Here is a 72089-nt window from a genome sequence, read left to right as displayed (position 1 = left end):
TGGGGACCCCTGGGTTAGATAGCAGTAAAAACTCAAAAATGGAAAAAATTGTTAAATCCTGGAAAAGGCAGAAAAATAGAAAATAAAAAACTAAAGAAGAAAAAAAAGAAGTTCTTCAGGTTCTTCAACACCTTAATCCAATTAAAAAGTCTCAGGTATAAAAGGATGCATTAAAAAAAGCAAGCCACAAAAAAAAGGCTAATATGGAAGGTAAATAGAAAAAAAAATACAAGGGAGGGAGGGAGAAAAAAGAAAAGAGACTACTCCCTTAAAAAAAAAAAAGAAGGAAAGCATTAATACTAAAACTTTTCCTTTAAGATAAAATGCAAATGTAAAAATTAGACTTCAAAAACAAAAACAAGTTCCAAAAGGCCAAAGATCCAAGTAGCTATTAAAAAAAGTAAGCTAGTAAGGAGGGGGTTTGTTAAAGTTAGAAATAGCCCAGCTTAAAAAAAGGAAAAAGAGCACACTGCACCTTATTTAATCATCCAAGGCTTTTGTTAAAATTTATAACTCTCTTCTCCAGAGTCTTATTGTCTTTTTTTTTTCCTGTAAACTTCAACACCAGACTGCAGCTACTGATAGAAACCCAGAAGAGCACCTGCAATAATACTCTCTCATGCTCTTCCCTCTATCTTATCAAACAGGCAATGTCCTTGAAAAGAAGTCTCAGTTCTTTCTCAGCTTTGTCTGGTCAAGAGAAAAAAAAAAGATAGAATATTTCCAATCCTCTAGTTGGCAGTGTTACAAAGTTTCTTCTGCTTTCACTTTCCCCCTCCTTTTCCAAACAAGATATAATAAAAATTAATTAAAAAGGGAAAAAGATATTTAAAAAGATGACTAGAAGGGAGTCTCTAGCCTAAAATATTATAAAGTCAAAAAGGAGAGAAAGAATAGGTTAAAAAAAAACAGTCCAGTTTCAAAATATAAAATCATATATAAAAAATCCAGCAAGGAGAAAAAAAATAAAAAAATATTACTTTGACTTCCTGTTTAAAATCGCCGCTTAATCACTTCTCTCTAAAATTTTACTGATTCTTTCTTTTCCTTAGGGTGTCCTTTCAAATCTTAAAGTAAAGAAAAAATTCTCACCAAACCGGCACACTTTCTCTTTCCGTTCTCTTTCGTTTTGAAGCTGTCCCAACTTCAGCAGCTTTAATGGCTGCCTCTTTGCCTCTGGCAAAAAGAGCTTCTCCTGGATCTACCAGGGACTTTGCAGCCCTGGGATCGACAGGATGCGCTCTTTACATTCACCATCTCTTTGGGACGGTTTAGATCCGTTTGGACCGTCCAGGAGCAAAGATATTGGCAACGATCTCAGACCTCCAAGACCACATGACGTATCGTTGCGACGCCAGCTCTGCACCCCCCATACCTGCGTTTCTGTATACCATCCTTGCCTGGTACTCCCTGCACTCACAGGCATGCACTGCCCTCCTTTCCTGGGCCTTGCTATGCTCACATGAACCTTCCTTCCCCGGGGCTGTGTACACTCAGATGCACGAAACCCTACCCCCACTCCTTCCTTGCACCTCCCTGCACCTGTGCCCACAGTGCCTTCCCTAACTCATTGAACGAGCATTGAATATCCTGGGACAGCAATTGGGACTTTTGGAGTGCTGCTGCTAAGTAATACAGTCACACGATGTTGTACTTTACAACTTTGCATCATTTAGCTATGGCAACAGCAATAACACTTTTTCTCCTTGCTGGATTTTTTATATATGAAGTCGTACTTTCTGCAATCAAGTTTGGAGTGGCAGTTGTGAAGGACAGCTATCAGATTCCATAAAAACAAGACCCAGATATTTTTAGATTTGGATAGGGTGGTGTGTGTGTGATCCCATGCACACCGAACAACTTTTGTGGAACTAAATCTGAAGCTTTGTAATGCATAGATTTTTGTATGGTGTCCCGAATCACTTTGTTGAGTTGGATAACCATGTATACAGTATGCAACAAACAATTCTCTTTATTCCAGTAAAACTGGGAAACCTGTAACTGTTTTTATGATGTCTGATGTTTTAAATTGATTGTTTTAATATATTTTATATTTATGATATTTTAACTGGCCATCTTGCATTTTTGCAATTGGGAAAGATATAAATTATTCAGATACATGTAGAACAAAAATCAATCCATGTGTCTGTAACAGAATTTAGAAATAGATCAAAATAGATACAAATGTTATCACCACTACCACCTGACAGCCAATTGATCAAGCCAATTTTGCAATGTGTTTCTTCAAATGCAAATCTAAGAGGAACAAATATACTCGGAGCATATTTTTTTCTAGTCCTCCATTCCCTTCAATTGTCTACCCAAAGTATGTAAGTTTCTGCTTGCTAATAATCACTGCAGTCATCCATTATGCAGTCCAAGACTAATGGATTATTTCTCTTGCAGTCTGTGATACTCTTAGTAACTATCTCCAGTCCATAATACAAAGAAGTCTGTCTTTTTAACACTCAGAATATTCAGCTTTCATTTTATGAATTTCCTATGGAGATTGTGCGTTCTCCATTTCTGGATTTTTTAAAAAATAGACTAGGCAACCACTTCTGATAGATGAGTGAAATGGTTTTCTTCCATAGTTCAAAGGGTTGGACTACTAGATGATTTTGTGGTTCCTTATAACTCTATAATTCTAGGGTTCAATATGCTTTAATTTTAAATTTATTTATTTATTAAATTTATGTACCACCTCCCTGAGTACCAACTGGCTTACAACATTATTTGTAATTTATAATCAGAATTAATTATTCTGACCTTTGTTATCCTTCATGACTCTGTTACACATTGCCTTCCTTTAATCTTGTCTTCATTTCTCAAGACATAATATTCTTGAATCCTGACAATAAAATTATCACTTGTAAATTCACCAAGCTTGCCTGTTACCTTTATGTTAGAAATTTTTCAATTTCAATCTCTTTTGCTTCTTTAATAAGGTCTTTTACATTTTCTTTACTTATACCTAACAAAGTCTTATTATTTGTATGACATATGCAGTTAACATTTCAGCCTCTAATTTGATTCCACTTACCGTCTCTTCCAATTTGTACAGTTTATAGGCATTGTATAAGCTAAATAAATAAGTATGGATACAATAAACATGCTTGTCCTAAGCCTTCCAGGAGCAAGAAGCTACTCTACAAAATAACTTTGAACAGAGTATTTTGAAGTGCTCTGTTCAAAGTTATTTTGTAGAGTAGCTTCTTGTTCCTGGCAGAATTTTATGAGAAATACAATGAGTTCAGTTTATACATTAGCCGTACTTGTCATATTTTGTAATAATACTCCTAACACGGGAGTTCTCTGCACACAAACTGTTTTATTTTTCTTAACTCCTCCCTTCCGGTTCCTTCATACTTTGTCACCTCAAAATATGTCCCTCACTACTCTCTGTCTAACAATGGTTCCTCTTCACAGTTAAACATCAATAGGTTCCATTTACCCTGCACCACATCTCCCTTTTCTAGAGAACAAAGGGTAGACTACCTTTGTCTCACCAGACCTTAGAGCAGTGATCCCCAACCTTTTTTATGCCACGGCCCGGTACCGGCATCAGCTGGGCGCCGCGACCGGTACCAACATCAGGTGGGCGCCACCATCTTTTTGATGAAAAAGTGCTTCTGGTGACCTCACCGGAAGCACTTTTCATCAAAAAGATGGCGCGCCAGCGCTCGGTGAGCTTTTCCGGGTAGAAATGGCTTCTACCCGAAAAGCTCACCGTACGCTCGCCACATCTTTTGATGAAAAGTGCTTCCGGTGAGCTTTCTACCCGGAAAAGCTCACGGAAGCACTTTTTCGTCAAAAAGATGGCGGCGCCCAGCAACCAGCGGCCCGGTAGGAGTTGTTCAGGACCGGTACGGTCCACGGACCGGTGGTTAAGGGACCCCTGCCTTAGAGGATTATTCTGCCTCTTTTGTTGAAGGTCTGTTCCTATCTAAATCCTGTAGGGAAGAAAATGTTATCATATAACTATTTACTAATCCAATACACCTAAATGTGTTTAAACTATTCTGCACCTCAGATTTCTTATTGAGCTACACATCAACATTAACTCTTTTTCACTTTCTCAGTTCACAGATTCAGTCTGTCTGGTTTAACTACAGCTCTCCCAGACCTTGTCCTTGGGGTAGCTGTTACACTAGGAAAGTTTTTAAGTATTTTCCCAGGTAATGTAGAAACTTGTTCACTGTTTGTCTCTGGCAACTCCTGCTGCTCCACCGCTCCTCCTTCACTTGCATGTGTGTGTAAGGGTATCAAGTGCTGATGATTGCATCTCACCACACCTTTAGGTACATCCACCAGATATGACCTTGAACTCATGTGATTCTGCAGCACAGTCCCAGATTCTTTTGTATCAGTGACCCATACATGCTCTCCTTGTACCAAATCACTAAGAGGTTTTGCACGATGTCTCCTGTTGTAGTACTCAGTATTCAATTTCCTCTTCTCTCTCTCTTTATGAGCAAAATGGTCAACATCAGGCAATGCTGGGTCTAGCTGAGAGGGAAGAGTCGGCACAGTGGTATGAAGACATCGCCCCATAAGCAGCTGAGCCGGACTGAACCCACTCTGGAGAGGGTAGCTCTGTAGGCAAGCAGGGCCAGATAAGGGTCGCTCACCTTTTTCAAGAGACTTTTCACTGTCTGAACTGCACGTTCAGTTTCTCTGTTACTTTGTGGAAACTTTGGACTGCTGGTAACGTGTTTGAACCCATATGTGGATACAAAATGAGAGAAATCTTGGCCAGAAAACTGTGGTCCATTGTCTGACATTAACTCCTCTGGAATCCCATGCCGGGCAAAGATTGACTTCAGATGGACAATGACATCAGTTGACTTAGTGTTCGATAGCAGTGCAATCTCGACATATCTGGAGAAATAGTCTATCACAACTAAGTGTGTTTTCCTTCCAAGTAAAAACATGTCAGTCTCTAACTTTTGCCATGGTGTTTCAGGGCATTCAGATGTCATGAGTGGCTCTTTAGGATTCTGACGCTCTTGAATACATGTCCTGAATTTGAACACCATTTCACTGACCTGTTGACTGAGTCCTGGCCACCACACAGACTGACAAGCATGTTCTTTGCATTTCACCACCCTATGGTGTCCTTCATGCAGCTTCTCCAACACCTCATTCCTCAGAGTGGATGGGATCACAAGCCTAGTGTCTTTCAGTAGTAATCCATCTTGTACAGTGAGTGTAGCTCATTCTGGCCAGTATCCTCTCAGTGCAGGTTCCTGTTTTGCATGCCACTGGCCATCCATCTGCACACAATTTCATGACTCGAGAGCAAATACTATCAGCTTGCAACTTCTCTTTTATGATTTCCATATATGTGTGGCTAACAGGAAAGATGTCTACTACACAGTCCATGTATATGTTAATGCTTTCCATCAGCTCCAGTTCTGCTTTGGACATGTGAGAGTCCATAGGCGAACGTGACAATGTATCTGCTGTCCAAAGTGACTTTCTGGGCACATGCACAATGTAGTAAGAGTAACGCATGAGTCTCATCCTGAATCTCTGAATTCTCAAGGGTAGAAGATCTAGTGCTTGGTCTCCAAACAAACTGACAAGTGGTATGTGGTCAGTCTCCAGGCAGAAATGCTTTCCTAGGAGGAAATCCCGAAATCTTTCACATGCCCAGGTTAGAGCCAGGCCTTCTTTTTCCACCTGTGCATAGCATTGTTCAGTTGGAGTGAGTGAACCACCTGTGCATAGCATTGTTCAGTTGGAGTGAGTGAACCACAGGCGTAAGCCACAGGCTTCCATTTATCTCCCCACTCTTGAAGAAGAACAGTGCCCAAGCCATATGACGATGCATCTGCTGACACTTTCATCACTTTGTTTGGATCATACATGGCCAGCACCGGAGGGGAAGACAAAGCATCTTTCAATGTCATAAATGCCCTGACCTGTTCCACATCCCAAACCCAACAGTTTTTCTTAGAAAGGAGATCACAAAGTGGCTTGTCTGTTTCTGAAAACTGAGGGATGAACTTCCCCAGCTGGTTTACCATGCCAAGAAAACTCCTCAGTTGATTCACACTAGAGGGCTCCTTAATAGCTCTGATAGCCTCTGTTTTCCTTGGGTCAGGTCGTATCCCTACATCAAAGATGATGTGACCCCAAAAGACCACCTCACTCCTGGAGAGTTCACACTTATCCACGTTCAAAGTGATTCCCACCTTTTCCAGTTTTTAGCACTGCATGGAGTCGATTGTCATGTTCTTCTTGGCGTCTACACCAGTAGATTATCAATGTGGCAAACTATACCTTCCAGCCCCTGTGTAACTTCCGCCATCATACATTGGAAATGTTCGGGCGCTGAGGCAATGCCAAATGGAAGACGGTTAAAGTGGAACCACCCAAAGGGTGTAATGAATGTGGTATACTATGCTGAATCCTCGGTGAGGCGTATCTGCCAAAACCCCATGTTGGCGTCTAATTTACTGAACATTTTAGCACCAGTCAGTGTTCCAAGACTCTGTTCTACTGATGGTAAAATGAATTTTTCACGACACACATACTTGTTCAAGCCAGTCAGGTCCACACACAAACAGACCTTTTTGCTGTCCTTCTTGGGCACCACTATCATGCCTGCGCACCAGTCCATAGGCTCTTCCACACGAGTGGTTACTCCCAAGTTTTCCATGCGTTGAAGCTCATCTTTGACTTTCCCCATCAATGGTAGGGGAATCCTCCTTGGGGTTTTCAAAGAGAAAGGCACAGCATCGGGTTTGAGCTTAATACAATAAGGTTGTTGAACCTCCCCTAGGCCACTGCATAACTTAGGAAAGCTTGACTTCAGGTTTTCCATGTCAATAGTGTCCACATGAACCAACAGACCAAGAGCTACAATAGCTGGCAGTCCCAGCAAAGGCATACTCAGGTTTTTGACCACATACACCTTCTCTGTAATTTGTTTTGCTCCTTTCTTTAGCTGTAGTTTGGCAAACCCCATCACTTCCAGTGGAATTCTCCCTGGACCCAGTAGAGGTCTTTCTGCTTTTTGCAGCACCGGCACCTGTGTGTTTTGAAAAAAGTTGGTGAAATTCTTCTGTGAAACAACAGTGACATCTGCTCCGGTATCCAACTTGAACGTGATGTTTTTATCCATCATTCTGATTTCCACAGTCCATGGATCAGCATGTAATGTCACAGAGCCGAGAAAGAAGCTTCTTTCCTCTTCCTCAATGCCATGCACAGCCTTGCTTGCAAAACATACATGTTGATAGTGACCCTTTTCCCCACATGTATGGCATTTAGCATCCTTAGCAGGACATTCCTGTCTAGGGTGAAGCATGCCACCGCATTTGTGACACTGGGGGTCTTTAGTGTTTTTGTTCTGCCTGCTTTGAGGCTTTGCTCCATCATTCTTTGATCTGCTGAATTTTTGCTTTTCTTTCTGATGCCTGCCTTTAAACAGTCTGTCCAAAGAGTTCACATCCTTTAGGTTTACAGCACTAGCATCACTTCTCAATGTGGTTTGCTGTTTTTTAATCTCCTCTGATTGTCTTGCCATATTCATAGCTTTATCCGGGTCTAGGTCTTTTTCCATTTGCATGCATGCTGATAGCCGTGTATCGACCAAGCCTACTACAGTCCTGTCTCTGATGAGCTCGTCATGTAGTGCTCCATAATTACAGTGTTCTACTAATGCATACAGCGCTGTGACAAATGCATCAACTGTCTCATTTGCTTCTTGTTTGCGCATATTAAATCTTGCATACTCATACACAATGTTCTTTTTTACTACAAAGAATGACTGAAAGCCGTCTCTTACTTTAGTATACTGACGCTGATCAGTTTCACTGAGTTTCAGGCCACGCAGAACATCATCTGCTTTGTCTCCCATACAGTAAATCAAAGTGTTCACCTGATTTTCTTCAGAGCTTATTGCGAGATTGCTTGCTTGCCTAAATCTCTCAGATCGCCGTATCCATTTTGTCCACTCATTTGGTTTGGAAAAATCAAAGGACTCCGGTGGTTGGATGTTAAAAGTAGCACAGGGTGTGCTAGCCATTCTGCTAACTCCTTCCTCATTCTGCTCACCCCCACTGCTGCTCATTTTCCTCTTTTGGGTAGACCTCATTGTTCAGTTACCGTGTTACAGAACTTCTGACACCATGTCATATTTTGTAATAATACTCCTAACACATGAGTTCTCTGCACACAAACTGCTTTATTTTTTCTTAACTCCCCCCTTCCGGTTCCTTCATACTGTGTCAGCTCAAAATATGTCCCTCACTACTCTCTGTCTAACATTGGTTCCTCTTCATTTACCCTACACCACAGTACTATGTCCCTCATTCTAACATGAGCAAACTCTTTGCTTTAATTAAGAAAAGAAAAATACACTTCTATAAATTCTCTGTTGTTCATTTTTAGCTAGCTATTTGATCTCAGGCCCCTCTGTTTTTTCTGAAAACTGTCTGTTCATTTGGCATTTTTGCCTTCAGTTATGTTCCTTTTTAAAAGCTCGTAAGTAAACTTAATAGATAAATAAATAACTTATTACTCAACAGGGTGGATGTTCCAACATAGCTATTCCTGGAGTTAAGCATTGTTTGAAAGTAAAAATCCCCAACACTCACTTTAAAATTAATTCTGTTGTAGCTGCTTTATCGTTTCCTGTGGTAAGGGGAGGAAAAGTTAGACATGTAGTACCATCAATTGGTAATTGCTGTTACATTACATAGGAAGGATCTGCTTTTGTTGAATCACATTGAGTAAACAACTCTGAACTATTCAGCTGCAGGAAAAATTAAAACAGAACCCAATCAGTAGGCTAAGTATGGATTTAAAAATCTACCTTTCAAAAAGTAAACAGAATCACCCTCAGTCCAATTCTCAGGACTGGAATGTACACCTTTTCAAAATAAATAAAAATGAAACAATCTGCATTGTTCCCTGGATTATGAAGTTTTCTGTTGGGCTGATCTCTTTTTAATGCATTGACAATGGATTTGATTCCTGCAGGAAAAGGTGGATTTGACTCTTTGTTTTCTTTTTGATTTCATTGACATGTGTCTAGGAGGTCTGCAGTGTTCCTTGTACCTTCTGCCTTACCATTTAAAAGAACAGAACAGAATAGAATAGAATAGAATAGAATTCTTTATTGGCAAGTGTGATTGTATACACAAGGAATTTGTCTCTGATGTATAAGCTCACAGTGTACAGCAAATAATAGGTCATAACCATAGTTACAATAATTACTCATAAGTTACAACAATTGATAAATCGTAAGAAACCAATAGGAGAAGATAGAAGGAAAGATGAGAAATGAGACAATGCTGTGGGAATTAAGTGTTCAGCAGAGTGATGGGGAAATTATCTTTATGTCTGGTTGTTTTGGCATGCAGTGCTCTCTAGTGGCATCCTGAAGGGAGAACTTGAAATAGATTATGTCCAGGATGTGAGGAGTCTGTAAATATTTTCTCAGTCACAATAAATTACCATTGGAAACTTCGCTATGCCTCAGCCAGAAAATATCTTCCTGAATGTGAGAGTGAATGATCTGGAGTGATCCAAAGATAATTCTGGTTTATAGTTCATGGTGGTGTGTCGCAACAGGTTGAGTTGCACTCTACCCATATAGAGGGCTGTGATGGAAGAACACATCATAGAACAGGGGTCGCCAACCTTTTGGACCTCAGGGACCAGCAAACTCATAGTTTTAAATCCCGTGGACCAGAGACCCTGGGAAAATCCCAAAAAAGTCTGCAGGAAAATTTCCCACCCTGTTTTACTACTGATTGATCATTCTTTATTTGGGATTGCAGGATACAGTCTCCTGCTCTGTTCTCAGGGGGAGAGATAGAGATAGACTTTTGCCTTCATGCAAGGAAAGCAGCAGAAGCAGCATAAATCTTTCTTTCTCTCCCCCAAACTCTGCCAGAAATGAGTCTTTGCCAGCGCAGCCTCTTGAAGCAGGATGCCTTTCAGGGTCCCAAAGACTCATTTCTGGTAGAGTTTTGGGGAGAGAAAGAAAGACTTGCTGCTTTCCTTGTGTGCAGCCAAAAGTAGAAGAAGAAGAAAGAAGCGGAAAGAAGCATTGCTTTGGGGGGTACTTTGGGGGTGACATTTCTCTGCAGACCACCAAAATTTTCTCGCAGACCACCAGTGGTCCCCAGCCCACTGGTTGGTGACCACTGTCATAGAATGCACTCTTCTACTTGCACAAATACATTATTTTAAATAGCCTGGAGGCGATTATGGAGTTAATATCACCAGCTCCTTAGTTGTAATTTTCTTGGGAGGTTATTAGTTAATAATAGTTACATATTATTAATCATTTTTTAAGAAATAGAGAGTGATTGATTATCCTGATCATAGATCAGAGACATCTAATCACCTTGAAGCGAGATGGGCAGAAAAGAAATCTAATAAAATAAATAATAATAATAATTAATATAGCAGAAGAGAAGAGAAAGAACTGGATGCAAATAGAAATGGAACATCTGTGGCAAAAGAAAGCAAAGTTAGTACCAATAGTAATAGGCTATAGGATTGGGTGTAACCATAAAACAACTGGAGGACAACTTGAGCTCCCCTGGCATTAACAAATTCATCAGTAAAATGCAAAAGTTTTACTCAGAGCAGCTTACATCCTGAGACAATGCCTTTAACACCACCAAACACCCACACCTGCCTATTCTAGATCCTTGCATAAAAATACCAAACACAGTCTGAACATCTGGCTGACTGAAACAAACCAGAGGAATCAATCCACCCTTCCTCTGCTCATCCCAGTTTAAAACCCACATTGCCCAGTTACTCTGGGCATCTGAGGAAGTGAGCTGTAATTCAGCAACATTATACCTTTTACATAACATTGATTTTAATCACTGATCGTATATGAGACTAAAAAGAGTAGAAACTCAGAAGCAGAAACTCACCCTTTGTTAATGGGACGGCCATTAAGGCCTGGGCCAGAATACTTTATATAACAAAGATCTCCAGGTAAAGCTATAGCAATTGCTCAAAAGTCCTTTCAGTGCATCATCATCCAGCAAGGCTCAACCAAGCTTGGAACTCAGGACAGCCTACAGAGTTGCCTCTGCATGGCCTCATGGGAGTCTGACAACCAATTAGAAACAAGCTCCAATTCAAATCGCAGCAAAGGTTATAAAAGCCAGGCACTCTCAGCACCTCAGCCTTTTTTCTTGATCTCTTCCTTCACCTTGAAGCATGTGATCATCCTTTACACTTTGGAGCTTCAAGCCATGTGGTCCTCCTGTCCACCATTAAACCTTCTGTGAGATTGTGGTTAAAGAAAAACCACCAGGATTCAAAGTTGATCCAAGGAAAAAGGCTTTATTGAATATACATCTGCAGATGGGTTCTCCCCTTTGGCAGCTGGGAAGAATGAAAAACATATCTTTTGCTCTTACTCTTATACCCTAAAACTACCCCCCCCCCCAGTATGCGAATGGCTTGATTTACAATCTATTTTTCAGGATACAAGTTACATTTTATTATCTTTTATGGTACCTAGCACATAACAGACACTTCCTTTACCCGGTATCTAGCATTTCAAAGGCATTCCAAAAAGTGTGATAATTCCTAGTGCTTCAAAGACATTCCAAGATCAGTCAACATTTTAATCGGTGCTTGGTACTGCCTTTCCTTACTCCAAAAGAAAACATCCCTTTCTCATGAGATTTGAGTCATAAAATGGATACACTTCTCACAATCCCCCCTGTTCTTGTTCTATCTTTGACTCAAACTCAGTTAGTAACAAGTCTGCTGTCTTCCATCCTTCTTCAGGAGATTCCTCTAGATACTCCAATGGGTCATATTGTTGCCTTAATACCATCATTTGTTCAGCAACCTGCCTTTTGGCTATCAGGGAGAGAGTGCTAGTTATCGTGCAGATGAATATAGGAAGAACACATGGTAGTATTACACATCCGGCTGCAATTATACCAATGAGTGCTACTATGGCTTGTAACCCTGGGAGCTTAGGAAACCAGGATCTAAACAGATTCCCCATATTGAATCCTTCCCAAGTCTGGACTGGTACATGGGCTACTTTTACCATTCAGTCTGCTATCTCCTGGATCATCTTTCCACTCTCATCAATTTCGATGCAGCAGTGGGTTAAATTAAATTTCCCACATACTCCTCCCTCCTTAGCAAGCAAATAATCCAGAGCCAAGCGATTTTGCATTATATATGTTCTTGAGCGTGCACTTTCTTTAGCTAGATGTGTCATAGCCAATATAGTGTCATTTGTGATTATTTCTACTACAGCCTGCAAGCGAATTAAGCAATTTAATAAGTAAATCAGGGTTCGATATCCATAAGTCCCATCCTCCGCCCACATGGCCGGTTCATAATAATAAATTATTCTCTCTGGCGGCCACTCAGCATCCTTCAAACTCCTTTATGGATGTCCTTTGTCCCTCGTTTCTCCCTAATGTTTCCTATTTCTTCGTACACTGGCACTCCTAATACCTGTCGTTGTTTGAGAGGTAATAAGAAGAAACTCGGTCTTATTGCTCCTAGAACGCATGACCCATACCACTTTGCGGGGAGGATATTATACGCATACCTGCCACAAATCCAATACAGCCCATCAGGGGTTGTCCAGGGTTTCTGTTCCTCAGGTGTTTTCAGAAAATCCATTTTACTTATACTTTCTAAGGACCTTGCTGGTTCAGAGATGTTCCCTCCGGACCACCAAGTCTGGTTCTCCCATACCCCTAAACACCGCAGGGACCCCACATTGATGGTTCGATCTATGGTTTGGTTCCTCTGGTAACATACATTTCCTACTAGATTAGTGGTAACAGCCCATATTTCTTCTCCTTTTTGCTTAAAGGTATAATTGGCCTGGCTTTCTGCTACATAGGTATAATTAACCTCTTGAGCCTCCCATGGCCACTGCTCTCCCATATTAGTTCCACCACACACAAAACAGTTCTTGACCATCAATTCTTTAGCAATAGTTTCAGCTAGGGCCAGGAACATATTTTGAGCTTTTGGGGGCAAGACTACATCTTGTAATTTTTGAAACTCCTGATAATAAGAGTAGAACAGAGAGTTTTCGATAGGATTCAAACTATGTTTGATTACCTGAATCTTGAGTTTCACAGATGGGTTGGCCCCTGTCCCGTCTATCCCTAACCCATATTCATCTTGATATCCTTTCCAGAGTTGGGGTTTCAGCCAATTTTCAGGGATCGGGAATGTAAGATTAATGGGATTACACTTATGACGAGGGCAATCGGCATCGGGTACCCTCAGCCTATTCATATACAACTTCTTCGCACTGTCTAATCTTGGGATAACATCTGGTATTACCATTAGCCCATATGTCTGAAAAGCAATACATTTCTTCCAGAACAACCCACTACAGAAAGTGCCAGCACCACAGTCACCACCCCATGAGGTTCTAGCACAAATATATTTTTCATTTTTTGCATATGTTCTCCTCCATTCCACAGACCCACACCCATTATCTCCCTCATCCATTGCCTCGCAGGCATCAAAGGTTACTGACTGTGACACCTTGGGATTATAGAAGTCATGGTTCACCATTACCTTGTTCCCTGCCTGAATCTTTATAGTGTACCTATGTGTGGGACCCTTCGGGTCATAACATTTGACATTCCCTCCATCCTTACAAATGGAGTAAGATGTCCCATTGTAGATACAAATCTCGGAGTCTCTTATCCTGCAACTCAGTTGAGTATGGAAAATTAGAGTCTTTGTCACTTGTGTCCCTGTTTTCGTTGTTTTTATGCATTGATCACATTGTCTTAGCTCTTGTCTTTATCTCAGTCTCTTCTCCTATCCTGTCCATGAGTAAGTAAATAGTCACTAGGCAAATCAGCTGCATGTTACCGCTTCAAGGTTAACTTTAACGGCTGACCGTCCACTAGAATGGCCTTCCAAGGTTTTTCAGGTTCCGGTGCCTTCTTGACTCTGCTGTAATGCGTCCAGCCTCCTTCCCGAGTGCGAACTGCAGATTCAGTTGTCAACAGCACCTGGTATGGGCCTTCCCAGCTGGGCTGCAGCTTTTCGCTCTTCCAAGTTTTTATCAGGATCCAGTCTCCAACTTCATGAGGATATTGGCTGCCAGCTAAAGGTGGTCGTTGCACCAACAATCCCTGTTTATGAAGAGAAAGCAAAGACCTGGACAGTGTCTGCAAATATTTCCTCAAGAATAAATCTTTGAATTCAGGAATTGGATTCCCTATTTTTGCCAAGTAAGGTCGCCCCATTAGCATCTCGAATGGAGAGACCCCAGTGTCTTTCCTTGGGCATGTTCTGATTCTGAGTAGTGCCAAGGATAAGTTCTTTGTCCATGGTAACCCATTTTCCAATTGTAGTTTGGTCAAATGTTTCTTCAATTCCGCATTCCCTTTTTCCACTTTTCCACTAGATTCTGGGTGACAGGGGGTATGTAAATCCCATTTCACCCCAACAGCTCCCATCACAGACTGCAACACTTTTTGTGTAAAATGTGTCCCCCTGTCAGAATCAATAGCTTCCATCATCCCATAACGAGGAATGATTTGTTCTAACAGGATCTTGGTTACTGTGGGTGCTGTGGCTCTTCTAGTTGGATAGGCCTCCACCCACCCTGTCAGATGATCTTTAATCACCAGTAAATATTTCCAACCTCCCTTCTCTGGTAATTCGGTGAAATCAATCTGTGCTCTTTGGAAAGGCCAGCCCACTAGGGGTCGCCCTCCCATTTCTTTTTTTCTTGCTGCTTTCTTGTTTACTTTCAAACATATCAAGCATTTCCAACAGATGCTCTGGGCTAGTGTCCACATTTTTGGACTCCAAAAATGTGGCTTCACAGCTGTTACCAGTGCTTCTGTTCCCCAATGCCCTCCCTCATGTACCTTTTCCAGAATTCCTCTCATTGCATTCACAGGGACCACCTTCACCCCTTCCGAAGTCATCCATCCTTTCTCAGTTTGCACACACCCTTCTTTTTCCAAATCATCTTTCTCTTTTCACTCAGGTTTCCAATCCTCATCTTCTTCCATCTCGAGCAAGGGAATTAATGCCATTGCCAGCTCTATTTCCCCTGCAGCTTCTTTCGCCCACTTGTCTGCCCACCTGTTCCCAACTACCTCTGGGGTGCTTCCTTTCTGATGAGCATTCACATGTACTATTGCCACTTGATTTGGCAGTTGCAGGGCCCCCAAGGCCTGTTCCACAAGCTGTAATTGTTCAACTTGTTTCCCATCAGCCTTGATAAAACCCCTCTCCTGCCAGATCTTACCAAAGGTATCGACCACACCCCAGGCGTATTTGGAATCAGTCCAGATTGTCACATCAATTCCTTCAGCCAACTCCAAAGCCCTCTTCAAAGCAAACAACTCACATTTCTGCGCAGACCATGAAGAAGGAAGGGAGCCTTTTTCTATGACCTCCCCTTCTCCTGTCACGACTGCAAATCCTGACTTCCTTTTCCCTTCCTCAACCCTGCTTGATCCATCCACAAACCATCTCTCCCCTTCCTTCAGAGGAGTCTCTTCCAGATCCTCCCTCACTTTTGTCATCAGATCTACTTGCAACAAACAATCATGGTCCTCAGCTTCCCACTCCTTCCTTCTTCCTTCTAGGAATTCTGCTGGATTCAAATTCCTGTCTGTCCCAATCACTACATCAGGGCTGGTTCTCAAAATGGTCTCATATTTGAGAATCCGCCCCTCTGTCATCCAAGTTGTTGCCAACTGACTTAGCACAGAAGTAACCTGGTGAGGTGAATGCACCACAAGGGCTCCCCCAAAGATTAACTTCTTGCTCTCTACCACCAACATAGCTGTAGCAGCCACAGCCTGGACACACACCGGCCATCCTCTCACCACCGGCTCCAGAGTTTTGCTCAGAAAGGCGATGGGCTGGTATTGCCCCCCGCTTCTGCGCCAACACTCCTAGGGCCGTTCCCTGAGTTGCTGACACATACAGATGAAATGGGAGCTTCAAATTGGGCAAAGCCAAAACTGGTGCGGATGACAGTGCCTTCTTTAAACCTTCCCATTTCTCATCATCTCCCTCTAACCATTCTATACTTTCTCCTTTTCCTACCAGTTTCCTGTGCAAGAATTGGGCTAACACAGTGTACTGGTCCACCCAGACTCTGCAATACCCCAACAATCCAAGAGCTTTCCTGACTTCTGTCTTATTTCTGGGGGGAGCCAGGCTCATGATCCCTTTCACCCTCTCAGGATCCAGGGACCTTACCCCCTGCTGGATATAATGCCCTAAATATTTCACCTTCTTTTCCACAAACTGGATTTTTTCCCTTGAAACTGTCAATCCTTGTTCTTTCAGCCAATTTAGCAAAGCCACAGATGCTGCTCTAACCTCTTTTTCTTTCTCCCCAGTCAGCAACAAATCATCCACATATTGAATCAACATGATTCCTTTCCCTTTCTCAAAAGACACTAACTTTTCTTCCAAAGCCTGTCCAAACAACAAAGGGCTCTCAGTATAGTCCCGGGGAAGTACTGTCCACCTTAATTGCTGTTTTCTCCCAGTCTCAGGATCATCCCATTCAAATGCAAACAGGTCTCTACTTCCCTCCTCAAGGGGGCATGCCCAGAAGGCATCCTTCAGATCTATCACAGTAAACCATTTGTCTTTGGGAGGGATTCGTCCCAAGATAGTATAGGGATCAGGAACCACTGGGAATCTGGGAACCACTATGTTATTAATCCTCCTCAAATCCACGACCAATCGATGTTTTCCATCTTTCTTTAATACAGCCAATATTGGGGAATTGAAAGGTGACATAGTAGGTTCCAACATGCCCTGTTTCAACAATCTGTCAATCACTGGTTTCAGCCCCTCCCTTCCTCTCCTGCTCATTGAATATTGTGGGGTCCAAAGCTTTGTCACCCCAGGCTGCACTTGGATCTTAATCGGCTGAATGTTCATTCGCCCTGCCTTCTCTCCTCCTGCCCAGACCTCATCTGAAATTGCTTTCTCATCTTCCACAGTCATCTTACACATCCTTACTCCCTTCCCAGTATCCCACAGCTGGATACCAAACACAGGCAACAAATCTCTCCCCAGCAAATTCACTCCAGAATCAGGAATATACAACACTTCAGCTTCAGTCACCACTTCATTCATCTCCAGTCTAATTTGTTCAAACACACTCACATCCTGTGATTTTCCACTCACCCCAACTACTTTTATCACTTTCCTTGATCTATGTGCACCCTCTACCGGGTCACACACAGAAGTCCGGCTTGTGCCAGTGTCTATCAGGAACAGCCGCTCCTGACGGTTAGGACCTACTAAAATGTTTACCAATGGCTCCCCGCAGGTCCTCTTAAAGGAGCCGGAACAGCCCTAATCATCATACAATGCATAACTCCTCTCTTCCCGGTTGGTTGGGCACTCGCGCACAAAGTGACCTTCCTTCCCACACCTGAAGCAACTTCTATCCATTCCGGGCTGTCTCATTCCCATGCCTCTTCCTCTGGAACCTCTTCCTCTGCCCCGAAAACTTCCCTGATTGTATCCCCCAAAATTCTCTCTTCTTTCTCCAATTGGACCCTTCCCAAAGTTCCCACTTTTCTTCATCTCATTCTTTGCTGCAGCCTGTACAGCTGCAAGCATCATTTGTGACTTCTGTCTGGTTTTTACAGTGTCTCTGTTCACAAAAACTTGTTGGGCTGCTTTCAGGAGATCAACAATTTCCACAGCTCCCCAATTATCCATTTTCTGAATTTTCTTTTGGATATCTGGCCAGGCTCCAGTCACAAACTGCATTTTCAGCATGGCTTCAAAAGCAGGTGTGTCAGGGTCTACTCCTGAGTATTTAACTAGACTTTCTCGGAGTCTGGTACAATAATCTCCAGGGGATTCATCTTTGCCCTGGTTTACCTCAAAGGCTTTAGTTAAATTTTTCCCTTGTGGGACTGCCAATTTTATCCCCTCCATGATCAGTTCTCTCATATCCCTCATACTTGCTCTGCCAGCCGCGGTGTTTGGATCCCAATTGGGATCGGCTATTGGGAATTTTTGATCTCCTGCCGCCACCCCTTGTTGTCCATTGTGTCTGGTGTTCCAGGCTCTCCATGCCGAGGTCTGAATGAGATTTCGCTCCTCAGGAGTAAACAGATGCCCCAGAATGTACATCATCTCCTGATAAGTGTAATCATTCGGACCCATCCATAGCTCTAACTGTTCGGCCACCTCATGAGCATTCTCATGAAGTTTTGGAAGAGTCTTCTTCAATTCTTGCAACTCGGCGGGTTTTATGGGGACAGCCACAAAGACTGTGACGGGGTTGCCTGCAGCATTAACCCCGTGGGGCATTTCCCTTAAGGGGAAAGCATCTACTTCTGGTTTGTCTTTGAATGGAAAATTCTCAATATCTTTCTCCAATTGTCTTAGTTCCTTTTTCAGCCGCGGATAAAGGGGCGGCTGAGGAGGGGGTTGTGCCACCGGCAATGGCGGTGGTGCCATAGGAACATTGGCGGGTGCATTATTCAAATTAGGATTTGCGGGCGGCGGACTCTGCAGCCAATCGTCCGTCTCACTCTCATTGTCTTTTTGTTTGGACATATATTGGCCCTCGATTGGAGGGATGGGACCTTCAAATTTCACATGAAACCATACATCTATGTATGCAATTTGAGTGGTCATTTTGTGTTGGAGAATATAGTCTCTCAATTTGGTCATCCAATAGATACTGGTTTCCCCCTCAGGACTCCAGTGATATGGAAATTTAGGATCAATCAAAGGTTATTTTGGCCATTGGTCTTGACAAAGATAAATCATGTTTTTCTTTTCGAGATGTCTGGTGAATTCCTTTAGATTCGGGGAGAACCACTGCTGGAGGAGTTGTCCCAGGGGCGAATCTAACGGAATTGATTTTCTGCCATTGTCAGATTTTCCCTGTCCCAGACAGGCTTCTTCCTGGTCTCCCAGACCCTTGCTCTGTCCCTTTCCCATCTCTATTCTTCCAGACTCCCAGAGCCTTGACTCACCAGTCCCAGTCCTCCAGCAGACGCTGGATTCTCCCAGAGAGTTTAAGGACCCCTCTCTTTTCTGACTACAAATGAAAGGAACAAAGTTTACCTGATCTGATCGCTCCTGGACTCTCCAAAGTCAAAAGGATGCGTGGGCGTCCCCAACTCAGATCAATTTCACAAACTCTCAGCCGGCATTTCGTCTCAGTTCTTTTTCCAAGGACCGTCTGGATTCCCAGTCACCTCAGGAGTCTGACCAAATTCGGGGAGAGGTACCTCTCAATGGGAGGTTGTGGCCACTCTCTTACCTGGTCCCCGTTTTCCAGTTGACCATCGTCGAGGATCCCGGACGAGCCCCCAAATTGTGAGATTGTGGTTAAAGAAAAAACACCAGGATTCAAAGTTGATCCAAGGAAAAAGGCTTTATTGAATATACATCTGCAGATGGGTTCTCCCCTTTGGCAGCTGGGAAGAACGAAAAACATATCTTTTGCTCTTACTCTTATACCCTAAACCTACCCCCCACCCAATATGCGAATGGCTTGATTTACAATCTATTTTTCAGGATACAAGTTACATTTTATTATCTTTTATGGTACCTAGCACATAACAGACACTTCCTTTACCCGGTATCTAGCATTTCAAAGGCATTCCAAAAAGTGTGATAATTCCCAGCGCTTCAAAGACATTCCAAGATCAGTCAACATTTTAATCGGTGCTTGGTACTGCCTTTCCTTACTTCAAAAGAAAACATCCATTTCTCATGAGATTTGAGTCATAAAATGGATACACTTCTCACACTTCCAAACAGCCTCCATGTTTCCAGTGTCTTTTTCCCCACTTGGAACTGAACCCAGAAGGATATTTCTTCCAACACCATTTAGCTCGAAGAAATCTTTTTGCAGCATCATAGGAGATTGTTAATATTCATGATTCAGCTGAAGTACAAGATAATTGGGACAAATTATTCACAAAACCGATGCTTTAGCAAAGTTTATCATCAACTTCTTCCCCTGATGAGCAGGATGTTGGTCCCAAGGATACTATTTTTTACAGGAGCTCTTCTGAGGCAGAGAAATGGAACAGAAATGCTGATTCTCTTCTCTTATCTGAAGGCAGCAGTCAATCTTTTAAAAGCTCAAGCGAATCACAAGGCTGTTTAGTAAATAATCAGGTCACAACGAACATTTACATCTAAATCCAACTATTTACTTCTGTTGTATAAGACTATAGGTAGCTCTTACTTTATGATCATAACAGAGTCTGGAATTTATGCCACACAACTTTCTATCGTAAGTCTTTATGACTTTTTGCAGTTTTTGTTAAGCAAATGTAACAGATATTAAGCAAATTTGTGTATTTCTGTGGACTTTCCCCCCAGAAACTGGCCTAAAAGAAACCAGCAAAAAATGTTTTACATCACAATCATGTGACAGGAACACTGCAACTGCTTGTAAAGGTAAACTGGTTGGCAATTTTCAAAGTCTGTTCATGTGACTCAGTGGTGGGATTCAATTTTTTTTTTTACTACGGGTTCGGTGGGCGTGGGGTGGTGGGTGTGATGTGACATGGTTTGGTGGGTGTGGCTTGGTGGGAGTGGCAGGGGAAGAATACTGTAAAATCCCCATTCCCTCCCCACTCCTGGGGGAAGATTATTGCAAAATCCCATTCCCTCCCCACTCCATTAACCTGCTTTCCAGCTCCGTTCTCCTGTGCAGGGCAACAAAAGAAGACCCAGCTGGGACTTGGGAGGCAGAGAATAGATGGGGGCAGAGGTGGTATTTTTCAGTTCTCCAAACTACTCAAAATTTCCACTAGCGGTTCTCCAGAACTGGTCAGAACCTGCTGAATACCACCCCTGATGTGACAGGTGCAGGGTAATGCATCCATCAGAACTCCAGGACAGGATTATAAGTAGTTTTGGGAGATCTACTGGAAAGACTGGTCATTAAGCAAGGACTACCTGTATCAAATAACTAATAGCAGTTTTCAATTGTAGCAAATACAGTAACAGCTGACAGCTGATACATTTTATATTATCCCAATTTAAATCCTCCATTAGTCTAGCCATTCTATGTATATCACAAAACTGATGCCTTTTAATGAAACACACTGGATTGTAGAGCGGAGTAAAAGAGAATCTGCAAACAATCTGGCCAGTTTGCCAAAAACCAGAAGAAGGTGCTGTTTTTTTTAAGAAAATTATCGTAAAACATGGTTTTGTGTTATTGAGCAACTTAATATGGGGCCCCCTCAACCATTAATACTTTAAATCTGGGTTATAAATTTCCTGTCTTGGGTTGGTTATAACTTCAAATGATCACTAAGCAACCAGTTGTAAGTCAAGGACCATTTCTACTACTTCTAGTGTAGAACCTACTCCCATTAAACAAAACTCTCTTCTCCATTATACAAAGATTAATTTGCAGCACCCGAGAACTTCATTTTTGAACATAAAAGATTACAAAGGAGAAAAGATGAGCAACTCCAATTCTTTTTTTAAAAATATAGTTTATTAATTTTTACAATTAAAACCAAACAACAATACATACACAAATAAGCAAAGGAAAGGAAAGGAAAGAGGAAAAGGGGGAGAGAAAGGAATTTTGAAAAAAGAAAGAAAAAGAAAAAAGGAAAAAGGAAAAAAGAAGAGGTTACAAGGTTAAAAGCATTCTTATTTTTACAGTTGGCAAGGTCTTCTTTTTTTTCCCATAACCTTAATTTATGTCATGTACCCACACCTGTTCTTTACTTATATCGCTACTTCATTATTATAGGTTGATACTTTTCTCTTATGCCTTATGATATATAATTTATCTTTGGTCAATCCAATTATACCAACAATTCCAGCTATCATAATATAGTGAAGTGTCTTTGTTTTTCAGCGCCAAAGTCAATTTGTCCATTTCTGCACATTTTGAAATTTTTTCAATAATCATTTCTTCTGATGGAGTTTGATGTTGTTTCCAGTGTTGAGTGAAGGCTAATCTGGCCACTGTTAAAATGTGTATTGTTATATATTTAGCTTTTTTGGAAATTTGCTTATCAAAAATCCCTAGGAGGAAGGACTCTGGTTTGTATTCGATCTGCTCTTTTGCAATTTCTTCCAACCAAGTTTTAATTTTCTTCCAGTACTTTTGGGTTTCTGCACAAGACCACCACATATGGAAAAAGGTTCCTTCTTTTTTCCTACACTTCCAGCAATACGGACTCATGTTAGGGTGCATCTTCGCTAATCTCGATGGAGGGAGATGCCATCTATAAAACATTTTATAAAGATTTTCCTTATATGCCGCCGATTTGGTGATCTTATTATTTCTGCCCCAGACTTTCTCCCATTCCGCTAATGTGATACTGCGCCCTACGTTCTTACTCCAAGCGATCATATTTCCTTTTACGATTTCTTCTTCTAATTCTGTTTCTAATAAGTAGTTATAAAATTTTGTTATGTTTTTTTATCTGATCCTAATAAAAGTTTATCTAATATTTGCAGTTTATTGTTAATTCCGAATTCTTTTTTGTCTTGTTTGTATCTGCTTTGAATCTGAAGGTAAACCCATTGATCAATTTTTTTGTCCTTGCTCCTGAAGTTCCTGCCTCAGTTTCAGATTTCCTTGTGGGTCCAATAAGTCTTTGTATTTAATCATTTTGGTAATCTCCAGATTGTTTGGGTGAATCATTGCCTCCATTGTTGAAATCCATACTGGTACTTTTGTATAATGTTTTTTCTGTATTTTCCTCCAAATTGTTAATAGTGCGTCTCTGATTAAGTGTCTATGGAAATATTTTTGACTGGTTTTCCCTACATCCCATAAAAAGGCATGCCACCCCCTTTGTAAATCGTGGCCTTCTAAAAATAGTATTCTTTTGTTGGTTAAATTCACCCAATCCTTCAGCCAAACTAACGAGGTGGCCATATGATATAACTCCCAGTTTGGAAATGCTAATCCTCCCCTGCTCTTCATATCCTGCATTGCTTTTACATTTATTCTGGGGTTTTTCCCTTGCCAAATGAATTTCAGGGTTATTCTATTGAGTTCTTCAAAAAAAAATTATGTAATTTAATTGGGATCGTTTGGAATAGGTACAAGAATTTGGGGAGAATGTTCATTTTAATAGTGGCGATTCGACCTAGTAATGAAATTTGAAGTTTCCCCCATGATTCTAAATCTTTCTTTACCTGGTGTATCAATTTATCATAATTGTTTTCTTTAAGTGTCTTACAGTGTGGTGTTAACCAGATTCCTAAGTATTTCACTTTCTTTGTCACTTGTATGTGCATTATTTCTTCTAGTTCTATTTTCTGTTTTTCTGTTAGGTTTTTAGTCATTAATTTGGTTTTTTTTCTGTTTATTTTGAGTCCTGCTACTGCTCCGAATTTCTCTAATTCACTCATCAATTTTGGTCCCCTGTCTTTTGGTTCTTCGATAAAGAAAATCATATCATCCGCAAATGCTTGCAATTTATATTCCTCTTTCTTAACCGTTAATCCCTTTATATCCGAATTCTGCCTAATTCGCGTTAATAATGTCTCTAATGCTAGTATGAAGAGCAGGGGAGAGAGTGGGCACCCCTGTCTCACTCCTTTTTCTATCTTTATTGGGCGGGTACATTCCCCATTTACTATTATATTAGCTTGTTGTGTGTCATATATGGTTGTTATAATATTTTCAAATTTGGTGCCCAAATTCAAATTATAAATTTTTTGATTCAAAAATTGCCAATTTAGATTATCGAAAGCCTTCTCTGCATCTAGGAACATAAGTGCTACTTGTTTCTCGGGGTGGGCTTCATAAAATTCTAGTACGTCTAATATTCTTAAATTGTTCTTTATTTGCCTAGTTGGGAGAAATCCGTTTTGATCTTCATGTATATATGAATTTAACATTCTTTTTAATCTGTTTGCTATAATAAGTGCGAATATTTTGTAATCAGTATTTAAGAGTGAAATTGGCCTGTAGTTATTTATATATCTGGGATCTGTATACTCCTTCGGGATCAGCTAAATCAATGCCCCCCTCCATGAGTCTGGCACCCTGGCTGCCAGTAAAACATCATTGGAGACTTCCACCATAAGTGGTCCAATTTGATCTGCTATTGCCTTGTACAGCTCCCCTGGGATCCCGTCTGAGCCCGGGGTTTTATTATTTTTCTGGTTCTCTATTGCTGATTTCAATTCCGATTCAGTAATATCTTTATTTAGTAGTTCAACCATTTCTTCCCCAATTGCCTTATCCTTCACTTCATCTAAATAATTCCTTATTCTATCTTCACTGACGTCTTCTTTTTTATATAGATCTTCAAAGTATTTATGAGTGATTTCTTTTTTCTGTTCTATTTCCTGGTATGTATCTCCCTTACTATCTACCGTGTTTCTCCAACAATACGGCCTCCACCAATAGGAAGACCCAGCATGTTTTCTAGGCATAAAATCAAATTAAGCCCCTCCCCAAATTTAGGCCTAGTTTAAAACATGCAAAATAGGGGAAGGGGGGGGACTTGCCATTTGGAGTGCCGTTGGAGCTACCACCGCCATTTGGAGTGCCCTTGGAGCTGCTGCCGCCGTTTGGAGCTGCCTCTGCCGTTTGGAGCCGCCGCCGCCATTTGGAGCTGCCTCTGCCATTTGGAGCCGCCGCCGCCGTTTGGAGCTGCCTCTGCCGTTTGGAGCTGCTGCCGCCGTTTGGAGCCGCCGCCGTTTGAAGCTGCCGCTTCCGCGTTTGGAGCACTACCGCTGTTTGGAGCACCACCGCCACTCCAAACATGGCGGCAGCTCAAACACGGAAGCAGCACGCTCAAACGTGACGGCGCCTCAAACGGCGCCGCGGCTCCAAACGGCAGAGGCAGCTCCAAACACGGAAGCGGAGCCACCGCTGCCATTGGAGCTGCCGCCGCTGTTTGGAGTACCATTGGAGCTGCCTCTGCCGTTTGGAGCTGCCTCTGCCGTTTGGAGCTGCCGCTTCCGCGTTGGAGCACTACCGCTGTTTGGAGCACCACCGCCACTCCAAACACGGCGGCAGCTCCAAACGCGGAAGTGGCAGCTCCAACGACGGCGGCAGCTCAAGCGGCGGCGGTGGCTCCGCTCGCGTTTTGGAGCTGCCTCTGCCGTTTGGAGCCGCCCGGCGCCGTTTGGAGTGCCGCCGTCACGTTTGGAGCTGCTGCTTCCGTGTTTGGAGCTGCCGCCGTGTTTGAGTGGCGGTGGTGCTCAAACAGCGATAGTGCTCAAACGCGAAGCGGCAGCTTCAAATGGCGGCGGTGGCTCCAAACGGCGGCAGCAGCCCAAACGGCAGAGGCAGCTCAAACGGCAGAGGCAGCTCCAATGGTACTCCAAACAGCGGCGGCAGCTCAAATGGCGGCGGTGGCTCCGCTTCGTGTTTGGAGCTGCCTCTGCCGTTTGGAGCCGCCGCCGCCGTTTGGAGTGCCGCCGTCACGTTTGAGCTGCCGCTTCCGTGTTTGGAGTGGCGGTGATGCTTCAAACAGCGGTGAGTGCTCCAAACGCGAAGCGGCAGCTCAAACCAAGCGGCGGCTCCAAACGGCAGAGGCAGCTCCAAACGGCAGAGGCAGCTCCAAGCGGCGGCGGCAGCAGCTCCAACGGCACTCCAAACGGCAGTGGAATGGGCAGAAGGAAAGCAACAGAGGCAGGTGCCAAAGGTCTTGGGTCTGCAGCAAAGGTGTTTGGTGGGAGTAGGGAGCTCTCTGCGCTTGCCATGATCGCCCCTTAGGAGCAGCTGGTGGCGAGGCTGCCCGAGGGGGCTCTAGATGAGGATGAAAGGGGGAAATTAAGTTACCCCCGAAAAGACGGCCTAGCCGTTTTTCGGGCTCAAAAAAATAAGGCCCGGCCTTATTATGTGAGAAACACGGTATTAATTGATATATCAATCTCTTCTCTTTCTTTTTTTTTTAATTTATAAGATAGCCATCTTCCTGGCTTGTTGGCATGTTCAAAATAGGTTTGTCTAGTCAAATTCAAATTTATGGTCATTTTCTCTTGTTCAATTAAATTCAGTTTGTGTTTGGCTATTCTTATCTGGTTTTGCAGTTTGGATTCTTTTGGAGTATTTTGTAGAAGGGTTTCTAGCTCCTTAATTCTTTGTTGCAATTTGTTTTGTTGGGAATATTTTTCCTTGTTTCTCTTGGCATTATAAGAGATTGTTATGCCTCTTATTACCACCTTAATTGTATCCCAAATATTTTGTTTCGTGGTTTCTCCGTTATCGTTTTCTTTTATAAAAAAATTTAGTTCTTCCTTTAATTTATTAATGTATTCTTTCTCTCTTATTAGTTGAGTATTTAAAGTCCATCTTTTCTTTGGTTTTGCCCTGCCCTTCCATATTACCTGTATTGGGTTATGGTCTGCCCATTCATTAGGCAAGATTTCCACTTCTTTTGTCTCGTTTGCTATTTCCCCATTCATCCATGCCATGTCGATACGTGTCCAAGTTTGGTGGGGATTTGAATAGAATGTGAATTGTCTTTTTTCAGGATGTAGTCTTCTCCATATATCTGTCAGATTTAGCTCTTTCATCATTTCCCTACAGATCTTAGGGAGCTCTCTCTTCCCCTTTTTATTCTTTCCGCCATTACTGTGATCTTTTTGGAAATCAGCAATGGAGTTGAAATCTCCTACAATACAAATGTTTCTTTTTTGCAATTCAACCAATTTTCTATATAGGTGTTTAAAAAACTCTTTTTGATCTCCATTTGGGGCATAAATTACTACTAAAAGAATTGAAATATCATTGATCCAGATCTGCAAACCCAGAGTCCTTCCTTCCAAGTCCGACCATATTAGCTCTGATTTCAAATCCTCTTTCACATATACTGCGATTCCCTTCTTTTTCTCCTCATCCGCTGGTGTGGTAAATAACTTTCCTAATTTCAGGCATTCTAAATATTTTTCATCCTTCTTCTTTATATGGGTTTCTTGTAGGCATGTTATATCTGCATTTTGTTTAATTAATTTAGATAATATCCTTTTTCTTTTATTTGTTGAATTTAAACCGTTTATGTTTATTGATAGTAATTTTTTCTTCTTCTCCCATCTATTTAGTTTGTTTTGCTCTTTGTCATGTAACAATTCCTCTCTCTTCTTGCGCTTGTGTTAGTGTAGTTCCTTCTGTCTTTTGTTGTGGATAAGTGTTCTCTTGGTTCCCTACCGTTCCAGTTCTATTTTTATGTCCACCGTCTTCTTCTTGGGAATTTGTGTCCAATTCCTCCCTACTGCTTTGCTCCTGTGGGCCCACCATCCGTTCGTAAAAATCCTGAGCTTTCTCCATAGTGTCTATTTTGATTTTCCTCTCTTTCCACAACACTAGCATCCCTTCTGGAATAAGCCATTTAAATGTAATTCTTTTTTGATTTCAATATGCTGCCAGAAATTTATAATCACGCCTTTGTTCTCTTATTCTCCTTGGTATCTGTTTAAGGATCACAATTTCTTTCTCTTTGTACGTTATTGTTTTATCTCTTGAGGTTCTATATATCATATCTCGGACACATCTTCTGGTAAATCATATGTGGACTTCCCTAGAACATTTGTGGCATCTTGCATAGTTTGTATTGACCCGGTAGACTTCATCGAACTCTTTTTGAATGTCATCTTTATCCATCTTCAATAGACTGGCCAGTATTTCTGCCATCAAGTATTCCAGGTCTTCTTCTTTTGATTCTGCCACATTTTGGAATCTTAGGTAAGTTGCTGCCTTGTCCATTTCTAGGAGGGCCAATGAGTCCTCCATTTCTTTGCTCACACTTTTAAGATCTTCATCCACCCTTTCTAATTCCCTTTCCGTTTGTTCAGTTCTTTTCTCTACCTCTTTTATTATAACTTCATTTTTCTCCAAGGCCTGCTGCAATACCCCCACTTTATCCTCTACTTTGGAAATGTCCGCTTTCATTTCTGTCTTTAGTTTCCCCATCTCTTCCTTCAATTCGTTAATATCTGCCCTTGTTTCACTGTGGTTTTTAATAATTGTTTCTTGCAATCTTGTCAATGAATCCTGTAGGGTTAGAAACATTGCTTGAATATTCGCATTCGAGATGCTAGTTTGCTTCTCTATTGGTAGTGTTTCCTCTATTGTTTTTTGTGCCATAGGTGAAGTTGTTGCCAAGGTGGTTGTTATTGTGGAGCAACTCCCATTCTTTATGACATCTTTCCTGACTGCTTGCTATTATTACATAATCATGTGAAATATGATGATCACGTTCTAAATAGAGAAAATATGTTAACCACATATATTAAGATCAGCCTGAACTCAAGTGTTACCTGAGACAGAAAAGAACTTAACATACTGTAAGGAATCTATCATTATTCTTCATAACATAGGTGGATTCAACTTTTAATAAATAACAATTTTGTCAATCTTTTACAATTTCTCTGTCTTTCATTTTGCAAATAGATTATAATCATTCACATTTAAGCTATTCATACAATAACTTAAATATTTAATTGCTAAATTTAGTTTAATTAATAAGAAATTTTCAGCAAAACAAATTTATTTTCATAGTTACTTAACCAGAGGTGGTATTCAGCAGGTTCTGACCAGTTCGGGAGAACCGGTAGTGGAAATTTTGAGTAGTTTGGAGAACCGGCAAATACCACCTCTGAATGGAGAGTTTACAGTATCCTTCCCCTGCCACGCCCACCAACCCACGCCCACAGAACCGGTAGTAAAAAAAATTGAATCCCACCACTGTACTCAATAGCGTGGAAATTCCAACGCAGCTTTTCATCCTTCTTCAGAGCAGGCAGGTATAATGTTTAGTTCTTCTAAGTAAAAAAAATCCTCAACAACATTTGAAAACTAGTAACATTTTAATATTAAACTCCATTATAGCTGCTTTATAATTTCCTGCTGAAAAGATAGGAAAGGTTGGACTTGTACTACCATCAAGTGGCAGAATTGCTGTTATGCTGCACAGGAAGGATCTACCTTTGTTAAATCACCTTCAGTAAACCAATGACGAACTATTCAGCTGCAGCAAAAATTAAAATAGAACCCAATCAGTAGGCTAAGAATGGTATTAAAATGTACTTCTTAGAAAGTAAACTCCCTCTATCCAATCTCCATGATTAAGATACACCCCTCTTCAAAATAAATAAAAACAAACCATCTGCATCCTTCCCTGGATTATGAGACCTTCTCATGAAATGTTCCATTGGGCTGATCCCTTCTTGATGCATTGATGATGAAAAAGTTGGATTTGACTCTGAGTTTTCCTTTGGATTTCAGTGACATGCATCTCCTAGGACTGTAGTGTTTCTTCTGTCTTATCACTTAAATAAGCTACGATTGGAGACTTCGCTATGTCTCAGCCAAGCAGATTGGTAAAAAAAAATACCTTCCTGAATGTGAGAGTGAATCATCTGGCATGATTCAAATGCAATTCTGCAATTCATGGTGGTATGTCCCAACATGTGAAGTTGCAGTCTGCCCATATAGGAGACTGTGATTTTAAAAAACCCACATAACATAGAATATACTGTTCTAGATCTATACATTCATTATTTTGAATAGACTGGAGGTAATTATGGCATTAATATCACCAGCTCCTTATTCATAATTATCATGTGAAGTTATGAGTTATTACGCATTATTTAACCCTTGTCTCAGCCAGTCTTCTGGGAGCCTGAACTTTTGCCAAAATAAAAAAGCCAACTCCCACAGTCCAGATGGTTTAAAGCTTGTTTTATTCACAAACATCAACCTCCACATCTGACAAGAACAGCAGAAAGCTGATTAAGGTTAGCACTCCCAGCTCCGTTTATAGCCGTGGCCCTGCCCCTGCCAAACACATCTACTTCCTACAGACTGCCACACCCTAATTGTCCTAATTGTATTCCCTAGAGCAGGGATAGCCAACCTTTTGGACCTCAGGGACCAACATACTCATAATTTTATGTTGTAATGACGAGGCAGTCAAGGTGTTTGATCATGATCAACTGATTCATGATGAACTTTATTGGAATCTAGTCTTGCATTTATACACATTTTTAGTAATCCTCTAACATTGGTTAACTTTGGTTTCTGCTTGACTTTCGTTATTGTTCAGCATAGTAACTAACACAATTAATGATCTCTAGTCAAAGTCCAACATATGTTTACTTCCTCTCTCTAATCCTCCTTTAGATGAGTAACTTTATTTGCCTGAGTTGTATCTGCTTGGAACCATTCTTTTCTCTTGAGGTTTGCCATCAAAGATAAAGACATTCCTGCAATTACAACTCTACATATCCTCGTTTTTTATTTTAAATGGAGGATTCACAGATTTATGAATGTATCGCAATTGTAGAGGATTAAGAGACTGGGAAGCAGGACGAAACAATGCAAATAAATTTGGAATACATTGAATAAAACAGTAGTTTACAATTAATACAATAATAATAATAATAACATAAAAGAAAAAACTGTCTGAGCCAAGACCAATCAGGGAGCCAATTGGTTAGCCACTCAAAAGGTGAGTACTTAGCATGGATATTATTTTGAATGTATGATTGTAAATTGGCAAGCTCATCCTCAATAGTTTTATTCAAAGAATGAAAAATTCTGAGGATGAACATTGGTGGCATATTTATCAAAAAAGAATCACATATTAGTTGATCAGAGGCATTAAAAATAGGAAAATTGTCAGGATACATATCAGGAGCTATATTAAGTCCATACAAAGAAGAATTAAAGGTACCTGTTAGGGATACACCCTAGCAGAATGTACACGGCAGTCAGGCAGTCAGGCAAATATGTGAGATAAACGTTTTTGTAGCTTACACTCAGTAAAACAGATACACTGTGCTAGTTAAATAGTTTATTCCAGTAAGAGTTTTAGCATAGTCAAACAGTCCATATATCATTCACTAGTTCAGTCCGTTCGGAGATTATTCAGTTGCAAAGTCCAGTGTCGAAAAAGAGGTTAGTAAACTTACAAATATCAGTCCAGTAATATATCTCCTCGCAGTAGAGATATGAAGAAGTCAAACCTCCTTTCTTCCTTCGACGTTCAAAAACTCAGCAGCAGGGAACACGCAGTTAGCAAACCATCAATCCAGCATAGTCAGCAATCCGGTAGGTTCTCTTGCTCCCTCTTATGGCGGTTTTACAACCGCACCCAAAATTACATGCTTTGCAGTTTAAAGTGACACACACTTAAACTTACTATCATAGTTTATATATATTATTTTATCCAAACTACGTTAGGTAACCTTGTTATTCCTAACAGTACCTGACAATCAATAGTAGTTAGAACAATAACTATAATTCCCCAGCTTTTTTAATATGTGCTGGGCAGCATCATAATCAGACCAATTATGAAGCCAAGTGTGTTTAGCGTGACAACAGAAACACAGACCCCTTGTAAATTGACTAACTTTCAAGTAGAATTCAATTGCATAGAGGGGGTTAGAAAATAGCCAGGAGTGTGAAATAATCAAGTTAGGGGTAAAAGAAATTTGACCAAATGCCATTGGGGGCTCATAGTATAAAGTAATATTTGTGCCATGGGTCATAAACATGTATTGAGAATGACGAACCCACAAATTAGGGTTAAGATGAACCACAGAAGTGTCATTTTGAGCAGAAACACCATTAATCATAAACAAGAAAATACAAAGTAAAATGGTAACAGATTAGCAGTAATAATAGCAAAAACAGCAGCAACAAGATTTTCAGGAGTCTGAGGTAATGAGGCCTGTTGCAGTTGTTGTTGAGCTTGATATGTAGTAGATTTAACCTGGCCCCAAGTTATGGATTGTGGGCGCTTCAACCTTGGAAGCCGGACTTCTGTGTTCAGATGAAGATTGAAATCCGGAATCAGGTTGTGAAGGCCCTGATGCCATGATACGGATGAACACAGCGTGCTGGAACCCACACTGCTTGTCTAGTAGAAGGATCTTCCATGGAACCACAACCCCAGATGATCAGCAGTGTAGGGCCTTTCCAGGTTGGATCTGGAGCTTGGCAATACTTTACCAAAGGCCTTGCTAAAGATTCAGTAGTTCGAAAATGTAAATTAACAGGTGAGTCTGCAAGAGAATCTAAAAAGGTTAAATAATTCCAAGTATATAATGCTACAGCAATGAGATTTTGAATTTTTCACAGATGGTAAGGGCCAGACTCAGTTTGTAATTGTTTTTGAAGCAATGCCTTAAAAGTACGATGATCTCACTCAACTATAGCTTGACCCTGAGAGTTATAAGGAATTCCATGCACTAAAGTAATATTCCATTTCTGACAAAAGGTTTGAAATTCCTTATTAATATAAGCTGGGCCATTATCAGTTTTCAACTGAGAAGGCCGATCCATTATAGCAAAAGAGGATAGGCAATGAGAAATAACATCCTTTAAGGATTCATCTGCCTTCTGATTTCCTTCAGTCAAGGCATTAGTAAAGGGAGTATGACTTTGAATGTGTTCTACATACAAAGAATACAAGCGAGTTTCCAAACTATTCTTTAAAGATAAAAACAAGGATAACAAATTCTTATCCAAAGAGAGAGAACAATAAGAAAAATGCAGAGATTGCATAGCTAAATACACATATTGAGTATCAACAATCAAGTTAACAGGTTGGTCATTGTACAATTGTAAAGCTAAAATCACAGCAGCCAGCTCAGCACGTTGAGCTGAAGTCTGCGTGGCAGTAAATTTAGAATACCATTGTTGTTGAATCTGCCAGACGACCACACCCCTTGTAGGTGAGCCATCAGTAAAAACTTTAAGAGCTTTAGAAATAGGATTTCGCACAAAATGGAAGAAAAGACCAGATTTAAAGTAGTAGTAACAACTATTCTAGGATCCTTGGGTAAAGAATACAATAAGTTTCCCGCATATTGAGAAAAGGCTATCTGATATGATTCTGAAATCATCATCAAATGCTCATGTTCAACTTTTGTACGAGTGAAAGCTATGCTAATGAGATCCTGTCCTGTAAGATGTAAGGCTCTTTTACGACCTTTAATAATCAAATCCTCTAATGCTGATTTGATAAGGATAAATGTTTCTAGGCGGAGTAGCTGACAAATTAATCCATTCATGAATGTTGACTGCTTGTGGAGAGGCATTAGAATAAAGACATCCTGTGGGTAAGGGTGCAGTAGGAAGAATAGCTAAACAAAGTCCTATTGTTAAGGATGTTATCCTGTCCACATATTGATGCTTAAACTTATTCAATATTTCTTGAAGGCATGTTCTTTGAAGATCAGTTAATACAATTAGATCTCCTGGTGATTGTGCTCCCTTCAAAGACTGAAATAAGGGCAACATATCACCAGCTGTAATGTAGAAGAATGGGTGTGCCCAATTAATAATGCCAAGTAATTTTTGCCATTGTACTAAGGTATATGATTTCTGTACTTGTAAGTCAGGAAGAATTGGAATGGAGCAATTATGCAACATTCTATGTCCTAAGTAGGTATAAGGTTCTACCTTTTGAATTTTGTCTGAGGCTATATACAATCCTTGTTGTGCCACAGTGTCTGTTAACTCTTTTAACAACTTAGATTCATCAAAATCTGGGGCTGCTATCAATATATCATCCATATAATGATAGACTAAATAGGAAGGAAATTTATTCCTAAAGGGTTGAAGAGCATTATCCACGAAATATTGACAAAGTGTAGGGGAATTAAGCATTCCCTGAGGCAACACTCGCCAATGATATCGTTTTGTGGGCATGCTATTATTAAAAACTTCTGTTAAATCATGAAGGAAATGCCATTCCCCCCCCTTTTTTATAACAAAAACAGGAGTATTCCAAGACTAGTAGAAAGTTCTATATGACTAACAGCCAATTGTTCTTGAACCAATTGTTGTAAAGCAGCAAGTTTTTCCCTTGATAATGGTCATTGTTCCACCCAAACCAGCATAGAACAGAGCCATTTAAGAAGAAGAGCCATCATCAAGAATCAAATGTGCATTAAGAAGAGAAAGGATATCACAACCCCAAATATTAGTATGAATATCTAGAATGTATGGTTGTAGGAAAAAAAGACTTACCAGCAGATTTTGTAACATTAATTTCTTGAACACTCTGCCAAGCAGCTGTAGAACCTCCTATTTCCCACAATGAAGAAACTGTCATTATTGGCCACTGTACTGGCCATTGTAAAGAGGAGATGACAGTAACCTGCTCCAGTATCCAATAACCCTTGAAATGGTTGTTTATTTAAGGAAGAGAGAGGAGTTCAGCTGATGAAGTAAACCTACAGATAAAGAAGTTGATCCAAATCCTGCATCCACACGATTACCTATACCAGGAGATGGATTTTCATATAGAAGAAGAAACAATTGAGCAACAGAAGAATTACAAGGAAGAACTTGAGGAAGATTCACCCAAATATGAATCATGAGGATACCAGTGTAATCTGAATCTATTACACCAGGCACAACAAAACAGCCCTTTTTGTGTGCAGAAGAATGAGGCAAAATTAAGCCAACTAATCCTGAAGGAAGAGGTCCTTTAAATTGAGGTGAAACTATTTTAACTTCCAAAGGAAATTTAAACTCACTTTCCTCTTGAGTGATTAAATCAATCCCAGCGCTACCAGCTGTGGCTGGGGGGGGAATGAGAGAGACTGCTGGAAGAGTCAGGTAATATTTGCTTCCAATCTTCAGGAATCATTGTATAACCATTTTTTATTCCTTCTACAAGTCCTCTTGTAAAATTACCACTAATCCCATAGTCTGTAACTTCCTTTTTAAACTCTCTTAAGATCTGATAAGGCAGACCCTCCCATTCTGCTACTTGCAGTCCAAGCTGTGGCCCGTGACCAGGGTGATATTGTACTGGACAAACAGACATTAATTCTGCAAGCTCTGTTCCTGAGACAGAGGCATCATTTTTCTCAATCATTTTCTGAAAAGAAGAATGAACAATAGAGTCAGGAGGCTTTTGCTCTGTATCTGCAGAAGCTGAGGCAATGGAAGACATATATTCAGGTGAAGAAGGAGGACAAATGACAGCATTAGTATAACATGAAGGTGGAGGTGTTAAAAGAGAAAGTTCATTGTGACCAAATTTTTCAATTGCATATCTACATAAATGCCACACCTGCAAAACTTCTATTTCTGCTCTAGGTTCAGTATGCAATGTTTTCCCTATAAGTTCCCAATCAGTTAATTTTAAAGACCCCTCTTTTGGATACCATAAGCACTGAGCTGCAATCTCCTGGACCAGCCTTAAGAGATTTTTCTCTGGTACCTGAGTATTATTTTTCTTCAACAAATAGCCTAATTCATCTACATGCTTCCTTTGTTCCTCAGAAAGCGAAGACCCCATACTTACAGAAACCAAAAATGGTTGAGAAAGCCCAAAGGGTTGAAGGTGCACCAAATCCTTGCCGGACGAAGTAAGAGGGTCCCTGTTCATGCGCCACTTGTTGTAATGACGAGGCAGTTGAGGTGTTTGATCATGATCAACTGATTCATGATGAACTTTATTGGAATCTAGTCTTGCATTTATACACATTTTTAGTAATCCTCTAACATTGGTTAACTTTGGTTTCTGCTTGACTTTCGTTATTGTTCAGCATAGTAACTAACACAATTAATGATCTCTAGTCAAAGTCCAACATATGTTTACTTCCTCTCTCTAATCCTCCTTTAGATGAGTAACTTTATTTGCCTGAGTTGTATCTGCTTGGAACCATTCTTTTCTCTTGAGATTTGCCATCAAAGATAAAGACATTCCTGCAATTACAACTCTACAATTTTAAATCCCGTGGACCAGAGACCCTGGGAAAATCCCCCAAAAAGTCTGCAGGAAAATTCCTCAGCCTGTTTTCCTACCAATCAGTCATAGAAAGTGAAAAAGTTAAATTGCTCTGGGACTTCAGAATCCAGACAGACAGGCACCTGCCACATAACATTTCGGACTCAACAGTTGTCAATAAGAAAGACAAAAAAATCTGGATAGTTATGTGTCAGTACCATCAGTCAATTGCAAAAAGCAGCTTTACTCAGACCAGCTTACATCCTGCCACAATACTTTTAACCCCATCAAGCATCCACATCTCCCTATCCCAGAAGGACTCAATAAGTGAATAAAAATGTCAAATCCAGTCTGAACATCTGGCTGACTATTCAGCAAACCATAATAATTATTTCTCAATCCAACCTACATTTGCATATCTCTTTTATTTTTATTTTTTTCAGATACTCGCCCAAAAGACCAGAAACCAGCAAAAATGTTGTACATCACAATCACGTGACTGTAGAATGCTGCAACTTCTTGTAAAGGTATGCTGGTTGGCAGTGCACAAAATCTGCTATTTTGTATGCAGCTTTCAGAACACTAGAACCAGATTGTAAGTAACTTTGCTGGAGGGCGGGACTTTTTAAAAAAAGTTTTATTAATTTTCTATTGTTTAGATTTTGTTAGTGCTTAATAAACATTGTGTTGTCTTGGTTATTTTATTTGCTTAACAGTACAGATTACTTTCTTATTCTCTACCTCTTTTTTCCAACCACTGGTAGAATAAGTTCCATGTTTGATAATATTCTGTATCTTCTTTCTGTTTAATTTTCAGTGTAATCCATTTCTGCACAATCCAGTATTTTCCTAATTATCTCTTCATCTTGTGATACTTCTTTATTTTTCCAATATTGTGCAAATATAATCCTCACTGCTATTAGTATACACAATATTAAATATACATTTTGCTTATCAAATTTTTCTGGTGATATACCTAATAGAAAAAGTTCGGGTTTAAAATCTACATGTTTTCCTATCATCTTTTCTAACCACTTATGTATTTTTGTCCAATGTTTTTTTTTTTTTTTTTGCTTTAACACAGGTCCACCACATATGGTAATATGTGCCTGTTTTTTGGTTACATTTCCAACATTTGCTAAACATATTTTTAAACATTTTAGCTATCCTAGCAGGTGGTTAGTGCCATCTATAAAACATTTTATATAAGTTTTCTTTATAAGAATTTGCCATTGTTAATTTATAGTTTCTTTCCCATAAATTTTGCCATTTTTCTAATTCTATATTATATCCAAAGTTTTTTTGCCCGCTAGTGGGGGTGAGACTTTAACCGGACACTAAATGACTGGTCATTAAGCAAGGACTACCTATATCAAATAGCTAATAGCAGTTTAAAAAAAAATACAACAAATATAGTAACAGAGAAGATACATTCCATATCATCCCAATTCAAATCCTCCATTAGTCTAGCTATTCTATGCATCTCACGAAGCTGATGACTTTTTATGAAATTTGAGAAACACAATGTACCAAAGGGTGGAGTAAAAGAGAATCATACTCATTTTCCTAGGGAATAGGTGTGGCCTGTAGTTTTTAAAAGTAGCTTTTGCATGCTGGGATGTCAAGAAGCATGACACTGCTGTCCAGCATGGGAGATACTTTCCTGAGAAAATGCTTGTGCTGTCTCACTTTTTTCCTACTTGCCATGGAGGTCACCAGTCCATCTCATCTACAAACCCAATCCCAAGGTTCTGAAGACATTTTCCCTCCACTCTGGCATTTAGTGCCTGAAAACTTTGAAGATTATCCTATCCAAAACCACAAGATTGTCATCAATGTCTGGAACTACTTAGAGAGATTGGGAATGTATAAGATCTTGCTCAAATATTCAGCTAAATATTTCAGTGAACTTGGAACTAACAATCTCAACAATATATTATGGGGACTGCCATTACAGCATGGCTGGCAATATGGTTCAGGTAGGAACAATTTCTTTTACTCTAATATTAGAATTCCTAAGAGCAAAGTTAGGTTGATTCTAGGCCATGACAAAAATAAGAGTTTTCTGTTTCAAACATACTTTCATCTTAAACTGTTTGTAGGTTTGAAGGAAAATACAGATGATTTTAGACCATGAAGTGATACAATTCATTAGCCGAATGATAAACTGTATTGACCAATCTCTGAGAAATTGCCACCTGTTGTATAACATTGAAACAAACACTGTTTGTTCCTGATAGTCTAATCAAACAACAGAGATACTTAATAGACATTTTAAATGGGAACACCACATGAATAAATAAGGAAATAACAGTTACAAAGATTAATGTTTTCTTCCTTGTTTCTTAAGCACAGGGAAGTAATACTCTTATTTGATGACTACTAGGCTTCTTTTATATTTAATTAAAATAAAATTTTAGAAGAAGCGGAATGCTGTAAAGAAAACAGTAGCTTCTATCATCATTTGCTTTAGTTTTTCCAATGCTCTTGGGCCCCAGTAAATGATTCATAGACATGATTAACCATTGATTTTCAGAATCGTCTGTGTGGGTTAGGAATGGGAGGTCCTGTTTTGATCTTGGAGTATTTCCAAATGATGGCAATCTTGGGTAAATGAATAACTATATGTATTTTAAGAATCTTATCGGGCACTCTTTATGAATATTTTTAATAGTGTCGTAAAAATATCCCAATAAAGAGGAATGCAGACGAACCACAAACAATAATTCTTGCTTTAAGAGTCAGAGGTTTATTTCATGAGCAATTTGAAACATGAATAGCCATCATAACATGATTTACAGTAATAACCCATTGCAATGAGGTCCAGAGACAATAACTAGGTCCAACAAGGAATAGCTACACCCAGTGGCACTGAACTCATCCCCAGACATTCTTTTCATATTTTTCTGCTCTCATTTCACAACTTACTTGCTCGCTCTTTCTTACTGAGAATTTCCACATATACCCATGTACATCTCAAACCTCTATCCACCAGCTTCTTTCAGTTCCTTATTTCTTGTGGTTTCGCCCTTCTATGTCCAAATATATTTATACTTTGCAAAATCATGTTTCACAATTAGCAATGGCTCAGCAGGATTACAAGAAGTTCTGGTATATTTTGAAATCATCCTATCTAAAACTTTGGTGGATGTCTCTTTATTCTTGGGCCTGCTATCATCCAAAGGCCTTATCGAATCTGATAGATCAATAGCCTATATTTCTGTTTCTCACAATAATCTCATTGTTGGCTAGAGGAATTGGCATTTTCTGATATGCCAAAGTTAAATGTATTATAAACATCACATTTTATTTCAGTAAAATTATTTTTTCAGGTATATCATTCAAATGTTGACTGCAGCTTATTGAAGAGACTGAAAAGAGCAAAATAAAAGTAGCTCTTCGTTTGGAACTATAACCAGAAGAATTGGCAGGTTTTCAGTTTTAGCTAAACAATTTTTTCATTAACAATTATACTAGTTTTACATTCCAGCTCCTTGATCTCACCTCCTGTATCTAGTCAATGGGGCTTTGGAACGCCTGGCTTTCAGTTGCTGCTTCTAAATCAGAGGTGGTATTCAGCAGGTTCTGACCAGTTCTGGACAACCGGTAGCAGAAATTTTGAGTATTTTGGAGAACTGGCAAATGGCACCTCTGACTGGAGATTTTACAGTATCCTTCCGCTGCCACATCTACCAAGCCACGCCCACGGAACTGGTAGTAAAAAAATTGAATCCCACCACTGTTCTAAATGCTGAATTGGTCTGTAGTTAGGCCTCCCTCATTTGCAATTTAATCATCGATTGGAGGGCCAACCTTGCATGTATTACTAAAAGCCGGCTGGGTCTGAAATGGGAGGTGGCCCTTTCAGAAATATGTCCAGCTGAGCTTTGGATATGTTATTAGCTGAGACACTGGGATAGGAATAGAAATGTGGTAATCGTCATCTGGAAATGTCTACAGACTACTAGAAGTGAGATCCCGTTTGTTCAGTTGTACTCTAGGTATTAAATCTTTCTAACTTAACTCTGGGTTGGCAGTGGAGTGTCCTAGATTTATACTATTGAGTGACTTCAGCCTGCCTTCTCAAGGAGTGGGATCTGAGATGGTTCAGAAGTTCATGGCTGTTCCATACTAGCAGGCTTGTAGGCCTGCATTCTGATTGGTCCGGAAAAGCCGGGCCGCGATTGGACGATATATAGCAATCCTGATTGGTTCGTATATGGGTTGCTGCGATTGGGTAAAACCAAGCGCGGCAAGCTCTATAAAAAGAGCTGCCGTGGCTAGGGTTTTCATCTCAGTATCTGATTTCCTAATAAAGAGCTGTTGTTACTATTTCGAGTCTCGTCTCTCCTTGGGACCCACCACCCAGACTTAACACTGGCGACGAGGATGGGATACTGAGACAACAGAGCTGACTAGCACGTGGCAGAAAGCGCATAGACGACCAGCAAAATGGCCAGCAGCGCCGTGCCACCCGCACCATTCAATCCGGCCAGGGAGGACTGGGAGTCCTACATTGATCATTTCCAAATGTTCTTGGAATCAAACAACCTGAAGGATGCCACCGGCAGCAAGAAGCGAGCGGTCTTTCTAACACACTGCGGACCCGCCGTTTTTAAAATGGCCAAGGCACTCGCGAAGCCCGCAGACGTCAAGACGATGGATTGGGATACCCTAGCTCCCATCCTCCGGAACCACTATGCCCCGGCGGTGCCGACTCTCATCCATCGGCATGACTTTTACCAGAGGAATCAGCGCGAGGGCAAGAGCATCGGAGAGTTCGTAGCCGACCTGAGGGACCTAGGAGGCTTGTGCGGATTCACCAATCTAGACGAGGCCATGCGTGACCGAGTCATCCTAGGCCTGAAAGACCCAACTCTCCAAAGCAGGCTGATGGCTAAAGGGGACATCTCCCTCGCCGACGCCGTAGCCGAAGCCACTGCAGCCGAGACCACCTGTAAGTCAGCGGCGCGAATGCGGTGTTCAAATGGAACCGACCGCCAACGCACCAGCAAGACGGCAACCGCATCAGAAAAACATGCAGCATCCACTCACCACGGCGACATCGAATCCCCTTCTGATAGTGAAGAGGAAGAAATTCACAGACTTCAGTCGGAACGCGAGCAGCGAGACCGGCACGGTCGTAAGTCAAGTTACCAATGTGCCAGCTGTGGAGGAAATCACCCGCGTTCCGAATGCAAGTTCCTAGACGCTGTTTGCCATTTTTGCGAAAAACGAGGGCATATTGCCAAAGTATGCCGCAACAAACGAAATTCCAGCCCCCGACGACAGGGAAACAGCCCAAGAAGAATAGATGGCACCCCCACCATAAACCGGGACCGCCAAAATGACAGCAGATGGAACCGGGACAGCCGACCCAGGAAATTCATTGATGTACCCAGAAGAGAAGAAACGTACCAAACAGTCATCATCGGCCACGCTTCATCATTAGATGCACGAAAGATACGTGTAGAGGTCACCATCGAGAATCAACTTTGCACCATGGAGGTAGACTCCGGCTCCTCCCTCTCTATGGTCTCCTGGAGGACCATAAAACAACTAATTCCCAGCATCCGCCGCCAAGAGCTAAGTGACCAGAAACTAATATTGAGAGATTATCAAGGTAACCGCATTCCGGTCGCTGGCACTGGACATTTTAAAGTTTCTTTCAAAAACCACACCACCATCCTACCACTCACAATCATTGATAAAGACCGACCCAGCCTACTCGGGTTGCAGTGGTTCGCACCGTTGGGGATCGAGATGGCAGGAATCAACCACACAGAAGACGAAGACTGGGAAGCGATGCTCGTTCGGGACTTCCAAGAAGTCTTCTAGGCAAGTACAAGGGGTCCCCTATCTCCTTTAATCTTAGCCCTGACATCGCTCCCATCCGTCTCAAACCGCGCCGAGTGCCTTTTGCACTCAAGCCTAAAATAGATGAACAATTAGACAAACTAATAGTGCAAGGCGTGTTAGAACCCATTGATCATGCCCTTTGGGAGACCCCAATTGTCACCCCCATCAAACCAGATGGCTCCCTGAGAATTTGTGGAGACTACAAGGCCACCCTCAACCACGCATTGCAGCAGAGCGCCTACCCAGTGCCGGTAGTCCAACATCTCCTACACTCACTAGGGGGTGGCAGAATCTTTGCAAAGCTCGACCTGGCTCAAGCTTATCAACAACTGCCAGTCGATGCTGAAACCGCCAAAGCCCAAACAATAGTGACACATAGAGGGGCGTTCAAATGTAACCGGCTCCAGTTTGGGGTCAGCGTCGCACCGGGGATTTTTCAAAGCCTAATGGAGAGATTGCTGCAGGGAATTAAAGGAGTCGTGCCCTATTTTGACGATGTTTTAGTAGCAGCCCCTACCAAAAAACAATTCGAAAAATGACTGAGGGTGGTCCTACAGAAATTCAAAGACGCTGGCCTCAAGGTGAAAAAGGAAAAGTGCCAATTATGTACTGAAAGGGCTGAATTTCTTGGATACCTCCTTGACAAACAAGGAATTCACCCCACAGACAAAAATTGAAAGCCATCAAAAACGCCCCCAGACCAAAAAACAAAATGGACCTCCAAGCCTTCCTCGGACTCATTAATTTCTATAACATTTTCCTACCCCAGAAAGTGACTGTCGCGGAACCCCTGCATAGACTCCTTGATAAAAAGGCTTCCTGGATATGGGGACGGCGAGAAGAGCACGCTTTTCACCAACTAAAGAACCTTTTGACTTCAGACGCAGTCCTCATTCAATATAATGAAACACTACCACTGACTGTTACTTGCGACGCATCGCCTTTCGGGGTTGGCGCCATCCTGAGCCACGTTTTGCTGAATGGAACAGAAGCCCCCATTGCATTCTTTTCCAGAACCTTGTCCAAGCCAGAGAGGAACTATAGCCAGCTGGACAAAGAACCCCCGCCATCGTTTCCGCAGTAAAAAGATTCCACGGATACATTTATGGTAAGACATTTTCCATTATTACAGACCATAAGCCCCTACTTGGCATATTGGCGGGTGACAAACCCACTCCATACATCCTGTCACCTAGAATGACAAGATGGTCTGAATTTCTTGCTGCTTATAATTACAAATTGATACATCGCCCGGGCAAGACTATCTCGCACGCCAATGCTTTAAGCCACTCCCCCTTGCCAGACTTGCAAGATGACCCAGCACCCACATTACCAGTTTTGCAAATTGAAATGATACCCATGCCGCCAGTAACCGTGCAAGACATCGCACACGAAACTAAAAAGGACAAACGCTTGGTGTGAGTTCTCAGCTGGGTGGAGAGGGGATGGCCAGAAACCGAGCCAAACGAACTTTTTAAACCATTTAAAAACCGGCAAACTGAACTCTTTTCGCAAAGAGGTTGCGTTTTGTGGGGAGACCGGGTAGTAATACCAGAGACACTACAGAAAAAAGTTTTAGACTTGCTGCATGAAGGGCACCCTGGTATTGTGCGCATGAAAGCCCTGGCCAGGAGCTATGCTTGGTGGCCAGGCATGGACAAACAAGTTGAAACCTGGGTCGCCCCTTGTAACAGATGCCAAGAGACTCACTCGGCTCCCCCAAAAGCCCCACCATTAGAATGGGAGACACCCAGAGGCCCTTGGTCGCGCATCCATATTGACTTCGCAGGGCCGACCAAGGGGCATACCTTTTTAATCACAGTTGACGCTTATTCGAACTGGCTCGAGGTGAGCAAAATGAAGACAACCACCACGGAAGCTGTCATCAAGAAATTAAATAGACTTTTCGCCACGCACGGTCTGCCAGATGTTATAGTATCTGACAATGGCCCACAATTTACCGCCTTGGCTTTTGAACAATACTTGGCAGACCGTGGCATCCGACACACATTGACTTCACCAGCTCACCCGGCAGCGAATGGTAGAGCTGAACGCATGGTTCAATTTACAAAAAAAATCTCTACAAAAAATGGAACATGGCAACATCCATGAGAAAGTCACCAAGATGCTTCTCTTACAACACATCACACCAAACACCAACAACAACAAGAGCCCAGCAGAACTGCTAATGGGCAGAAGACTCAGGTCACCTCTGGACCGCCTGTACCCTGCTTACACTCCAGAAAAACCCTTCGGTTCCAGCAGCAAGCGCCACGCCTTCAAGGTAGGAGACACTGTTTTTGCCAAAAACTTTACAGGGGACCCACTTTGGATCCCTGCAAAAATCACCCAAATCACAGGCTCCCGCTCCTACCGGCTCGAGACCACCGATGGGAGGTCATGGAAACGTCATATTGACCAGCTACGATCCAGGCTGGCCACTTTCCCCCTCTTAGACTCCAACCAAGAAATCAGAGGGGGGGGGGACCCCAGGTTCGGAAAAAGAACAAACCCCTGTGCAAGCAGAACACCCCCCACAAACATTAAATAAAAACCAACAATACTTACCAGCCAGAAGGGAGTCGTGGCAGACGGATACTTCCCCTGGAAGCAGCAGCCGGACAAGCTCTACCAGCCCAGAGAACCCAGGCGGGAGCAGCAGAGCAAACGACTCAACCAACCCGGAATCACCAGGTGGGAGTCGCAGCTATAGGACTGGCTCGCCCTTCCAGACAGTTCCACCCAGTAGCTTGAGAGTGACGCGGAGCCCGTCTGAACCCGATGGTGAACAGAGACATTGTGAACTGCGCAAGTCTAGTAGGCAGGTACGAAGACCCGCCTACTTGCGTGACTACGTCACCCCGCCCCTTGGACGGAACCAAGAGGGGAGGGGTGTTCCATACTATCAGGCTTGTAGGCCTGCATTCTGATTGGTCCGGAAAAGCTGGGCCGCGATTGGACGATATATAGCAATCCTGATTGGTTCATATACAGTTTGCCGCGATTGGGTAAAACCAAGCGCGGCAAGGTCAAAAGCCTGTCATAGGCTGCCTAGCCGCAGCCAGCTCTATAAAAAGAGCTGCCGTGGCTAGGGTTTTCATCTCAGTATCTGATTTCCTAATAAAGAGCTGTTGTTACTATTTCGAGTCTCGTCTCTCCTTGGGACCCACCGCCCAGACTTAACAATGGCCATGATAATAGTTGTGGACCCTATTCTTGCCAGAGCAGTGGCAATGTGCTGTGAAATTAGGGAAGTTCTCGGTCTTTCTCTTATCCCTTTCAGTCAGGATTCAGACCTGGGTATGAGATGGAAACAGCATTGGTCCCACCTTTAGATGATCTCTGATGAGAGTGATATGGGGGTTGTGAATCCACCCTTGTCCTACTGGTCGTCTCTATAGCTATCAATACTATCTGTGTCATGCTAGTATACTTCCTTTCTCCTAGATTGGTTCCTGTTTGTGGTAATTGGGGAGATGAGATCCTGTCCTTAGGCCCTACTATCTAAGTTGCCACCGGGTTTGGTGCTCTCTTCACTCTTTTCCACTCCTATTCAATATCTACATGAGGCCATTAGGTGAGATAATCTAGTGTCTTGTAGTGAGATATCATCAGTATGTGGATCTCTGCCTCTGGAAAATTGAGGAATGCTATAGCAGTGGTGATCAGTGGTAGCTAACCTTTTTGGGCTCCTGTGCCAAAAATTGAGAGTGTGCCAGCACACCCGTACTCATGTGAATTCAATGTGCGCCCTCCTCCCCCTGCGCATGCATGCACAATCCCCACTCCTACCCTCTTACCTGCAATGCACCTCACAACTGATTTTTCAGCTGGTTTGAGGCCTTTTTCGGTCTCCCAGAGGCTTGGAAAAAGCCCACGCAAGGCTTCTCAGGATGAATTATAGGCCCATTTCGTCACTTTCAGTATTACAGGAAGTGACGAAATGAGCCTATAATTCAGCCTGAGAAGGCTTACAGAGGCTTTTTCCAAGCCTCTGGGAGGCGAAAAAGGCCTCAAACCAACCAAAAGAAAATCAGCTGTGAGGCGCGGGCATGAACAGTGAGGTCAGTTTGCCTGCGCCTTGCGTGCCAGCACAAATGGTTCTGTGTGCCACTTTTGGCACATGTGCCATAGGTTTTCTATCACGGCTATAGATGTCTCATCCCAATGTCTGGAGGCTGTGAGGGTATAGATGGGGAAAAAACAGGCTACAGATGAACTCTGGTGAGACTGAGTGGCTTTGGGTTTTGGGCCTACCATTTTTAGGACTGTGTCATCTTTGGTGCTGGATGAGATTGCACTGCCCAAACAGACTCAGTGCATAACTTTGAGTCCTCCTGCACAAATAGCAAGTGGCCAGTTGTGATTAGAAGGACCTTTACACAACTTCATATTGTGTACCAGTTGCCCCCATTCCTAGATGGAGGGGGGCTTTGTTCATGGTCTCTCATGCCCTAGTCACCTACTGGACTACTGTAATATGCTGTACATAGGGCTACCCTTGAAGAGTATCCAGAAGCCTCAACTGGTACAAAAGGCAGCAGTTCAGGGAATGATATGTGCCTCTAGAACAGCACATGTTATATATTCCATGACCTACATTGTTTGCCAGTCTGCTTCAAATTCCAGATCCAATTCAAAGTGCTTTAAAGCCCTTCATGGTATAGAGCCAGGTTACTTGAGGGATCTGCCTATCCCATCAGATCCAGCAGAAGAGGTTTGGTACAGGTACCACCTGCTAAGGAGCTACACCTGGTAGGCACCTGCCTTATGGAATATCCTCCCCTCTGAAGTGAGACTGCATCTATCCTTGTTCATTTTCCATAAGTGTCTCAAAATCTGGTTATATCATCAGACTGGTGGTCCCAGGAGACTGGTGAGGTACTGAGATGGTTTCATCTGTCGCCCTCTCTTAGCCTTCAATTGCAATATAAGTTTTTTAAAAAATTAGAAATTGTGTTCTATATAGTTTCTTATATAACTCCAAAATCACGTTTTTGTGAAAAGGGTGGAAATATAAATCGGATGAACAAACAAATAAATAAAAACAGTATATTTTTAATGAACAAATAAATAAATAAAAACTACAATACTTTTTTTTCTCATCCAAAAAGGCTGTGCAATATTAGTGTTTCATTTTCTTCTAGGCAGATTAGCAGATCCTTTAAATTCGACAGGGTGTGGCCATAAGGAAGGAGACAGTCTATGCATATCTGAATTCAGCTGGTGGGCTTGTAAGTATGTATTCTTGTTGGAAATTATTTATTTTTATACTTAACGGAGAAAGCTCCTAACTCAATTGCACTCAAAATATAAATTCTTCAATTGTATCGATGTCTTATAAAAACGATAAGATTTGCCAAGTGCTAAAATTTTCACCATGAGAACTACCAAACCTTACAGCAGAGTTCTCCAAATTTGGCAACTTTAAGACTTATGGACCCAAAATTCTCTAGCCAGCATGCCTGGCTGAGAAATTCTGGAAGTTGAAATCCACTAGACTTAAAGTTGCCAAATATGGAGACCTCTGTCTTAACAAATTGATCAATAAAAATCCTTCTACCACAAGTTTTCAGAGCCTGAAATGACTGTGCATGGACAGATGGACTGTCGACACATATGCTAACTGTTTGTACAGAAGTATTTCGTTCAAAGAAGTAACTTCCCATTTCCACATTTCATTTTTGCAGGATCATTGCATCAATTATCATATTTTTCTGCAGATTTGTGTGACCTCCTAAATAGTCACACACAGAATAACATTGTAGAAGTATTTTCACTAATAACTCTGTTATATGTTTGACTTCCTCAATGGAACATTTTCTCAAATACCAGAATGATGGAAATGAAAATAGACAAAGGGTGATATATATAAAATAAAGTGGCAAAGTCAGGAAAAAAAGAAACAAATTTCAGAACAAATGAAATATTGACAAAAATATCTAACATGACTGATTTTAAAATATGTCTTATCTCATAGTTCCATGGGAATAGCCCAGAAGGTACATCTCATAGTCACGTAATTATCTCCAAGCAAGACTGATACAAAAAAGGAATTGCAGTCATGTTTAATAATTAATACTGACTTGTGATATGAATTCCACTTAGTGATTAGTCTTCAATGACATTAGAGTTGTGCACAAATGCATATCATAACTAAAGATAACTGAAAAAGGCATATGAGATTCTAATGAAAATTTAATAAACTCTCAACATTCTACCAATTAAAGTTAATCAGATATTATGTTGTCTTATTATTCTGATATATATATATATATATATATATATATATATATATATATATATATATATATATATATATATATATATATATATATAAATATTTGGTTTAAGCCTGCACAGGTAGGCCTTGTTTAGAGACTGCCTCATTTAGTTCATAGCTATGATCCTAATGAAAAAGTAACTTTATTATCAGTCCTCACGTTTATGATGATTTTGCAGGTCTGTAAAGCAAAGAACAGCTGAAGTAAGAACATCGGCCCAGTCACTGTTTTGCTTAACAACTATTTCACTTAATGACCAAGTTGCTGGTCCCAATTATAGTAGCTAAACTTGTATTTTTTCCATTAAGCTTATTTTGCTTTGACTAATATTTTTAACCTGCTAAACTATGCGTACTTTTTAAAATTGCCCTAGGTATGAATTACTACTTGGCAGCTATTCCCTTTCTTGGGGCACTGGATAGTGGCTTGTTTGAAGAGGTACAAAATGAGATAGAATTGATTCCACCAGACAAGCAAAGAGCACATTTCTGCCTTAGCATTGCTGAATGTAATACCCAAGTGCCAAAAGTCATGTCTGCTTGGAGGGATTTCTTCAAGGTATACCTGTTGATTGTTTTTAGAACTATATGGATATCTTCTTAGTATATACTTCTTCTTCCCTATATCATCCATGCAAGTACTGTATACATCATTGGGGTGGGGTGGGGAACCTTCTAATTTTAAGGGAAAAGCTGTTTTTTCCTCATATTTGGTGGCGAAAGTAGATGTCTATATATGAATTAACCTTTGAGTACAGTAATGTACCAGGTTTTACATCTTGAAGGCCAGAGGAGGTCAGGACAAAGGAATGGCCTAGCTTAAGACAAAGCCTTTTGGAGTTGTTTGGGTCTGCTAAACCTAATGAAGTGGACAAGTCCTTGAAGCTGTGAGTTCAACCACCTATGCTTTAGATTTGTTTCTTTCCTGATTGGTTAAAACTTCCCAAAAGAGGATGTGTGGTTAAGTCCATGAAGTGATTAATGCTTCCTTGAAGACATTTGCCTCTTTTTAAGAAGCTGTTCCTGCTTGCAATAGAACCGAACAATTGTTGACTAGTTTCAAACCTTCCTTTTTTTAAAAGAGGTGGTTGTCGAGAGATTGGTCAGCTCAAACTCCAGAGGGCCCTGAAGAGGAAAAAAAAATGCTGACATTTGTAAACTGCTCGGAGATTGCTGTAAAGCACTATGGAAAGATATATAAGTCTAAGTGCTGTTGCTATTGCCATTGCTATTGTTTTCATTAATTAAAACAGTTCATTTCAAAATCTATGCTAACTCCATCACTTTTTCCAGCCATTCTTTTTTGTCGGAATTGACGTTATCTTTCCATATATAAAAGTCTTGCTGCAGTCAACAAATGTAAGCTGTTTGTTGAAGGGGCATGGTGTGTATATTAATTTTTGTTTGTAATAACTGTGGCAACTTGTCCAAGGGACAAAACTGTGTTGGGTACACAGTTGACAACTGTGTTGAGTATCCTCCAAAATGGAACCATGATGACCGATCAATAGTCTGTTATAAATCCTTGGGGATGTCTAGAGTTTCAACTGTTGCTGGAGGATGGAGCTTGGGGCAGAATCTGTTCATGTGATCTAGGATGAATTTGTGTTGGTGACTCCTGAAGAAGTAGACAGGGTTCTCACCCTCCTGGATCACAAAAACAGATAGTGAAGTGACCTATGATTGGATCCATACTCTGGTAGTGACTTCCTTGACAGAGATGGTGGGGTTTCATAGGGTCAGGCTTGATTAAAAATTGGATGGCAGACATCCAGGGAATTTTAAAGCAATAGACTAGACTGAAAGGACAACTTACATCCACCCATACTATGTCTTCATTTTCAGGAAAGTTTGAGGTAAGCTGAGACAGGGGTTATCCATTATCTATCTATTTATGGGTATGGTTCAGAGGTGGTATTCAGCAGGTTCTGACCAGTTCTGGAGAACTGGTAGCGGAAATTTTGAGTAGTTCAGAGAACTGGAAAATACCACCTCTGACTGGAGATTTTACAGTATCCTTCCCCTGCCACTCCCACCAAGCCATGCCCACAGAACTGGTAGTAAAAAAAAATTGAATCTCACCACTGGTATGGTTGTACATTTTTTTATGAGTAGTTTTATTCATTCTACGGTACCTATATCTACATCTACTTATCTTTCTATATATTATTTTTAGTATCTCCTATCTACTGCACCATACTCTGAAACAGCTACAAGTCTTCTTTTCTCAGAAGATGAAGCCCTGGGTTATATGTGGAAAGCTCATACTCTCTCTATTAATTCTGCATTTCAGAAGTGTAAAAAAAGGTAAGAAGCATCAGTAAAGGGGAATATTTGTAGCTCTGAGTTGAAATGAAGGGTCCTTGGTGCTCTCTGTGCTTGATTGTTTTCTTGCAGACGTTTCATTACCCAAACTGGGTACCACCATCAGTGCCAATGATGATGTTACCTGGCACTGTTGGTGTTACCTAGTTTGGGTAATGAAACATTTGCACAAAAATAACCAAGCTCAGAGAGCACTGAGGACCCTTAAGGTTAGATGTTTATCCAAAGAATTATGAGAAGCTCTGATATGAGAAACATTTCTTCTTTACCTGGTTTAGATCTTTCCTAAAATGCAGTTACCTTACCATAGCATCAGTAACTCTGAACCGGCATAACTGCCTCTGGATTGTGGTAGGATTAGCTTATGTTCTGTCCATAATTTCTTCTATGAACCTTAACCAAAAAAACAACAACAACAACAACAACCCAGACAACATGATGGGTTGTTTTAGGTTTTTCTTGTGGTTGGTGGCAAGTAGAAATTATTGTTAGATGTAGGGAGTAAGATTTGCAATATTCTGCTATTATAGCCATTCTGAATCAAAATGTTAGTTTTCCTGTGGAATTGATTTCCTTGACTATCTAGTGAAGCTGAAAGTAGATGACATACTATGAACAATTATTGATATCTGTGGGATAATCTTGGTAGTCCACTGGACATATTTGTATGGTAGTTAGACTCAAATATGATTAATTATACCATCTGATTGTTCACAATACTGTAGGAAGAATATATCTTTGGTTAATATCATCATTGTGTTATCCCAAACCATAGAGTTTGGACCAGAAGGTGCAAGTCAATTACAATTAAAAATATCTCAGCAACCTCTCTCCAATTTGGTTCAGTAACATTATAAATATTATTCAAATATTCATGACTTTCTTTCCCCTACTTACATTTCAGTCTCTCATATCTCAGCGGACCTGAAAGCAGTTTTGGAGAGGCCTGGTCTTCCGCAGTCCATTTCCTTGCAGCTGTGCATTTTCCTACAAACTTTAATGTTACAAATAATTTCCAGACTGGATTACCTCCTCGAATACTTTTGGAAGGAGACAAAGTACCCTTCATTGGTGACTTCACATTTCTGCAGAATAAAATTCTTTTTCTTCTTGAGAGTCTTCATACCGCAAATAAGAATACAGGTAGGAGTTTGAGACCAATACGTGGTCCATATTTAATTACAGGCATACAGAAGACACTTCCATGTGGCAATGTTTCCACTTCCAAATCCCGCTAAAGCATTTTGAAGCCAATTCTCTAATTGTCTTTATTCTGGTTAACTTGGAACCCCAAAAGCAGTTGGGGAACACACCATGAACCAATGAATTCTCTCTCTAGCCAACCAATGGAAGATTGTAAGATTATCATTCAGGCTTGCCATTCCCCCTGAGCTAAAGAAGTCACTGAAATAACTAATGTTCCCAACCAGGCAAGAAAATAAAAATTCCTAGTATGCCCTTACTGCAGTTTTCAGAGCATATTTTGTAAGAAACTTTGACCTAGGAGTATCTAGGAGGGGAAAAAGAGGTGCTTGTCGAAGCATCATTCTTTCTGCACATAAATTCCTACTGAAAATTGTGAGGATGCTTCATATCATAGTTTTTTTGTATCCAGACAGTAAGTCTAAGAACTGCAAGCATCATTTTAGATTTTATATTACAATTTAGATTACACTTCTGTTAGTTTTGCTAGCTCTCTCAATGAAGTTGGATATATTTTCTTTTTTTTTTTTTGCACTCACATCAATTAATTGCTGTGAATTTATGATGCAAAAGCTTTTACAATAGGACTGGTAAACTATTCTCTACTCTACAGAACTTGAATTCATCCTCTCTCTGGATATTTAACTTGTATTTTTAAATCCTGAGGTTATCCTGCTGAACTAGTACAGATTAGAAACTTAAAATTACATTTGGGAAAGCAGAATGACCATTTCCCCGTTGTTACACCTGTGTTTTTTTTAGCTGTTTTAAGGTGTTGCAGACTTCCCTGTACTCCAAAACACCCTTTGAAGGATCAACTCTGAAGAGCACTTCTATTCATGGCTGATATCAGATAGTTCTGAGAAGAAAAAGTAAATTGGATAGTGTTACTTCCTCTTTCTGCAAGTTTACAATAATAAATGCATCATCATCTGAGTTTGATATGTGGATGTGAAATTAAATCAAAAACAAATAATCTTCAAACTGAAGCCATAAGCACATGGTTTTTTTTACATATATTGGTATGGGTCTGTATGTTATATCTCAAATTGGCACAGGATGTGTTGTTTTCCACAAATACTTCTCACATAATAATTAGTATTCTGTGAGAATAGCTAATACTGTTGCTTCAATTTTCTTTCATAAATGTTTAAGTGCCACTTGATTTTTAAATTGTTTGATGCTTTAAGATTGCACTGAAAAATAAAGAAAATAAATACATGATTTTTGTATCTTTTTTTTGTTGTTGCAGGGAATATTCTACTGCTTTTATGGAAAAAAGCCATGTCCACTGAAGAAGGAAGACGTTTTGGTCGAAGTCTTATTGAAAAACTCTTTTCTTCTGCAAAGTTTTTGCCAATTGTCTAATTCAAGGGTCTTCAAACTTGGCAAGTTTAAGACTTGTGGACTTCAACTCCCAGAATTCCTGAGCTAACATGACTGAAGAATTCTGGGAGTTGAAGTCCAGAAGTCTTAAAGCTGTCAAGTTTGAAGAGCCTTGGTCTAATCCTATGGTATATCCATTTTTTTTTTTTGTCCAAACTATCATTCTCTTTCACCTGTTCATCTTCCATTTTTAGGCTTAATAGAAAATTATATAATTTCTTAATTAACTTTTCATCCACTGCTTACAGTGTTTGATCAAATGTTGTTTGTTCTTTATAAAAGGCATAGGTCTTAACATCTTTCTCATATCTCGATTGCATTTGCATTTGTGGCCACCACAATAAATCAACACCCTGTTTCTGTAGTTCTTGTTTAGTTTTTAGTACCCTTTCCATGTTTAAAATATTTTTATATGTTAAATTTTTCTCCAGATTTACTAGATTTGGGTGGACAAATGCTTCCATTGTTGAAAGCAATCCTGGTATTTTCATATAAATTTTAGCTTTCACCTTTTCCCATACTAAAAATAGAGCATTCCTTACATAGTGTCTTTGAAAATATCTATGTATTTTGTTCTTACCATACCATAAAAAAGCATGCCATCCTAACTGGAGATCATGACCTTCTAAATACAGTAATCTTCTATGTCTGAGAGTTATCCATTCTTTCACCCATGTTAATACACATGTTTGATAATATAGCTCTCAATCTGGTAGCCCAAATCTCCCATTGTTGTTGGATTCTTGCAGCATTTTCAGTCTTATAAATAAATTGATGATGGCAACTACATATTAGGAAAATTTGTATAAAATGTTTTATAGGTGGCACTTACCACCAGCAAGGTTAGCAAAAATGTTTAAAAACATGTCAGCCAAATGTTGGAAATGTAATCAAATGCCAGGCACATACTATCACATATGGTGGATGTGTCCAAAAGCAAAAATAAAAAGAACAAAAGTACATACATGATTAGAAAATGTTAAGGCAGCATATAGACTATAAGCCAGAATTATTTTTGTTAGGCATAATACCAGAAAAGAATGTATATTTAATATTACATGTTTTGGCAGCAGCAAGAATTGTACTTACACAATACTGGAAAAATGAGGAAACACCTACAGAAGAAGATATAATTAAAAAATATTAGACTGTGCAGAAATGGATAGACTAACATTGAAAATAGAAAAAGAAGACACAGAATATTTTCAAACTTGGGACTTGTTTTATCAATGGTTGGATAATAGAGGTAGAAACTAGGAGCTTATATTATTATGTAAGCAAACTGACTCAGACAGTATGCTGTTCACTAAGCACTTATTGTATGTAAAGAGAAAATATATACAGAAATTTAAAAAAGAAAAGAAAAGCTCTTTTCCACCCGTTCTGTGAAATAGTTCTGCTTTACCCAACATAAATAAATATTTTCATGGTCTGCTGTATCACTTTGTGGATCCCCTTGATGAAGTTTGGATGCAGTCTCTTGGCTTCACTTTAGTGAGGCATTTGATGATGTTGAAGGGACAGCTCCTGTTGCGTTTTCCTTGCACTAAAACCCTGACTGGCCTAAAGGCTCTTCATACTCTGGTATTTTCAGTCAAGGTCTTTGAAGAAAAGCCAAAAGAAAGCTACACTTATGCAACCCTTTTACACTTAGTAGTTGTGGGATGACAGTGAGGTTCCCTTGCTTTTGATGCATCTGTAGAACTTTCATTCAAGGCAGTTTTCTTTGCATATCTCTTCTAATTTACTGCCTTCTGTTTGGTTCAATATTGTTGGAAAACTTTACCTTTGTCATGAATACATTTTAAAAAGTAAACAAAAAATCAATCTAACTACATTATGGTATTTTATGTACTTATTTACTAGTTTGCATACAAGCATAATGAAAAACATAATACATAAGCAATCTATATCCAGCTACTTCAGGTATTATATCCATCTTGTACAAGATCTACCTTGCAAAATGGATCAAAAAATATTTCAGACTCTTCAGATTCTATGAGCATGCTGGAAAATCCATATCTTACCATCATCATATTCAGAAGGATTGATGCTGAAATCAGTTGGGGGGTAGGGGGGCAAGTGACCATATTCTATTGTCCCTGCAGATGATATTCCTTCAGGGAAAGGATCTGGAGGAAAACCTTCTCTGAGAGTAGATGATCTTCAAATTTACCTTTGTCCCAATAAGCACCTTGAATTCTACCAGGAGACAAAGTGGTAAGCAGTACATCTCACAAAGGCCATATCATTGCATAAACTGAATGGCACCATTAGTACCCAAGCCATTGCATTCTGGACCATCCAATTCCAAAGCTTTATATAATACATTATAGTAGTACGTGAGAGATTATATAAGTTTGAGTGATATTGGTAGGGTCTCTTGCTTCAACAAAGGTAATAAATGATATACAAAATGAAGATATGGAAAGAACTGGAAAGGGATAGTGATATTTGTCAATAGTTTGCTTCTGTTCTCTTGACAGATTTAAATTAGGTAAGAAGAATTTTGCTTTTATGAATAAGAAAACTGATCTTGAAGCATGTTAATGAGCACACTATTGCTAAGATGTATAACAACATTTATTGGATCTGTTGGATACAGTATAATGCTTAATCAATAGAGAGAATTTGTGGAGTGAAAAGATTGAAATTTACATTATATTAAAACGTGAAAGAGAAGTTTTACAAGATGTTATACTGTTTGTACCTGATAAATTGTCAGAGATACATAAGGGTATGTGAAACATATGTTGGAAACGTAATCAGTCTGAAGGTAAATTTTATTATCTTTGATAAATACAGGGTTGGGATTCAAATTTTGTAACAACCGGTTCTGTGGGTGTGGCTTCATTTGTGGGTGTGGATTGGTGGTTATGTGACTGGGTGGGCATGGCTTGGTGGTCACGTGACCGGGTGGGCATGACTTGGTGGCCATGTGACTGGCAAACCAAATAGAAGTGATCCTCGCTAAGCTGGTTGCTTAGCAAGTGTTCTAATTTATGACTGATCTCCCCAGAGCTACTGAACTGTTTTGGGAGTTTTCACACACACACACACACACACACACTTCTAACCCTGCAATTCTATGATTCTGTAAGGATCTCCTGCTGGAGCAGGGGGTTGGACTAGATGACCTCTGAGATCCCTTGCAGGCCAGCCCTGGATTGCTTGTGCTGCTTCAAAGAGTCTTCTGAAGCAAGGATTTGTGTCCTTCCTTTCTCTCATTTTTCTCTCTCTCCCTCCCTCCTTCCATGTATTTATCTATCCATTCATATCAGAGGTGGGATACGACAGGGTTAACTACCGGTTTGGGATTTACTAGCTTCCCTGCCAGCTGTGAGATGCGTGCCTGTTAATCATCATTAGCACACTGCTTGCCAAGAAGCAGCCTTTGAAGCAGCCCTCTTTTCTTGTTTTTTTAACTGCAGCTGTGCCTCGTTTGGCAGCTGAAGTTGAAAAATCAGGAAATAAAGATCAGGTAAGAGCCTAGGTGGGCGGGTGGGCAAAAACATCAGTAGACATAGAACCGGTTCTATGTCTGCTGCTCTTCAGAGCTACCAGTTCTACAGAGGTGGACAGAACCGGTAGAAACCCACCTCTGGTTCATATATCTTATTCACTTTCTCCTCTCTCCCCCTCTCTCTCTCTTTCTTTCTTCCTTCCTTCCTTCCTTTCTTTCTTTCCCTTCCTTCCATCCCCCCTTTCTTTGCCTATCCCTTTTCTCCCTTTCTCTTCCTTCCTTTCTCTCTCTCTTTTTCTCTTTTCTCTCTTTCCCTCTTTCTCCTCTCTCCCCCTCTTTCCTCTCTCCCTCTCTTTTCTCTTTTCTCTTTCCCTCTTCCCTCTCTCCTCTTCCCCCCACTCTCTCTCTCTTTCTCTCTCCCTCTCTTCCCCCTCTTTCTCCCCCTCTCTCTGTCCCTTCCTCCTTCCCTCTCTCCTTCTAAAGCTAGGAGACCCACCTGAAACACACACACACACTTCCAACGTTGCTCGTTAACTTAGTTCTTCCTGGCCAGTTTCCTAGAGTCCCAGTGACTGGGTGTGATTGTCCATTTACACTTTGTCCTGCGTTGCCTGGAAAAGCTGGCAGGCAAGGCTTCTGGGTCCAACAAAGGGGCCAGGGCCAGGACTTCCTCCCCTCCCATAAGCTTCCACCCTGTTGGCATCCCGACTGCCTGTACCTTCCTCCCATGGCTGCTGGCAGAGGGAAAGGTGAGCCAGCCAGGGCAGAGCCATTGCTACTCAGCTGCCAGCACCAGCCACATGGGTGGTGTTGGTGGCTAAGCAAGCCAGACAGGGACGGGGGGGCTAGCTAAGCCATGAGCGCTGAGGGTGGCAACAGCATGGCGGTGGTGACCTAGGCCAGCCTGGGAGTCTGGACTCAATCAGGACTTGTGGCGGCGGTGGCGGCAAGGGCGGTGGTGGCAGCAGTAGTGTGGTGATGGCAGCTTATGCTGGCCCAGAAGTCGGGACTCAACTGGGTCTGGCCACAGCAGCAGGATGTAGGTGACCGGGGCTTGCAAAGCCTCACTTGACTAGGGAGATCATGGTGGAAGGCAGACAGTGATGGCTGGCGGGTGGGTGAAGGTAGACTGAAGGCATCAATGGCACATGCCCAAGATAAGGAAGGGTGGTGTGGGGCAGGGTGGGCAGTGTTAGAATGCAGTCAGCTTGTCGCACATGCATGCGATGTCCTGCACGCACGACAAAGACTGACTGGGCAGGGAGTGGAGAAGCGGGTGTAGAGGGGAGGGGCCAGCCAGGGGTACGTTTTACTGGTTCTCCAAACTACCAAGAATCATAACAACCGGTTCTACCAAACCAGTCCGAACCGATAGAATCCCACCCCTGGATAAATATGCAAGAAAGCTAAGAAACATTGGGATCACATATATATTTTAGTTCAAATAATTCTCAAACAAACTAAAACCAGAGATTTTTACTTCTTGGTTTAATGGATAAACAAATTGGGGGCGGGGGGAGTGGAACTGTTTTTATAAGATTAACAGCAGCGAGAATGAATATGGTTAGAACATCTCTCTCTAGGAAATAAAATAATTTGACTTTTAAGGTGGGTACAAAGGCTAATGTCAGGTTCAGTTTGCATTCTCGTCTCATTCCCACCTCAAAGTACTCTTGGGATAATATAGCAGAATTATAAACCCATGGAACCAAATGACTGGAAGAGAACATTGGACATCATGACCAATCACTTAAATGCCAAATGAAAGCACCCACATGTGTCTACATGGAAGGACAAGTGGGAGAAATATCATGAAACCAACCGTGGGACTTGTATACTTGTGTCTGATGCAGGTACAAAAGTTGAGGCTTGTCTTGTGATATTGTGAAACATACGTAACTAACGTAAACGTAACTAACTTTAAAAACTGATACACCTTATGCCAACAGATAAAGGCCAATTACCACTGCAAGCAAGAGGAAAACCTTCTACACACAAATCCACCCATGCCTTCTATAACTTTGTAAACACCAAGCTTAAAGACTTAAAAACCATTCCATCTCTAAAAGGACCAAATAGGAAAGACTATAACAATCTATTCTCCAACAAACAATTTGGTTTCAGAAAAAAAATTGTCCTGCAATTTGCAACTTCTGCACTGCAAAAAACATATGGACTACATCACTTGACCAGAGCAAAGCAATAGATGTCATTTATATAGACTTCTGCAAAGCCTTTGACTCAGTGGTACATGACAAAGTACTATTAAAATTAAAATCTTACTGCATTTCTGGATCCCTTCATAAGTGGATTATTGCCTTCCTGTCAAGCAGACAACAACTAGTAAAAATAGGAAATGCCTTATCAAACCCTGCACCAGTTAACAGCAGTGTCCCCCAAGGGAGCATTCTAGGACCCACATTCTTTACATTCTATATAAATGACCTTTGTGATCATCTTATAAGTAACTGTGTCCTCTTTGCTGATGATGTAAAACTATTCAACACCACTGACAATGCTACCGTCCTTCAAAGTGACCTTGATTATGTGTCTGAATGGTCAAACAGAGGGCAACTCCAAGTCTCAACCAACAAATGCTCTGTCCTACACATTGGTAAAAAAAATCAATGCACCAAATACAAGCTAGGTGGATATGACCTTGTTGATTACCCTCACTCTGTCAAAGACCTTGGAGTTCTCATATTGAATGATCTAAGTGCCAGAGCTCACTGCAACAACACCACAAAAAAAAAAAAAAAAAAAAAGAATTAAGAGTTGTAAATCTGATCTTACGCAGCTTCTCCTCTGATAATACTGATTTGCAAACTAGGGCATACACAACCTTTGCTAGACCAATACTTGAATTCAGCTCTGCTGTCTGGAATCCACACTGTATATCAGACATTAATACAATTGAGCAAGTCCAGAAGTATTTTACAAGAAGAGTACTACACTCTTCTTTTGCAACAGAATACCCTACACCACCAGACTTGAGATTCTAGGCTTAGATAACCTTGAACTATGCCAGCTAAGATTGGACTTAACCATAGTACATAAAATCATATGTTACAATGTCTTTCCAGTTAATGAATATTTCAGCTTTAACTGCAACAACACAAGAGCACACAACAGATATAAACTAAATGTAAACTACTCCAAACTTGATTGCAGGAAGTATGATTTCAGCAACAGAGTGGTCAATGTCTGGAACTCACTACCTGATTCTGTTGTCACATGCTCACCCCCCTCCACTCCTTTACCCTCAAACTAACCTCTATCTACCTCACTCCATTCCTAAGAGGCCTGTAAGGGGCGTGCATAAGTGCACAATCGTGCCTACCATCCTGGTCCTATTGTCCCCAATTATTAGTTCCTTTCATGTTTTAAACTTATGTTCATTCTTATTTCTATTATATTGTAAGCATTTGACAAAATGAATAAAATAAATAAATAAAATAAAATATGCACAGGGAGGGAAGGGTCACAGCAGAAGTTATGTCTACAGGCATTTTTTGGGCGGGGGGGGGGCACCAAATGAACTGACAGTCTTCTTGTTTTAATTGGACAAACAGAAAAAGAGCTATAAACACTGTAAAAGGCTGCCACCTTCTGGAATGGGTTAGCATTAACTTAGCAGGCTTTACATTTGGAAGTAACACTACTTCCACACGCACAAATTGAATCCTGATTAAATTACTATATTCCATAAAATCCTGGTTTATCCTCAGTATGGTCCCCAAACTAATATATGTGGTGCCTGATTTGTTTGTGATTTCATACATTTTTAAGTAATATAATGCCCGTTCAAAACAAGTCTGTTGACTAGAAGCTTTTATTTTTTTTATTTATTTATTATTTATTTATTTATTTATTTGATTTGTCAATTGTTTACAAGATAATAAGTACAAGTGTATACATAGTTGTGAATATATGAAATGGGTACATATAAGAAAAATAAAAGTTTTTTATTATTGTGCAGGAAGGCAAAATTGTGCTAAACCATGACTTAGGCATTGTTTATTGAATAAAACACAAATGGTGGGGGTGGGTTTTCACATTTTGTGCTAAACTATAAATCATGGTTACTATTACAGTGGCTGAATGCACATAACAGATTAAGCAAAATGTACCTGGAGAAGCATTTTTCTTTCTTTCTTAAAAGCATTTCCCTCCCCATGCTTTCAACTGGCAGAAAATTAACAGGCAAAGTCTGCTTTGTGTTATGTTCTGGAAATTGTTCATTTGATCATCTTTTTCTGCATCAAATCACTTTAACATCTAGGAGTCTGCTTGGAAATGCAATGCTATCTCTATGTAGCCACCTTAAGGAAAGCTCTCTTTGCTAGCTGGGTGTTTGATACACTTATTCAACCTTTCTGGACAATTGAATTACAGGGTACCCAGAATTTAGTGCTGATGAATATAAGAATAAGAATAGAAAATAAATAATATAATAGAACAGAACAGAACAGAACAGAACAGAGTAGAGTAGAGTAGTGTAGAATAGAGTAGAGTAGAGTAGAGTAGAGTAGAGTAGAATAGAACAGAACAGAGCAGAGCAGAACAGAACAGAACAGAACAGAACAGAACAGAATAGAATAGAATAGAAGTGTTGGAAGGGGCCTTAAAGGTCTTCTAGTCCAACTCCCTGCTCAGCAGGAAACCCTATATGTAAGATCAATGAATAGAAAATCTGTCTGAAGCTTAAAGTGTAACGCAATACTTTGAGAGAGATATGCCCTTTATCTTTAGAAGCTTCAGTAATTATATTGGTGTGTGTGGGTCTGTGTATTATTCAATACACAATATTGTCACTGACTATAAACAGTTGACAGAATCAGGACATATAGAAAAAGTATCTTGAATTTTACAACGCCATAAAGGATCCTATTTGGCATTGCTAAAACTTTTGGGAAATGCTGAAATGGCACTAGATAATACAGATCAAGATGGACTAATGGCACAAGGCTACTAGGCTATTTCCATCATCTTATAAACACCTTCAGGATGAGTTTGTTTTCACTTGACAATAATATGGGTGTGGTTTGCTACTGCTATCTTCTTAGTTGACACCAGAATCTTAGAATTCCTATAATCTCCCAATTACTTGACCAAGACTAGCAGTGCTTTGCCCCCAAACCCAAAAAGTCATCCAGAGTATTCATTTCATGAGATGATAACATCTTAACTACACTATAATTATTTTAACAGAGTACACTGTATGTATTTTTATTGCATGTTCTGCATTATCCTAAAGGACCACCAATTAACAAGGAAAATACAAACAAACCACCTCTAAAAATCTCAACCAAATCTATTTGCTATAATTATTTGACCACTCCAGAGACATGAGTTCCTCAGTAAGATATACTTGATTTGATGACTCATGCATTATAACTTGAAAGTGCATCAAAACAAAAAAAAAATTTTCTTTTTGTGAAAACTCAAATAAAATTTACAAAAAAAGCAACAACATTCAACACTGAAGTAGTATTTTGTCCTTTAATGTCCCAGGACAAAGCGTCCAATCATTTAGCATCACTTTATGGATAGGCTTATAATGTACTGTCATTATCTAGTAATTTTCAAAGGAAATAAGTTAATGAGGTCTAAGAAAAAGTGGGAGTTTATACCTTAATTACCTGGTTCATAGATCAGAGTAATTATATTTCAACAGATTTCCATATATAATCTACAAGTAATTACTGCAGCTGCCAGCTGTTAAAATATTAAAGTAAATGTACTCAAGAAAAGTTTTGAAAAAAAGTTTTTGACCCTTTGTATGTTAGATTATATTTCACAATTTCCATTAAAAAAAAAAACACTAAATGAAGATAAAATACCAAAACAAATCAATGAAGGACACAGGTGGCTTTTTTCTATCAAGGAAATAAACAGAACTGAGAACAGACCTTCTGGTTTTATTTATTAAAAAGTGAAGCTAGCAGTTGTTTATTCAGTGATTCTAATTATAAAGCTTTCTTCCATACTCAACATTTCTCCTTCAGTTCAAGGAAAATAAGTAAATAAAATGCTTTTTTTCATTTGTTGAAATTCTGTGCAAATTTTCTAAAATCTCCCCTGCTTCTATTTTCTCTGGACTGTGTGATCAATTTTCAAATCCTTTTAATTACAAATCATTATGTAGATTTGACTTTTTGCCATTTATTTTTTCTATTATTGTAATACAGTTTTAGTGAATACTGTATTCAGCATTCTTATTAAATACATTGAAAACAAGGATAAGTCTTACTTCAAATCCTTTATTTTCAAAGGGAATAGCATTGTTATTTAAGTAAAAGATATTGTCTAGAAAAAGAATGCCATCCTCCTTGGAAGTTACTTGAACTTTAATGCATCCACTGAAGTGAATATTTTGCCCTACACACACACACACACACACACACACACACACACACACACACACTGCACATACCTTAGAAAATTGAATGATAGACTACAGAAATCCCATTAAAATCAGTGAGATAAATCCCACAGATTCCTGAAATTTATTTATGGCACTTTGTCTACGGGGCAAAATTATTTTCACCGAATTCTACTGAGTTCACAGGTAGTCCTGGAATAACAGAAGTAATTTGGATGGGCAACTCCATCACCTTGCAACAACATGGTTGTAAAGCACAGCATCACATGGCTTGTCAATTTCAGATTCTTGGTATAGGAAGTTGCATCAGGCTGCTGACTTATTTTTGTGTCCTCCCCCTGCTGGCAGGCAAGTTGTTGAACTTTTGAAAGCTAAAGAAGCAAATTTGATTCAAGATTGGAGAGCACCATTCCCAGAAAGCAGTAAATGGTGGCTATCTAATGTACTACTGTTGATCCCATGAATTTGACAATGTTTGATCAAAATGCAGTCCAGGAATCAAATGCCACACAAAGACACACACTGGGCAGTTGATAGTTGTGTAAGTGTAATTTTTCCCCCATTCCCCCCCGCAATATACCTTTGCAGTAGCAGCCAGATATTCCAGAGTGAAATAGGTTGCATTGACAGTTGAATCCAGGCTTTCGACAGTGAATCACTTCTCCCTCACATTTTTATCCTTGTCATGAAGGAAATAAAAACTTGACCACTTACTGATATGTAAAGAAGCAATTCAGCAAATATTTTCGAAAAAGCCATGGGAATGTATCAGGCATGCTTAAGGCCGGGAGGCTTATATTAGCAGCAGTTCAATGTCCCTGTATGCCAAATCAAAAAGAGGGGAATTTTATCCAGGAAATAATTGTAGATTCCACAGAACATTTTCAGATTTCCTGCATGTTGAGTCTCATTTGATGTCAGATTGGCTACCATATTGATTTTTTTTACCCTCCCCACAGACATCACTGTTGGTAGGGCCATTTCAACCTGGAATCCTGTGTTACTGAACTGAGATAGTTCAGCCAGTGTATCAAATGAAACATTAGTACATTCAAAGTCCCCAAAACCAGAGGTGGTATTCAGCAGGTTCTGACCAGTTCTGGAGAACCAGTAGCAGAAATTTTAAGTAGTTCGGAGAGCTGGCAAATACCACCTCTGACTGGAGATTTTACAGTATCCTTCTTCCCCTGCCACGCCCACCAAGCCACGCCACAGAACCGGTAGTAAAAAAATTTGAATCCCACCTCTGACCAAAACAATATATAACTTAAGACTGCCTGAGAAAAGCTTCAAAGTGCTGAATTGAGGTCAAAGGGAAGAGAGGCAAGTGAACTGGTTGGTTGGGAAGAACAGAAGCCAAACAATATAGGCTGTACAGTTGCATGTAGTGATTTAACCAGCTCTTTCTGTGTTGTTGCTGCTATGCAAAGATCTTTTATTGCAATGAAGATTTTGACCTACAGAAATGCCAAGACAAGGAGGCCTTCCTCATACAATCTATCCCATCCTTTTATATGGTAGGTGCTTTGTACAGATGGGGCAAACTCATATTTATGCAACTTGTCTCCATTTAATTTTAGAGATGTCATATGCTCCATTGCATCGCTTATGTCACAAAAGCAGAAGTGAACTTGCCTGTGTCTAGCTGAGAGGCAAAGTGGAGAACTGTGAGCTATTAATGTAAAGCTATATTATATTTGAATCTTCATATGTCACTCCTGTCTCTTTGACTTCCCCTTTTGCCACCTTCATTAAAACCAATCTCCTAATGCAAAGATCACCAACGTTTTTGACACCAGGGACCAGTTTCATCGAAGACAATTTTTCCACAGACCGGGGGGGAGGGGGAAGAGGAGAACACAACATAGATCTCTCACCTGTGCAGTTTACAGTAGGGTTCATGCTCCTATGAGAATCTAATACCTGATGATCTGAGGTGGAGCTGAGGCAGTGATGCTAATGCTGATGAGCAGTTGCAAATACAGATGAGAGGGATCTTGGAGTCTTAGTGGACAACCAGCTAAATATGAGCCAGCAGTGTGCAGCAGCAGCCAAAAAAGCTAATGCAATCCTAAATTGTATTAACAGAGGGATACAATCAAGATCAAGGGAGGTACTAATACCACTCTATAAAGCCTTAGTAAGACCACACCTAGAGTACAGCATCCAGTTCTGTTCACCACATTATAAAAAGGGTGTTGAGACTCTAGAAAAAGTACAGAGAAGAGCAACCAGGATGGGGACTGGAGGCTAAAACATACAACGAACGGTTGCAGGAACTGGGCTTGGCTAGTCTAGTAAAGAGAAAGACCAGGGGAGACATGATAGATCTTCCAATATTTGAGGGGCTGCCACAGAGAGGAAGGGGTCGGGCTATTTTCTAAAGCTCCTGTAAGCCAGACAAGGAATAATGGATGGAAACTGAACAAGGAGAGATTTAACCTGGAAATAAGGAGAAACTTTCTGACAGTGAAAACAATCCACCAATGGAACAGCTTGCCCTCGGAAGTTGTGGGAGCACCATCACTTGCGACCTTCAAGAAGAGATTGGACTGCCATTTGTCAGAAATGGTGTAGGGTCTCCCGCTTGGGTGGGAGGTTGGACTAGATGAACTACAAGGTCCCTTCCAACTCTGATTATCTGTTGTCTGAAGCTTTGCTTCCTTACCTGCTGCTCAGTTCCAGCTGTGCAGCCCTGTTCCTAACAGGGCAACAACTGATACTTGTCCATGGACCAGGGGTAGGGGAGCCCTGCTCTACTGTGTACAGAAGCACATTCATTTATGTTTAACCAGCGGATTTTAGTGAAAAACTTTTCAGGAAAACCCACAGAATAGGGAAGTGACACATAAGCAAGCATCCACATAGTAAAATTAATATTGAAATAGCACTTAGTACTTAGCACTTAAACTTATATACCATTTCATAGTGCTTTACAGCCTTCTCTAAGCAGTTTACAGAGTCAGCATATTGCCCCCAACAATTTTGGGTCCTCATTTTACCTATCTTGGAAGGATGGAAGGTTGAGTCAACCTTGAGCCTGGTGGGATTTGAACTGCCAAATTGCAGTCAGCAGACAGTCAGCAGAAGTAGCCTGCAATACTGCACTCTAACCACTGCACCACCCAGGCTCATAATGAAGCGTCCTTGATGCTCTCTGAGCTTGGTTGTTTTCTTGTAGATGTTTTATTATCCAAACTAGATAACATCATCAGTGCAACTAAGGAATGATGTTTGCTTTCAGTGTATTCATGTCAATATTGTGGGAGTGGTCTTTGAGGTTTTTTGGTTAGCCAGTTTACTGTTGGCTTATTTGGTTGTCTTGAGTCTTGAAACCTTGACGTTTGTAGATTACCAGGCTGAGCAACAGGGAGGGGATCAAACATGTCATCACTCTCAAGTCCCTTTGCCCACACAAGAGATCTAAGTCAAGTCCATCTTGAATTCCATTGAATCCTATCAACTGCCAATTTGCTTGGATCATTAGTAGTTCAGATTCTTCTAGATAGCTTAAGCTTGCAATAAATCTTTATACCCATTTGAACTGCCTGGATCTTCTGATTTCCTTGATTTCCTTGACAATATTTCTCATCACAAAACATGGATGCACATAATACAGAAAGATTCAAGGAATTAAAGCGCAATAGAATGTTAATGCAGCAAACAACAGCAAGGGTAACCCTAAATTAATTGAAAATTCAAATATTCATAAAACCTAATTAAAGGAATGCAAATATCAACAACATCCTCCAAATAGCTGATTATAAAGTCAAGTCTCCAAGCTGAGGTTGATTCCTTGGTCACTATACGTTAATGCTAAACAGGCCCAATCTCTTCCCAGACCATAGAACATGAGGGGGGTGCTGTTAATTCCTGAGATTAACACAGATTAAAACAATAGATACAAACTCAAGGTTAATCGCACCAAACCTGATTGCAGGAAATACGACTTCAGCAACAGAGTGGTCAATGTCTAGAATACTCTACCTGACTCTGTGGTTTCTTCCCCAAACCCCAAAAACTTTAACCTTAGACTGTCTACTATTGACCTCACCCCTTTCCTAAGAGGTCTGGAGGGTGCGTGCATAAGCGCACCAACGTGCCTACCATCCCTGTCCTATTGTTTATTTTGTTTATTTTTCTTATATGTATCCATGTATTCATAACTATGTTTTTACTTATACCTATTATCTTGTAAGCAATTGACAAAAATAAATAAATAAAATAAACAAATAGATTATAAGATATAAATTATAAACCTGAAAATTATAAATTATAAGCCTGAGCAGGCAAAAAGCAGACAATAGCCACAGTTGCTTCTCACTAACAGTTCAATGACTGAACTAATAATGACTGCAAATATGCCTCATTGAAAGATACTGTGATTGAATATTTTTTGTTCTGGAGATTCTGCACCTCTAGTCAAGCCAAGTGTGAGCTCAATTTGGTCAATGCTCTGGTCAATAAGGAGGGACGTGGTAGCTCCCTAGCTAAGACGCTGAGCTTGTCGATCAGAAAGGTCGGCAGTTCGATGGTTCGAATCCCTAGCACTGTGTAATGGAGTGAGCTCCCGTTACTTGTCCCAGCCTCTGCCAACTTAGCAGTTTGAAAGCATGTAAAAATGCAAGTAGAAAAATAGGGACCACTTTGGTGGGAAGGTAACAGCGTTCCATGCACCTTTGGCATTTAATCATGCCAGCCACATGACCACAAAGATGTCTTCGGACAGCGCTGGCTCTTCTTTGTAACGGAGATGAGTACCGGCTCCCTAGAGCCAGAAATGATTAGCATGTATGTGCGAGGGGAACCTTTACCTTTACCTGGTCAATAATTTGCTCAGATATAGTACTATACCTTCTGCCTCCAGTCAAGCAATTTCCGAAAATGCAGAAAACAAATGAAACCATGGAAAATACTAAGAATAAGTGGTTATAAGTGATTAAGCTTAGAATCACTTGGAATCTCTAAAATACAACATCTGGATGAGAAAGGGTATGGCTTGCTAATGTTGAATGTAATGTATGAAGGCAAGCAGAAAGGCCTGGGAAGGCTGGCTAAGCTACCAAATTTAGTTTTTTCTGCTCTACAAAAGGAGGTTCCAAGTTAATAAAGGCAGTCCTTGACTTACACCACCACTGAGCCCAAAATTTCTGTTGCTAAGCAAGGCAATGGTAATTGTTATAAGCAAGGGAACATCAAGACCTATGCCAAATTATCGTCTACACACAAAGTTTTCACAAATAAGTTATACCTCTTGGTCCTCATTTATGAATTATGTGCTCGATATCCTTGCAGCAAGAATTAACCATCTACTCTGGATTTTTTCTTTGTAAAACAATTTTCCTCACTACAATAACATTTCCTTATTTTCAATTGTCCTCAAACAACTTTCAAATAAATAAAGCTTTATTTTAATAACAGTAGCAACTGTTCTGAAAAGTGAGTACATATGCTGTTGTTAACAGAATCAATCAGATCACTCTTTTGTAGTTTTGTTCACAAAAACATTCCCACAGTCACACTGCAAATAAAATAACATCTAAAGTGCTTCAATATTTTATAACAAGTCATGTTTCAAAAAAAAAATAGATTTTCAGTGCAATTAAATTGAAATCAGATGTCCTCCTAGCAGATCAATCAGCATGGCAATATGTAGTATAATATATTATATATTCCAAATGTAAAAAAGGGCAAACCTGAGAATATTATAACTGTTTAATCTCATTGAATTAATGCAGGTAATGACATCCAACTTGCGACCCAAAACCTCACAGCTGTCAGTAATTGTCAGTTTCTTATTGCTAGTATTTCAGTGGTAAAATAACATTTTTCAGCTCAGTAAATTAATTACTCTTTGTATGAATAGTGCTTGCACTGCTGCTAAACTAAAACTAAAGACCCATTAGGTACGGGAATCTTACAGTTCATTTTATGCACAAATGACTGCCTGGCAATGCTGAATAGCTTGTATACCATGCCCCTTTCTTCATAAAATATAACGCTATTTTTAAGCAGCAATGCTAGGCATCTGGATATGGAAATATGGGGTTTTCTCCCCCCCCCCCAAATCAAATGAAAATCAAGAGCAGACAGCATATTTAAAATGGACATGACTCTCTCTCTCGTGTGTGTGTGTGTGTGTGTGTGTGTGAGAGAGAGAGAGAGAGAGAGAGAGAGAGAGAGAGGGAGGGAGGGAGGGAGGGAGGGAGAACATTTTCAGTGTTATTAGTCTGTAGAGATTCTCAGTCATCCAGGTCATGGTTTTATGGTCTGAAAAAGCACCTTTGGGACTTCCAGTGTTATTGTTTTAGAAATATTTATCTATTAGGCTGTTAATGTTTTAATGCTGTACGAGTCATTTCAATAGAGATGGGCAGAAAATAAATATAATAAAAACGCAGAAACAATCAAGCATTTTCATGGAGTCACCAATTTTTTCAGAGAGAAGGTTTCATTGCTATATTGTTACAAACTATTCCAATGAAGAGTATGGCCAATGTAATGGGGTAATCAGTGCTGGATATAGCACTATTTTGCTTATGTTCATTGTCATTACCCATGCAATGAGATATAGATCATAAACCTTTAACTGCTGCCTTTCAAAGACATGCTAGAAAATTCCCAGTGTGCCCTCTGAAATTCTGGATAAATTCTAAAGAATGGGTCACCAAATGGGAGGCTACAGAATCCAGCAAAAGTCCTATTATGTCAGCTGATCATCAGAGATAGGGATAGAACTTGTAGAGTATCATTCTGTTTGCATAAATGCAAAATATTTTTGCCACCATATCTTCACTGTGACAAGGTGCAATGTGACTATAGGAATATTCTATCTCTAAATAGTCAGGCATATCTTTCAGAGGTAGAGCTTACAGACATCTCAATGTGATCCATAAGGTTGATGCACCAAGCCAACATCTGTCCGGAGGCCAATTAACCATTAAACCTTTTCACTATTACTTACTAACATTTCTTAAAATAAATGTAAACATTATGAGGGCCTCTTTGGTCTGGTGGTTAAGGCATCAGTTTAGAAACTGGGAGACTGAATTCTAGTCCTGTCTTAGACATTCACTCAATCACAGCCCAGATTGTCAGGTTTGAGCGATAACCTGGTTGGTCAATTCCCGTCACAACCAATGGATCAATACTCAGTCAAAAAAAAAGGGGTGGGTGGGAGGAACCTTTCACTTGCCAGAAAATGCTAGGAAGAATCTCTCTCTCTCTCTCTCTCTCTCTCTCCCTCCCTCCCTCCCTCCCTCCCTCCCTCCCCTCTCTCAAGATTAATTAGAAAGATTTCTACTTTCACCATGGAGATTTTGCTCCTAACATCACTTTATTATGAATCAGATGCCAGCATGATCTTCAAATGCATTTGAAGATGCGTTGAAGATCATGCTGGCATTGCTTTAAAATGCCACAGAGTGAAAGGCTGTGACACTCTGTAATGAAGGAACTATTACTTTCATGACTACAAGTCAAGGCTGATTTGTTCTGTGCTGGCAAACATAATTTTGTTTTTTATTGTTACTCATTTTATGTTACAGTAGCTCTCTTGCTTAAGCTGTCAACAACCCCAGTGATATTGCACACCAGAGTCATATTTTGCACAGGCATTATGTAACTACCGTCATGAGCACTAATAGGCTCTGTAGTTTTTGTGACACTAAGCTTTCAACTCATGTCCCATGCTACACAAATTCCCGCATAGGGAATACACTTTCATTTTCAAGCCTATTAGTCAGTGTGGAAATGGAATTATAAGAAACTAAAAATCAGTGAAAGGGCCAATGAAAATAAAAGGAAGCTTCATGTGTAGTCATAAACAATAATGGTATGTTAATTGGCATTTTTTTCTGGAAGAACCCAGAAGGCACAATAAAATAAACAAAATTTTTGTGTGTGTGTCAAGTATCTATTGCTCATGCCTAAAAATCTCAGCAAGAGACCATGGTGATAATCTCAGAGAAAGCAGCTATAACATCACAAATCACACCATGGCCATATTAGAATGAAAGGTTATTTGTGCATTGGGGAGTAAGGCTTCTGTGCACACAACTAATATAGAGGAGGTGTTAAAGAGCCAGTTTGATCTAATGGTTAAGATTCCAGACTAGAAACTGGAAGATGTTCCCCACCTTGAGTTACTTATTAAAAGAATAAAGGCAGGAGATAAAATTTCCATCTGTCAATTGTAAAAGGACACACAGCTTGGATTCACACATATAAATACGTTGAAACATTATGACATCCTAGTTTCTTGGGAAGAACTTGATGTGTATGATTGCCAACACTAGCTACAGAAGTGCCAACTGTGACTTCATGTTATTGTGGACAGATAATAAGGCAAATTGGGTCTATTTTTTTAAAAAACGTATATGGCATTAGGTATAGCACATTTTTGTTCCCTTGACTAGGAATGAAGAATACTCATGACATGTAGTCATAATGTGCAGTAACCATTTGAAATCATTACAACCACATTCAGCATAAAATGTAATCCCTTGCGTCAATCCGTATCGTCAGATAGGATTCAGAGAATCCATTATACAACCAAACTTCTGAAAGTAGAATATCTCCATGTCTATGAAAACTATATTCATGAAATTTATGAACTACATGAAATAATCAGACAGAAGGTCTCCATATCTGAGTTTGTCTCTGTGTGTACAGGTATAGTGGTGTGTGTTTTAGTGTATGTATTCCCCAAGAAATTATTTCTAATCTATAATAAATTATTGCATCATGAAATTATTTTTCTCTATCAGTACAGTGCTTATTTGTATAATTTAATCTATTTGTTCTATATCTGGGCACTTTTTACATTCCCTCTACCCCATCAATGCTTCCACAAATAGGTTTAGAATTCTAGGTACTCTGGTTACACAGTGAAACCAGGATTTATTCCTTACTCATCATGTTATACAAAATCTGTAACAGAACTGGACCCCTGACACATAGTTTTGATGAGAAAGTTCCTAATATATATGCTTTTGTTCCACAATAACATTTTTATCCATGTATGCTTTTATAAATGTGCAGATTACAGCACAGGTAAAAAAACAGACTTTCTTTGAGATACATTAGGACAAAAAATACACTGCCACGGCTGTTCCTGGACAGTGTGTCAATCTTCATATGCATTATACATGGGTATATTAATCTGTTTGTTCTACAATCCAATTGTGGGAATAGCACAACCTGATAAAATGTCCCGTTGGGAATTGTTTACTAAATTGCCTGTCATGAACTCAAGTAGATGCCAGATGTGCAGATTAACAAATAGGAAAAAGAAAGCAAGTCCATTTTTCTTTCAGTGCCCACAAGAACAGTACCTTCATGTCACTGTAAAAATGAACCACAAGATGTCCCCCTTTCCTGCTCTATGCAGTGCATTTGAAAATTAATACAACTAAAATATTCCATTTTAAACGTTTCATTTCAAGGGTCCATAACTCTGGGTAAAAATTCACTGCAGGCAAAGACTTGTCATAAAAAGATCTAATCTAAGAGAAG

At 40.2% G+C, this 72089-nt stretch overlaps 1 protein-coding gene across 1 annotated transcript; it reads left to right on the top strand.

The window, feature by feature from the left end:
- The first annotated feature begins 37257 nt into the window (after positions 1 to 37257).
- C1H6orf58 (chromosome 1 C6orf58 homolog) lies at positions 37258 to 54557 on the top strand. Its single transcript, XM_026666019.2, has 6 exons — positions 37258 to 37648; positions 46676 to 46762; positions 48186 to 48370; positions 49988 to 50118; positions 51041 to 51279; positions 52592 to 54557. The coding sequence occupies exons 1-6, from the start codon at positions 37288 to 37290 to the stop codon at positions 52705 to 52707; spliced, it is 1119 nt and encodes a 372-aa protein (XP_026521804.2). The 5' UTR covers positions 37258 to 37287; the 3' UTR covers positions 52708 to 54557.
- Positions 54558 to 72089: the final 17532 nt, after the last annotated feature.

Source organism: Notechis scutatus, chromosome 1 (genome assembly GCF_049901735.1).
Source record: "Notechis scutatus isolate UNSWTSFEM ecotype Mainland chromosome 1, rNotScu1.2, whole genome shotgun sequence".
In the NCBI taxonomy this organism is placed as follows: Eukaryota; Metazoa; Chordata; class Lepidosauria; order Squamata; family Elapidae; genus Notechis; species Notechis scutatus.
Note: the sequence above shows the minus strand (reverse complement) of the source record. Positions and strands in the feature narration are given on the sequence as shown.

What these genes read in the sequence shown, in the direction of transcription:
- C1H6orf58 (XM_026666019.2), top strand. Translation starts at nt 37,288, where the DNA reads ATGTCAAGAAGCATGACACTGCTGTCCAGCATGGGAGATACTTTCCTG. An exon ending in TGGCTGGCAATATGGTTCAG is followed by an intron (nt 37,649 to 46,675) that starts GTAGGAACAATT and finishes ATTTTCTTCTAG; the next exon opens with GCAGATTAGCAGATCCTTTA. An exon ending in TACCGCAAATAAGAATACAG is followed by an intron (nt 51,280 to 52,591) that starts GTAGGAGTTTGA and finishes TTGTTGTTGCAG; the next exon opens with GGAATATTCTACTGCTTTTA.